The sequence below is a fragment of the Salminus brasiliensis genome, chromosome 19 (assembly GCF_030463535.1).
Source record: "Salminus brasiliensis chromosome 19, fSalBra1.hap2, whole genome shotgun sequence".
Lineage (NCBI taxonomy): Eukaryota > Metazoa > Chordata > Actinopteri > Characiformes > Bryconidae > Salminus > Salminus brasiliensis.
The window spans coordinates 4,792,206-4,864,294 of NC_132896.1; the positions used below are offsets into that span (position 1 = coordinate 4,792,206).

The 72,089-nt window shown below is 42.5% G+C and overlaps 1 protein-coding gene across 1 annotated transcript; it reads left to right on the forward strand.

The window, feature by feature from the left end:
* Positions 1-2,959: 2,959 nt before the first annotated feature.
* syt9b (synaptotagmin IXb) lies at positions 2,960-55,862 on the forward strand. The gene is made up of 7 exons (XM_072663133.1): positions 2,960-3,463; positions 22,064-22,430; positions 25,573-26,119; positions 47,697-47,817; positions 48,745-48,916; positions 51,817-51,946; positions 55,339-55,862. The coding sequence occupies exons 1-7, from the start codon at positions 3,316-3,318 to the stop codon at positions 55,408-55,410; spliced, it is 1,557 nt and encodes a 518-aa protein (XP_072519234.1). The 5' UTR covers positions 2,960-3,315; the 3' UTR covers positions 55,411-55,862.
* Positions 55,863-72,089: the final 16,227 nt, after the last annotated feature.

Consider the following 72,089-nt stretch of genomic DNA (forward strand, 5'->3'; position numbering starts at 1 on the left):
ATCTGGAGGGCCTAGACCTTGAGACATCAGCACTGCCTGTATTAGAAAAACATAGAAACATATAGCGACACTCCTGCTTCAGATCTGAACTCTTTCACAGGTGTTTTTGTCCATCTTTCCACTTTGAAAACACGACTCATCGCTGTGGGTCTGAAAGGATGTGGAGCTGACCAATAAAGAAGGTTTTTCTGAGAGAAGCAAAAAGACAAATCGAGCTGCTGAAGATGCTACTGTTCTCAGAGCAATGGAATTGACTACCCCAGTGTCCAGACCTCAATGTCATTGAATGTGTTTGAGTGGTCTTGAATGGTGGGAAGCAGAAAATGTTCTAAGGGAATCTTCTAAGACTGAATGTACAGGGTATATTAATATATCCAGGGCACTACATACTGTATGTGTCGCCTTCATGTCCTAAGACTTAAAAATAAATGTGTGTGTAAGAGAAAGCAAGAGAGAGAGAGAGATAGAGAGAGAGAGAGAGAGTAAACACTCATTAAGCCACAGTTTCCTAATATAGACGTGTCTCAGTATGTGTGTGTTTAAGTTTTAGCTTAAGCCCCTGTGTGTGATGTCACCTTTAGAGATGCATGAATAGTTTATATGGCAGCACAGGGAGTCTCTCTGTGAGGAACTTCACTGTTAGTTGCCATAGACAACAAGAGACGAGGGAAAGGAAAGACAAGAGATGAGAAGAAATAACTTTACCTTGTGTCGCCTTACAGAGCGATACACATGTAGCCGCCTTTCAGCTTCGGTCAAATTCATTTAAGCCTTTCTGTCAGAAGCTGTTGAGACAAAAAGGAGACTCTGTTGTATAAGACATGAATAATGTGCTTAATGAATCTGTCATATAATAAATGAAGGGTTTCATTTCAAAACACATTAAAAATCTTTTAAAAAGGCTTTTAGTTTCATTATTGTTTTTATAATTCACAATTTTATTACCAAAGAATAGCCCCACCAGTTTGTCCAGGGCTTTAAGGGGTTGAACTAAGCCTCAGGCTTTCTCTCTTGGTTATCTGGAGAAGCTAGACTTTCTTACTTTGGGCCTAGACCATCTCCTTTGGAAATATCTCAGATAACATGTCCATGTGGGGCATAAACAGATATCTAACCAGAAAGTTTCCAGTTGGGAACCCAATGTTCCATGGGTTCCATGTTGGCCTCATATATGGATGCCCACCATGGTCAGTGATGTGACCAAGAGGGGTTGAACAAAGACCCCATCTGAGTTGCACACTAAACCTGGGGCCTAGATTGGGCCCATTTTGGGACGCCCAGCTGTGTCCCTGTAACAACACATGCACAAACCTACTTAGAGCCCATGTCCACCTGGAACCCACCGAGCCCACATTTCATGGACATGTTTTCTGGCAGGTGGGGCCTAGGCTTTTTCACTTGGGAGTCTGGAATTCTCATAGAAACTACAAGGGCCCTCAGCCTTCTCACTTGAAGCTGCAAGAAACCTAGGCCTTCTAGGGGACCTAGACATATCCACATATATAGATGTTTAAACCATAGTAGGGTTGTGGCATAAGCCTTCTCATTTGGACATTGAGAGGGTCTGGACCTTTTCATTGGAAATCTGGCAGTTTTGTATTTGTTATTGGTTAATAGTTTCATTAGTTTTGCCAGCGTAATATAGGGCTAATAAGCTACAGTGAATCTGGAGGGTTTACCTTTTCACTCCGAAATCTGGATGGTCTTGACCTTCGCATTTGGAAATCTGGAAGTTATAGACTTTCTCATTTAGAAATATGGAGGGCCTAGGCCTTTTCACTTGGAAATATGGAGGTCCTAGGCCTTTTCACTTGGAAATATGGAGGTCCTAGGCCTTTTCATTTTGAAAAAATGGAGGTCCTAGGCCTTTTCACTTGGAAATATGGAGGTCCTAGGCCTTTTTACTTGGAAATATGGAGGGCCTAGGCCTTCTTTATTTGGAAATATGGAGGTCCTAGGCCTTTTCACTTGGAAATATAATGCGCCTAGGCCTTTTTACTTCTAAATATGGAGGTCCTAGGCCTTTTTACTTAGAAATATGGAGATCCTAGGTCTTTTTACTTGGAAATATGAAGGGCCTAGGCCTTTTCACTTGGAAATATGAAGGGCCTAGGCCTTTTCACTTGGAAATATGAAGGGCCTAGGCCTTTACACTTGGAAATATGAAGGGCCTAGGTCTTTTCACTTGGAAATATGAAGGGCCTAGGCCTTTTCATTTGGAAATATGGAGGGCCTAGGCCTTTTCATTTGGAAATATAGAGGGCCTAGGCTTTTTCACATTTGCCAGTGCTTTAGAATGATTTATTTTATTCTAAGTTAATAAAAAATGTTTACATCAATATATATACACGTCTTAACCAATAATAACAGACAGACTACACAGGAGTTCGGAATAAATCTCTTCAAACACATTGTTCTCCTCTGAATCAAACAATTCTGTACTACTCAATTCCCTAATTTACCCACTCTCCACTGCACTGTTGATTGCCGTATTAATTAAACTCACACAGTCTCATTTGTGGTTAGATTCCAGCTGGTTTTCCTTTCCTGAGCCTGAGCCAGGAAAGAGCTGTTAAACAAAGCAGAAGAAAACTCAGGAGAATTGTTCTGATCTGCTCCAGTATTGATATTTTACCTTCCGCTGCTTGAGGCAAGAGATTAGTCTTGTTTTTTGTTTTTTGTTATTTCAGTAGTGTGTAAAGCTCACTTCTGATGGTCCTCTAGAGAAGTTTAGATGCTTGCTGTTTTAGCTGTTGTTTTTAATTTAGCTGATCTAAAAGGTGCACAGTCTTATTTTGGGTCCTTTAAGCAATCACGTTTCTTGGTCTTAACCAATGAAAGGCTCCACTAAAGTGTTGTTACTGGATAATTCAGAAGAAGGAAGAGTGGGAAGGAGGGGCTCGTGCTTTTGGAGTTGTGCTGGGGAAAAAAACAGCCTCGAGACTCGTGGAGAAGCAAAAGCAAGTGTAAGAGCGAGACCTTCTTCATTCGTTAGCCTTTGCGCAGCTCAGCACTGATTCAGCACCAGCGTTCCGCGGACAGCGCCACCGCAGGCTCTACCTATCCAGAGGCACTTTATGGGACCCGGTTGGATTCTGCTTGCGCGAATTGCACCAAAGGGGCAGTAGTTTGCACCCTTTTACTCGAGTTCAAGCCCTTGGTGGCTCGAAGTGATGCGATTCGCAGGTGGATATCTGCCATAGGCTGCCGTGGAAACGCGCGGAGCCAATCGCGCAAGTATGAAGTGCGCTTCTCCAGCAGCGCTGTCTCACTGAGCAGGGATCGCCTGTCCATCCGGGAGGATGCTGTTAGGAAATGCCTGGAGAAAGAGAGGATGAGATTTGTCGAAAGGCTCTGGAACTACTGACCGAGCTGTGCTCCACGGGGGAAGTGCAGAATGACAACTGCATGGATTTTATCTACTATTTTCGAGACCTGGGCAGACCGAGGTTCTCAGACTCGGGTAAGGACCAGCGTTTCTTCTTCTTCACCTTCTTTCAGTCTTACTTTCGAGCTGTTTGCTGAGTTTCTGTGACGTTTTACTCATGTCGAAGCGATGCACACATGTAAATGGAGTCAATGGGTCAATGCTTCACTTTCTTCATTGGGAGTTTAGAAGCTCCAGACTGAGCTAAAGCATCTCCCATCAAATCCTGACAAGAGCAGAGCAAACTTGTTGATGGAGCATTAGCTCCTTCTCCACTGCTCCACTCTCATTGCTCTGTTACTCTACACCCAGAGCTCTGTCCACAAATGGCTCTCATTGCATTGCAAAGCCATTTCCAGAGGCAGCTCTGTGAGAGCCATAACTGGAGATGGACTTTGGTGAGTGAGAATGGGAGCCCCACCCATTTACTGACAATAAGTGCTTTCACATCACATCAGTGCTGAGAGCATTCAACTCACTGCATTAATATTTACTTATATACATGATTTTTTCCCCTATTCAGTAATAATGTCTTTATTCATCATCATCATCATCATCATCATCATATTCTTCTTCTTCTTCCTCTTATTATTATTATTATTATTATTATTATTATATATTTTTTATTTTTGTTGTTGGTTCATTCATTAAATTTATATCTAATATATAACTATAATATATATATATATATATATATATATATATATATATATATATATATATATATATATATATTATAGTTATAGTCTTTTTACCAGTCAAGTATAATGAAAAGCTCGCTTGCTGTTCTCTGTGATGTAAGATACATCCTTAATCAATGGATTCTTTAAAGATTTTTGCGAATGGTTCACTGTAAAAAAAATCATAATTTTATGGAAAATAACTTTAGATAGTAGTCTTATTTTTTTTATTGCATACAAAGCAAACAATTAAAATGTATGGATATTCACTGTATATGATCAACCCAACTGCTTTTTTAGTATGAAAAAATAACATTTAGTTTTTATTTGTTACTGAAAACAAATTCTGTATTATTTAAACAGTAATTTTTGCTTTTTAAAATTACACTCAGGTGTATGTAAAATGACATTAATTATGTGTAATTATACAGGCAGATGATATAAAGATTTATTGTCCATACGAACCATTTAAGTATTTTTCTTTACGTAATTTTATGGAAAATTTTATTACACTGTAAAAAAATAAAATCATTAAAATTAAATGAAAAACAATACATTTAACTAATTCAAGTTTCTGCAGAGAAATTCTGTTACTTTACAGATTTGTCCTGAATTATTACGATCAAACACCTTAAAAAATGATAACACTAAAAGTTATGCAGGAAACAAAAAACAGATTTCCCATTGGCTCCTGGCAGCATCTATTTACATACAGGGTGTGTCCTCCAGTCACTGACACTCACCATCAATGTGTTGTCGTTTCCCCAAGGCTACCTTCTCTAAGGCGTGCTTGTTTGTTTGATGTAATGGTTGACTGTCTGGCCTCGTGCTGTCGGCTGTAAGAGCAAGTTACCTTTTTCTGTGTTGCTGATTGTGAGTTTTCTGTAAATTGGTTGTTTTCGCTGAATTTTACGGTGTTCTACTGTATACAGACTCACTTTTCTGCTCCTTCCCCTCCTAGAACCATGACAACTCCAAGGACTATGTGAATACTAATTTTTTGCCTGGTTGTGTTTTTTCTCTGTGATGGAGAACCTCTGGTACATGGTTCTTAAAAGAACATGATAAAAATGTCTCTCATATATATATATATATATATATATATATATGTATGTATATATATATATATATATATATATATATATATATATATATATATAGTTTAATGATATTATTATATTATGTATTATTTATTAATTCATTATTATATTATAGTTAAATAGTTATATATATTATTAGTTATATATACAGTATAGTATATATATAGTTATATATATTGTTAAATGTGATTTGTCATTATTTGGTCATCTTTTTTCTTACCATACTATACATTTGGCATTTGTTTTAAAGAATATTTATACAATATCAATATTGATAGATATAGATAGACTTCATCCCCAACTCCTCAGCTCATCCCAAAAGTATTGGACGGAGCATCAACCATCGTTCCAGAAAATACAGCTCAATACTGGTGGGTATTGCACCCCTCTAGCCCACGCCTGGCATTAGGCAGCATGGTGCCGATAGGTTCATGATGTTTATCTGCTGCAGAGAGTTCTATTCTATTAGCAGTACTTCTCTACAGGGACTAGACAGGCTGTGTGTGTGTGAGACAATGGGTGAAACAAGTAGCTGAATACATTCATTAAAAGTGGTGTCCACAAACATTTGGACATATAGTGTACATGTAAAGTACACTATATAGAAATACATGGATTCTGAGTTTTACTGGCCAGTAACCAGAGCCACCCAGAGCTAAAAATTAGTTATCACTAATTATCTCCCAATATGACAACAGTTCAGTCTAAAAACCCACATTTTACCAACACCACAAGCATTGTGCACCAACCATGATCTCCTATTCCTTAAGCAATATCATTTAAAATGGTCAAATTCAAACATGTGTGCTCTGTACATGGACACAGTCAATGAGGGCTATTATTAGCACCTTATGAATTTGTTATAAACGGCAGCATTAGGAGAGAACACACTTTTACTGCACACTTTTTCACTTCGGAAACCAGAGGAGACCAGAAGCGATATTAATCCTTGACCTGATGATTGTGCTATAGCTGATGTTTAGTGGGCAATCTTTCACAGGACAGTTCAGTGTACTGTAAAGTTTTATTGATTTATACCATTAAAAGGTCAAGATTCTTTACTTTGGACAAAGGGCAGGATGTTTCCACGTCAAATAGCGGCGTAGTAACATTAATCACTGGGACTTGCCGTCTGATAAGAAAGTCTCTGTGCCGTGTATTTTCAGTTATAGCTTGACTGACTGCTCCAGTGATTTACTAGGCTTACAAGATATCATATATATAATCTAATATGACATCCCTGTCACACCAAAACCTTGTATCTTCATTTGTGCAGTTTTTCACTGGACATAATATGAATCTGGCAGTTGCTTTTAACATGGTGAAAAAAAAAATCATGATGAACGGACCCAGGTGCGTCATTAGACCCAATTTACCGTGGCACGTGCCTCAGTGAAAGGTTGCTGTGCCCCACTAAAATCACAGCATCAAAAAGCCCATTTATCCTGGATTGCTGAGCAGAACTACAGCACATGCTGCACAAATTTATGACATTCCCATAACGCCCCAGCGTCTTTCTAAAAGCTTAAGCAGCTAGTGTTTTCAGTCAGAGCCAGAGACTACATTTTCCATAATGCCACCGTGTCTTTCCAAAAGCTTGAGCAGCAAATGTTTTCAGTCAGAGCCAGGCACTACATTTCCCATGATGCTTCAGTGTCTTTCCAAAAGCTTGAGCAGCTTGCATTTTCATACAGAGCCAAGCACTACATTTCCCATAATGCTTCAGTGTCTTTCCAAAAGCTTAAGCAGCCAATGTTTTCAGTCAAAGCCAGGCACTACATTTCCCATAATGCTTCAGTGTCTTTCCAAAAGCTTGAGCAGCTAGCATTTTCAGTCAGAGCCAAGCACTACATTTCCCATAATGCTTCAGTGTCTTTCCAAAAGCTTAAGCAGCCAATGTTTTCAGTCAAAGCCAGGCACTACATTTCCCATAATGCTTCAGTGTCTTTCCAAAAGCTTGAGCAGCTAGCATTTTCAGTCAGAGCCAAGCACTACATTTCCCATAATGCTTCAGTGTCTTTCCAAAAGCTTAAGCAGCCAATGTTTTCAGTCAAAGCCAGGCACTACATTTCCCACAATGCTTCAGCATCTTTCCCAAAGCTTGAGCAGCTAGTGTTTTCAGTCAGAGCCAGAGACTACATTTCCCATAATGTCCCATCGTCTTTCCAAAAGCTTGAGCAGCTAGCATTTTCAGTCAGAGCCAGGCACTACATTTCCCATAATGCTTTAGCATCTTTCCTAAAGCTTGAGCAGCTAATGTTTTCAATCAAAGCCAGGCACTACATTTCCCATATTGCCCTAGCATCTTTCCAAAACCTTGAGCAGCTAGCATTTTCAGTCGGAGCCAGGTTCTACATTTCGCATAATGCTTCAGTGTCTTTCCAAAAGCTTGAGCAGCTAGCATTTTCAGTCAGAGCCAGGCACTACATTTCCCATAATGCCTCAAAAAGCTAACGCTTTCAGTGTGTTCAGGTATTTTTGAGCAGATTAAAGGACATTTGTAAAGAATTAAAAGAAAGTAGGGAAGTTCACAAGAGCCATGTGTTTTGGTTATAGCCTCTTATAGCCGTATCCTACCAAACATACATGTTACACCACTGAGGCAAAGTCATTCATTAAACCAGCAGAGGCCTCAGTTACGTTAGCATAGGCTGTATTTATGCAAACTGGTAAAAGAAGCATTGATAACACAAGCTTGCAAAATGAGCGGCATGAACTATTCTAACTGTTCTAGCTATAGTGCACATATAGTTTATACCACACAGGAAATATTTCATACATGTAATTTAATATAATAATAATAATAATAATAATAACAACTAGTTGTGCCCCTGTAAATTCTTTGTACCCCAGTATAACAATTTGTCAAGAAACCCTCGTGAATGGACCAATAGAAATGCTTCCATGAACTTCCATTGGAAGTTATAGATGGTAGTTTCCTCCTTCTGTAAAGTTAAACAGATAAAATAGATAAAAGGTTTTACAGGGTTTTAATGCAATGGGAAAGTCAGCTCAGACCATTATAGAGAGAATGCATTAGCATTTATTTCATTTGGGGCCAAAAAAAAAAAGGAATTCACTTTGATAAATAATAACCTCTGCTTGGTATGCTTGATTTGGGATCAGTAGGACCTAACAAGTATAAAAACTATACATAGTCTTTGTACAGTCCTCATATGAGGCCAAAGGGTCAAAGTTTTAAAAAATTATCATCAAATTATCATGGTGCAGAGAGGCAGAAATGTAATGTCCCCATATTAGGACGCAGGGTCTCAAGAGGTTAATTACATTACCTGCAGGGTCTCCTGACTGTCCCCCAGGCTTGACCATATATTTAACCTGGACATACTTGGCTAATCATCTATATTTAAGCAGACGGTCAAAGTTCTACCCTGCTAATTTCTTAAATATTGAGGCTTATGGAAATGAAAAGTACTACATAGTGAAAAGCTGATTCTAGACGGTGTGTCCAAATATTTATGGACACCCCTTCTAAAGAATCCATACTTTTTAAGTTGCACCTTTGCTGACACAGATGTGGAAATGCATACACTTACATACAGCTTAGCAATGTTGGGTCCCTGTAGTGAAGTAGTGCCAATAGAATAGGACTCCAGTACTCTAGTGAGGGGCTAGTGGAGGGGTATGACGTCCCCCAGCATTGATGTGTGAAGCAGTGGAAAAGAGTTCTCTGGAATGATGGTGCTACTAAAATTTCAGGAGTTGGGGATGAGGGGAGGAGTGGTCACTAATCCTCTTATTCAGAAATGTAGTAAAAGCCTTCTTCCCTGGACAGTAGAGGCAGTTACTCCTTTTTTAATACCCTTGATTAACAAGCAGGTGTCCCAATACTTCTGTCCCTATTGTGTAAGTGCTGCTGTTTACATCTCAGCTGTACACCATGTCTGACTCCCCCACCATTTCTATGATACTGTAACTGCCATCGCCAGCGGCACGCACAATAACCATTTGGGTTCCCTTGGGCCTTTTACCCTCGGCTCACTCCTTTCGTCCTCTGTTTCTCTCAGGAACACACAAAAGTCAGCTGCAGCTGCCAAATCACACCCCCTCCCCCACCCCCAGAAGTCTATAGATTGTCTTCAAATGCTGGTTGTCCTTAGAGACCACGATATTTTTGACATACGATAGCAGTGCTGTTGAAGGCTTATTGAACCGTGTTCACAATTCTTTTCCCTTAAGAGGAGTTATCCACAGATTTAATGAAAGCGAGCAGCTGAGACTGGCCCTGCACAGGCAGTGAATATACGTCCAGCCCAAAAGGGGACTGGCGCAACTCCTGATGAGGCTTCTTTATGGCCCAAGTGGAGTGCTGTAATAGAGCCCGGGGGGGTGCAGCACTATGAGAGGTTAATAACATAATGCTGTAATATTTATGGGATAGCAACACAAGGCTATGGACAAATGTACTGACAGCTGTTCATGCAACTGAAGAGTATGACCAGTGTGAACCAGTGGAGATAGCATGATAACAATGGTCTGTGTACATTATGCTCTAGGGCAGGGTCAGAGAGTGCAAGGGCAGTTTCTTTAAAGTGATGGAACTTATGGAATGGACATACCATATCAAACTTAGGGCTGGACATACCATATCTAATACACCTACACTTGCATGTATAGAAATTATAGATTGCATATAGTCTATCTATATCTCTATATTTGCAATATAACTATATTATTCCCTGTGAATTCTATAAAACACACTATATGGACAAAAGTATTGGGACACCTGCTCATTCATTTCATCGTTTCTTCTTAAATCAATGGTATTAGAAAAAAGCCTGACTTGTTTTTGGAGTAACTGTCTCTACTGTGTGGGGAAATAGACTTTCTACTAGATTTTGCAGCATTGCTGTAAGGATTTGATTGCAGTTAGCAATCAGAGTGTTAGTGACAAATACTGGATGGAGCACCATCCATTATTCCAGAAAACACAGTTTCACTACTCCACAGCTTAAGGGTAAGCCTGGCATCTGCTCCAAAGGCTTCTATTCTATTGGCAGTGCTTCTAAACCTTCTAAACTCAATGGAAGTCAATGTAAACAGATTTTATTTCCAAATCAGTTTGGAGCAACTCTATTGGTCAATTCTTTGGGATTTTTCAATACAGCTTCAGGAGAGGGGACCACCCTAACACCTAAATATGCTCCTTTATGTCCCAAACGAAGTGTTGTAACAGAGCCCAGGGGGACACAGCACTGTGATAGGTTAATACTGTAATATTTATGGGATAGCGGCCAGGCTATGGTCAAATGTACTGACAGCTGTTCATGCAATTGAAGAGTATGACAAGTGTCACAGACTAATGAGTGAGTGAGACTGTATTGAAAAATCACAACGAAAGGACCAATAAAAATGCTTCATTTCAGCACTGCCAGGCAGTTGACACATTCAAAGAAAAGCCCTGGGTTCACAGCCCCACTGCACTAGCTAACAGTGCTAACATCACTTTTAGAGCACTATTTACCCACCAGCCAGTTGTGCTCTCTCAGACTCCGACAGCTGATGGCAAAGCAGCATGGTTTAGGATTCCAACTCATAACCTCCAGGCCATTGTGGCAGGGCACCTTTACATTCTGTGATTATATGATGTGATGAATTTTCATGTAACGGGTGGTATGGGTACTATTTCGCTTTGCATGTATCTGCACTGGGAAACTCTTGGCACCTTCTAGAACTTCTAGGAAAATACATGTCTGTAACTTTAGTTTTCAAACACTCTCCAAATCTTTCATTACCATGCTTTGGTAGGTAGGAAACGAAACAGTTGAATTCTTGAACCTCCAAAAGGAAAGTATTGTAACATGGGGAGAAGAAGAATCACCACCACCAGTTGGTTACGCTCAGAATTCCCTTTTATTGGTCACAAAGGTTTAGCTGAGGGTCAACCAGAAAATGGGAACACATCTCTTTTAGTGCAGGAGAGAGCGTCCACTTCAAGTCCAGAAACACATGCATATCAAACCACAGCAGCCCTAAGTCCACATTTTCCCCAGCAGCATCAACACATATAGAAACACACTCTACTATAACCACATCTACTGGAACTACTGCTAGAATGTCAGTTCTGAAGAAATCGCAAAGGCTCATGAGAGCACTCACCACTCCTTGACCTAAGAGACCAAAAAAGTATTACTGGTAGAATTGTTAGAGTTGTGAGGCCCAGTATGATATCTTTCCAAGTGCCCCAAATCCCTGGCCACTGTAATGCTTTCCTGTGGTATCTAGGAAGATACAGCTAAGCCTTTGCTTCCCTTGATAAGGACTTTACAAGCAGGACCGAAGGCCTCTGTATCCATCTGTATCAGATAGCAGCACAATTAAGAACTAACAGTGGAATCCGCCACTCATGTTTTGATCTACAGTGGCTTGGACAAACTTCAGGAGACCAAACCATCACTCTAGGCCTTCTGGAAGTTCTAGATATGCGACTGACAGTGATTGTAAAGAGTAGAAAAAGGTTTCAGTCAGTTGTTAGAAATGGAAAACAGTGGCGGCAAGAAGAAAAACAATGTCAATGTTGTCTTTTACAAGCTTCTGATGTCTGTGTGTCTCGATTGGCAAAATTTGCAGTGTAATTCAACTTAGAGCTAAACACACTACTAGAATCTACTAGAAAAAAAGGGAATAGTAGAAATTGGCATTTGAGAGATGTTTTTTCTCAACATTTGTCAGAATTTCCTGTTTTTGACATTTATGTCTATCAAAAAACACTTAAAAAACACTCAAAATTAAAAATTTAAACAAACACCATCAACAACTAACCAGCGTCGGGACAACTGCTGATTCCGTTCACCACCACTGTGAACAATTCTGATTCAGTAGGCTTCTCTAGACTGGAGCTTTCCACACCAAACCACTCTGGATGACTTTCTTCCCTTCTCAATAATTGATTTCCATCACAATGATCAATGTTTGCATGATGCTAATCAGTGCACTTAAGCTTCCTTGACGTTTTTAGCTACATTAGCCTTGCAGCTCCTGCCCAAACCTGAGTCTAAGGTGTTCATGATCTCTGCTATCTCTTTGACAAAAACTAGGCTGCGGTTTGACAGGCGTTCGATGGCTTGCCCTGTGAACATTCATCTTCTCTGTGGTTGAAAACGTCTCTCTGCCCCTCCGTCAGCAGTTCAGTTCAATCCAGTGATCGTACTCTGCGCCGATAACACTTAAAGGCCTCGTTCCACACCTTCAAATTTAGATCAGCGGTTGACAGAGGTGCTGAAATCGTCAGCTGCTGATAGCGGAGAACTGAACCGTGTGAACTGTATGTCATAACGAACACTAGTTAGTTATGTGAATGAATACACAGCCTTTATGGGGCTTGGTTTCTTTCTGAAGCTCTAGTAAACTTCTAGGCTAGTAAACTCCCTTATTGGTAGGAGCATTTACATTGACTAGTAATATTCTTATTGGCTTGTTATTCTTATTTCCATTGGGTATTGATTAAGTAACATTTATATTGGATAGCAACAATTCCAGGGGCTAGTCTAATTAAAACTAGTTTTTGGCTAGTAATATTCCTGTTGGCTAGTAACATTCTCACTGGCTTGTGTCATGTCCACTGGCTAGAAGCATTCCAATTGGCTAGTAACAGTCTCACTGGCTAGTGAGATTTTCAGAGGCTAGTAACATCCCAGCAGAGTAGTAGCATTCTTATTGGCTAATGACATTCTCATAGGCTAATAACATCACAATTGGCTAGTAATATTCCCACTGGCTTGTAACATTATCATTGGCTAGTAATATTTCAGTTGGGTAGCAACATTTCCACTGGCTTGCAACATTTCAATGGGTAGTAACATTCTTACTGCCTAGAAGTATTCTTACCGGCTAGTAATATTCCTGTTGGCTAGTAACATTCCCAATGACTTGTGTCATGTCAACTGGCTAGTAGCATTCTAATTGGCTAGTAACAGTTTCACTGGCTAGTGAAATTTTCAGAGGCTAGTAAAATTCCAGTTGTCTAGTAACATTTCAGCTGACTAGTAACATCCCAGCAGAAGAGTAGCATTCTTATTGTGGCTAGTAATATCCTGGTTGGTTATCAACATCCCAACTAGCTAGTAACATTCTCACTGACTAGTAAAACCCCAGTTGTCTAAGTGCATTTTCACTGACTAGCAACATTGCTATTGGCTAGTGATTTTACAATTGGCTAGAAATATTTCAGTTGGCTAGCAACATTTCCATCGGTTTGCAGCATTCCAGTTGTCTGTTAACAATAGCTAATAACATTCATATTGGCTAGGATATATGTATATTGGCTAGTAATATTCCTTTCTTGGTTGGTTAGCAACATTCCCACTGGCATGGGGCATTTTCAACTGGCTAGTAACATTCTCACTTACTAGTAAGACCCCAATTTCCTAGAAGCATTCCCAGTGACTAATATCATTCTTATTGGATAGAAATATTACCCATGGCTAGGAATATTACTAATGGCTAGTAATCTTCCTGCCAATGCCACTGGCTAGTAGCATTCCAATTGGCTGGTAACATCCCAACTGGTTAGTATCATTCTTATTGTAACATTCTCACTGGCTAGTCACATCCCACCTGCAATGTGATTTTCTCATTGGCTAGTACCATTTCTATTGGCTAGAATTATTCCCATTGGCTAGTAACATTCATATTGACTAGAAATATTCGTATTGGCGGGGGAATATTCCTACTGGCTAGTAATATTCCTGTTGGCTAGCAACAATACCACTGGCTAGTAACTGTGGAGTGATTTTCTCATTGGCTAGTATACTTTCTATTGGCTAGAATTCTTCCCATTGGCTAGTGACATTCATATTGGCTAGAAATATTATTATTCGCTGAAAAATATTCTTACTGGCTAGTAATATTCCTGTTGATCAGCAACAATTCCACTGCCTAGTAACTGTGGAGTGATATTCTCATTGGCTAGTAACATTTCTAATGGCTAGAATTTTTCACATTGGCTAGTAACATTCATGTTGACTAGTAAATATTATTATCCACTGGGTAATATTCCTACTGGCTAGTAATATTCCTGTTGGCTAGTAACATTCCCATTGGCTTGTAACATTTTCTTTGGCTAGTAACATTCTCATGGGCAAGTAAGACTCCAACTGTCTAGGAGCATTCCCAATGGTTAGTAACATTCCTATTGGCCTAGAATTTCCCTACTTACTTATAATATTCCTGTTGGCTAGCAACTTTCCCACTGTCTTGTAACATTCTCATTGACTAATAACAGCCCAATCGGCTGTTGGCTCGTAAGATTTAAACTGGCATTAGCATTAGCATGGGATAGTAACATTCCTATGGGATACTGTCTAGTAACTGCTCTCTAGGCAGTCTTCTGCACCCTGTTCTCTTCGCTACACCACAGACTAGTAACTCTACCTTAATCACGTCTCAGTGGAGGTTGTTCTTCACACACAGCCGAGGAAGAAAGCGCAGGGCTGTGTGTGGCGGAGGTGGCACGCATTTTAGACACAAAGTGGTGTTTAGATTCAAATGGCTGAATTTAAAGTGCTGAGATGTAAGAGGCGCATCAAAGCTAGCTTTGGGGAAACATCCAGCTGCAGTCAGCCGCAGCTATGTGGAGGCTCGGTTTTGTTCCTTCCTCACAGAACAGTGTTGTGTCTGTGCTCTTTTCATTAGCGCAGTGGGAGTGAGGGAGCGATAAAGACAGAGACACAGAAAGCTCTTTGAAGTCAAATCCAAAAGGCATGTTAATCACTCCCAAACCTTCAACAAAGACACCTTTTATGCGCCTTCCCTGCTTTCCTCCCAGCCTAACAAGATCCTAAGATGCTCCCTGAGAGATTTCAGGCAAATCCCAGTAAGTGCGAGTGATGCCACACGTAATCCACTGTGGTATAATCTTTGCAAAGAGGACGTTTAGCCAAACAGTGCTGTGATGTGACTAGCAGTGAATGAAAGCAAGGGTTAACATCTGAATGATCTCTTAAACACTTTTTGGTGGACTATTTTACCTTACAATGCCTCGAATGTACCCCTCCACCTTGCATGCCAAATGTTTGTGGACACCCTTATGATTCTAATGAATGCATTTAGCTACTTTCAGTTGCCTTTATTTCTGACTATTGCATCTATTCCCTGTCAAGAAGCACTGCAGATGAACTAGATGACCCTATTGGCACCATTGCGTGGGCTAGAGAGGGTATAAAGCCCCCCAGCAGTGGAAGAACTGTGTTTTCTGGAATGATGGTTGGTGCTCCGTCCAATACTTTTCAGATGAGTTGGGGAGTTGATGGTGTGTTGGGGGATGAGGTGGGGTGGTAATCACCCAGCATCCTGTTCTCACTACCGCTCTTGTTGCTGAAAGCAGTCAGATCCTCACAGCAATGCTCCTCCAAAAGCTAGTAGAAAGTCTTCTTCCCTGCACAGTAGAGACAGTGACTCCAACAAAAGCAGGATCGAAAGCGATGTTGGCCGGCACAGGAGTCTGTTAGCTGGTGCGGTGGAGCTGGAGACCTGCCGCTTTCCTCTGAGCATGTCGGCTGCTCAGCGTTGCTGCATTGGCATCAGTTTGAAATAAGGGGACGGCTGGCTTTGTATGTATCGGAGGATACACTTCTAGTATCGGGAGCATTGCTAGTGCTAGGGGGAGCTACGAACGTGTGTTATTTGGCAGCCATGAAATAATGTCCCTGTTGATTTCATGACATAGCTTGCCTTACTGGGTTCCATTCCCCACCATTGCAAACCAGTGTGAATGAAGTTGTTTACATCTCAACTTTTTTAATTACGCAACAACGTTTGGTTGGAACATTTTGGAAAATCACTGGAATTCCAATTTTCCAAGGCATCATTGAGGCTTAATCATCCAGGCCAATAGATTAATTCAGGATCGCCATTGATGTTGACGTCTGACATCTTGCCATTCCAAGAAACCTAGAATATTTCACCCCTCCAATGGAATCAGTACCAACAATCTCTGTGTGTCCTTTGTTATTTGCCTTTTATGTGCAGCCCATATTCACAATGCATAGCCACATGCTCTCCCTCTCCACATTCATGCAGGATCAGATGCCTCCCTTTCCATTGCATCCATGCAGTAAATTCTGTGCTCTTTTGTTTTTCGTTTTGGACGCATAATGATCGCACAGTTTGGCTTTTATTTTTTTATTTCCTCCTCCTTCTTATCGATCTTCGGGTTAAGATCTGTTTAGCTGCCCTCCAGCAGGCTGAGGCTGTAATATCGCAAATCGCCCGGCTAGAAACGCTCAGGCCTGAATCCTAATGCACATGAGATCATGCAGGGGAAAAACAGAGAGACTTAGTTCTGTTTGCTGCACTGCAGTAGCAGAACTGGTTAATGAACTTTGATGGCCCTCAGCACTGTGCATGAACACTGCGTGCAGGAGGATGTAATTACACTGGGCAGGTATCCTGCAAACACAGTGCTGCTTAAAGTGTGTGTTTTCGGAGAGCGTGATTTATTTATGGCTTGGAGGGAGTATAGTGTGTTTCTACAACCGTAGATGGGAGGTTGTGGCTCATGATCAGTAACATTACAAATACTGGGAACATTCATATAGAGGGTATGTACGTGACATCACAGGTAGCATGAGTCACTGCGGACACACCTACTGAGTTTTATTTTGGATCTTTACCCATTTTCTCACCAATTTAGATCACCAATTACCCAACCACCCAATCCCCAATCACATGCAACGCCCCTGACAGTAGTGAGGGCAAGACCAACACACGCCCCCTTCTGAAACACCCTCTTTTTCGAACTGCTGCCAATGCAACATCACCAGGCAACCTACACATCTTGAGGGAAGCGCCATGTACCTCTGATCTAACCGGCTCTGATATGCCGGTTAGCAGACGCCAGCACTAGTGTGATATGGGGATAGTCCCATCTACCCACCCAAGAAAGAGCAAGGCCAATTGCGCTCTCTCTGGTCCCTCCTCTGATCACAGTGACATCGCCTTAGTCCGCTGGACCACCCGGGGCCCGATTCTGAGCTTTCCTTTTACAAACTTCCAAAAGCTCAAAAGAAGAGGAACTAATGGATTGCTGCAGTTCACCAAAGCGACTGCAATCCAGGTGCCAGAACGTGTGGGAGCTCACTGAGTGAGTCCACTGGGGTTGCGAGTTAAGCGACATGCTAAGTTTGATTAAAAGACAAACTTAGCCAACCTGGATGAACCAGACTCTTAAATGTGCCTGAAAACAGTTGAACGCATCCCTCCCAGGTATATGTCCATGGACCATTGGGTCGTTGGTAATTTGAATGGATCACTGTCGAATCCAAATGGCTTTAACTTGAGCAGAGAATCACTTGTTTCATTTCTGGTCATGTTCCAACAAGAATGTGACGCCAGTGCACACACTCTATTGGCTAATAATATATTAAATATTTGTAATATTTTTAAAACAAGATTAGTAACAATTGTTACTGTAGCCTAATTAAGCACTTTTAACTTCTTTATCAACAGCCAAACAAGAAAAGTGTAGCTAAAGTATAAAAATCTAATTCAAATAATAGTATAAATATATATATAAATATATATATCTCCTCTACTACCTCAAAACTCAAATGTAGTTTAGGAACCTTTAGAATGGTCTCTTTTACCAAACTGTCTCTGCTTGTTTCAGTGAGTTACGAGTGAGAAATAATTGAAGAGTAAGAAGAGCTTTCAAGGCGTAGTCACCAGGGGGACCCTGGAAGGTGAAAGCTAATTTTGGTGTGCTTAAATGTGCATCACAGGACATTCAAATCTAATATGAGCCAAGCTCAAACAACAACAAAAAAACAACCCACCGAAATCACATCCCACCTCCAGCAGATGAGTTCCTGGACCTTTAGGCATGCGCTGATAACTTTTCTGAAACACTTAGATCAGATTTCTCAGACCACGCTCTCGTTCTTCATCTCGTCTGAGCCTAAAGTGCTTCATTGTTGCTCTAATAGTCTTTGATGAGCGTTTTAAAGGGTCACAGCCATAAGATGTCCATTGATTAGGAACAATGCATTTGTTATGCAAATCAAGTTAAGGCAATTAAACTCGTCACTGCTTTTCTCCAGCCTTAGCCAGCAATTAGGCATGCTTGCTGAATTGCATTAATTCCCAGTGATTCTGTTGGAGACTGTGATACAGCATCTAATTAGGCTGATTGCACCTTGTTGAGCGCGACAAAAGGAGGCACAGCGGGCACGGGTGCGAACCGTCAGAAGCGGATTGATCTAGGGTCTGGCTAAAGCTCGAAAATGCACTGCGCAGCTAATGTGCTGCTGATAGCAGCCGAATCCGTGTCTGTCTTATGGATCATATTGTGTGTAATTGATGGTACACAGAGCAAATGAATCAGGGACAGGGATTGCTTTATGTTTCACAGTGTCAACATTTTTCAAACCCATTAAAACCCTCCATTTCCAAGCAATTGTGTTCGACAGGCTGGTAAGTAGCACTAAACAGATCTCCGACTTTAAGGTGACAACAGTGATACCATAATAATCAGTCACTGAAAGCTGTTAGACACTCCCCACCCACTTTATTAGACACTCCTATTTGGTATGTCTATGCATCGGACATTTTATGAGGTCCATCTAGAGGTGTATTATGGGTCCACTAGGCATGATTTGTCAGCTGCCTTCTATGGGGTTTATCTTTGGTCAGTTTCAGGCCAAGAAACCAATGCTAATCAATTCCAGGTACCCTCACCAAGCAATTCATTGAGAAGACTATAATAATAATACTAGGTAGGGCTTTCCTTTGGTATGGGTTCCTCAAGATGTTGGACAACATTCTTTGGTCCATTGGAAATTTTTGGTCCATGTTGACAATTCCTGCACAGTAGAACATTGAACTCATTGTCAACGTTCAGCAAAAGCAGTTTGAGATGACTTTCCTTTTGGAAATTGTGCATCATTATGTGGACTGGACTGTTCACACAAGGCAGGTTGGGTCTATGGATTCATGCTGTTGGTGCTAAACCCTGTTCCTCAGCAGAAATCCAGATTCCTCAGTCCAGGCTGGGTTTCTCCAGTCTTCTACTGTCCAGTTTTGGTGAGCCTGTGCTGAGCCACTGCAGCCTCAGCTTTCTGTTCTTGGCTGAAAGAGGTGACACTCAACACAGTGTTCTGCTGTTGTATCTCATTCTCCTCAAGGTTGGACGTGGTGTTCTGCATTTTGAGATGCTTTTTGAGATGCTCCCCACCACTGTCCAGAGAGGTTCTCTCTCTTTTCGTTTCTTTATTAATCCATTCTAAGGAACTCTGGAGACTGTTGAGCTGAAAATCCTGAAAACGGTGTTGCTGGAGTTTCTACACGCACTAGCCAAAAGTGGACTGTAGCCCATCTGTTAATGCACAGCTTGTGTTCGAACCCTTCATCAGTGGTCAGTTTTTGACCACAGTGCTGATCTTGGTTGGAGATTTTTGAGTCTTATCAAGCCATCAGTGACACCACTGATGTCTTTGCCTTCAAGTCTAATTGGCCAACTAGTTTAACCCCTTGAACCCAAAGTCTCTGATGCAGAACCTATTGTAAATGATTTGGCAGCAGTTTGGTGTAGCATATCTTGTGGAGTCCCACAGGGTTCTATTTTAGGGTCTATGAAACTGATGTTTTGAGAGTAAAGAGCTGATGAGTGGGCTTATGTGCAGGGTCTAATGGGTTAACTCACTTAAACTCTCTCTCTATGTCAGCTTGTCTGGACTGTACTCAAAAGCATTCATGAAAGAATGTCTCGATCACATGGTTCGAAGGAAGATTTTGATCTCTTCTCGTATTCATCCTCCCTCTCCAGGGCTCGGCGGAGCACTGATGAAACACACCGCGTGTCTTCCGCTGGCCTGTAAATGAGGAGCAGAAGGAAGAGAGGGGAGCAGTCAGACTGAGATTCATTCAGTCCACACTAAAAGCCTCTCTGTGTCTGTGTGGCCTAATTCAGAGAGGGAGCGTCCCTCGAGACCATCCAGACGGCATGAATGAAGCAAAGAGAGAGAGAGGAAGAGAGAGAGAGAGGAAGTGAGTGAGAGAGGAAGTGAGAGAACCAAAGAGAGACGAGGAGGAGAGGTGAAGGGAGAGGTTGAAAGAAAGAGAAAGGAAACAAAGGGGGTAAGATAAAGATTGGCTGGTTTGTAAGAAGAGGGGAAAGGACAGTGTGGAAGAGGGGATGAAAGGACAGGCTATGTGAAGGGGAAAGAGGGAGTGAATGAGTGAGAGAGAGTGAGCGATCGCGATAGAGAGAGAATTTCACACATTCAACACTTCATCACTAACTCTTCATTCCTCCAGCTCGTCTGTTCAGCCCTGCGCTCTCTCAGAAACGAGCTTCTTCCTCGCAATGAGCCGCTCTGCTCACGTAGCCTGTTGCAGAATACATGGAATTGTAGCCTACTGACTATCTCTGCTATGAGACTCTGCCTTCTGCCTTTAACAAAGGGCAGGAACATCTGTTTGCACACAAAAAAAAAGTCCTCTGCCTGGACTTGGCTGCACTCCTAGAATTTCCCAAAAAATCTGTGTCGGCAATGGGAGCAACTTAAATTAGCTGCAGGTAGTAGTAGAAAGGGGTGTCCACAAACATTTGGACGTATAGTGCAGCTGGTCGTTGAGTATAAAGTATGTAATATAGATACGTGATAAGTGTCAAGGTTGAGAATAAGGTCAGATAACCACAATACATACTCAGAACCATGGACACATTGTAACCATAATTATCCCACAATGCAAAACGGAAAGGGAGGAGCTCCTCAAAAAGCGTCCCATCCTGTGTAGGGCTGCCGCTAATGGCTATTTTTCCATTGCACCACAGATTTGAAGCTTAAGTGCTTTTCAGGAACGTAACGAAGCTTCATTTCCATTGTGAACGACTCTCCGAACCACTGTTTCGAAGTGGTACAGCTTAAAAAATGCGAGACGTGCTTTGCCTTTGAGTGTCGAGTGGCCCATTCTTAGTATATAGTCAGTACCTTATAGTATTAGTGTGTAGTACACAATTTGGACGCAGCCTCTGTGTCAGTTCTGGCCCTGAGTTTTCAACTTGTTGATGGTCGGAGTGCTTAGAGTCCGTCAACTGCACTCCCAGAGTTATATTCACAGTGCAAACTGCTGCAGTGGGATCTAGGCTTTGACTCCAAAGTTTGTGGTGATTTGAACGCAATTGGGATGCACCCACACTTTCTGGAAAACCTGATTCCATCATAGCACACATTGATTCTACATAATAATGTTATGCAATCTCAAAATCCAAACCATTTCTTTCACCGAGGCTACACTATATGTTGAAAAGTTTGCGGACACCCCTTCTAATGATGCATTCAGCTACATTCAGTTGCACTTGTGGCAGACACCCAGTAACCCTAACCCCAACATTTTAATACAAGGGTATTAAAAAGAGTTTATCCTACTTCTGTTGGGAGCATTGAGGAGGATTTGATTGCATTCAGCAACAAGAGCATTAGTAAGATCATGATGTTGGATAATCAGGACCCCACCTCATCCCCAACTCATCCCAAAGGTCCTGGATGGAGCTCCACCAACCATCATTCCAGAGAAGACAGTTCTTCCACTGCTCCACAGCTCAATGCTGGGGCGTTCATACCCCTCTAGCCCACGCTAGATGCACACATATAGCTTTAGGCAGCATGGTAATGCTAATAGTTTCATGTATATGTATATGTCCTATTTTATTGGCAGTACTTCTCTACAGGGACTAGACAAGCTATATGTGTGAATCTGCACGTCTGTGTCAGTAATGGGTGCAACTTAAAATAACTGAATGCATTCATTAAAAGGGATGTCCAGAAACATTTGGACATGTAGTGTAGCTATTTTGGGTATTACTATTTTAGGCCATTTGTATTTTTTGTGGTCAGATGTGTCGGTGAGCCTGCTGTCGTTGATGGTGACGTCCTGTGGCCTGGCTCTGTTTGGCGTCTCGCTCTTCGTGTCCTGGAAGCTGTTCTGGGTGCCATGGCGGGACCGCTGCTTGCCAGGGAGCCTGAAGGATCAGCAGGGCGAGCAGCAGCCTGTCCTGATCGAGGAGGAGCTCCTGGATCGCGAGTACAGCACAGACTTCGCCAAGGACTCCTCTGGGCCCATGCTGCTACCCGAGTCGGCCATGAAGATCAGCCACACGTCGCCGGACATTCAGCTGGAGGCCCAGACCAAGGTCAAGGAGCACAACCATGTGCACATCGCTCGCGTGCAGAGGCAGGTCACAGAGCCAACCTCATCTGTCCGGTAAGCCCTGGCGCTGATCAACAGTACATACTGAATTGAGCCTCAAAAACATTCATAAATAAGCTGCAGCTGCAACTGATTGAATACTGTGTAATCTTCAGTCTGTGGCTCCGCCCCCTCAGTTTGTTTTCTGTTTATCCCCATTTGCAAGTTAGAACCCCCCCCTATTTTATGACTTCCTCAGACTGGGAGTAGACTGGGCTTTGGGCAGTGGAGCACTAAGCCCTTAATGGGATTTGAACTAATGATCTCCTCACAATTGATGAGCAGCAGTTAGACCGTAGGGCCGATCTAGAGCTGTGAAATTACACCAGATAAAAACACAGCTCTGAGTAAATTTACCATCCCTTCTTTCTCAGACACAGAAATGTACATGGCTTCACAGCTCTAGAGTGGAGCAACTGTCTAAAGCTGGGCTTACACTGCGATGCTTTCACACCAATTTTAGGCCTAATCTCAGTCTGCCTGATTGGAGTCTGTGCTGGTTGGTTGTAGTCTGCAGATTTCTTTTCAGGGATGCAGAATCGGATTTTGGCCTCCCGATTGTATTTCAGATCAGTCGCAGTCCGAGTACAACAAACGTTTGATTTTTTGGACCCGAGCGTAATCTAGTAGTGTATACTGGTCAGTGACCCAATCTGAAAGGGTCCTGTGAATAGCTAATGAAATTTGTAGGCATTTTCTTATTTTCTTAATTCTATGTTCCACCTTAAATTCTGCAACAGCTACATTCTAGCACTAGTCCGTGTCCGATACTGCAACTATAGTTAAGGTGGGATGAAAATTCCTATAAGACGCAAACATACAATCTGCCTCACACATAGGGTAGCCTCCAAAATGTGCTGTGCTACTCACTGCCAACTCCCTCCTCAGTCTGTACAGACCATGCTGACCCCACCTCCCCACCCACAACCTCACCCAACGTGTTCTCAGGTACCTTTCATTTTTGGGTCAGTGCAAATGGCAGCCTAAATCTGTATGAGGTAGGGAGGTAATGTGATGTGAGGCATGTGTTGAATTGGGTTCAGCAGCAGGTTAAAGTTGTGTAGTGGACAATTCCTAGACGTGCGATGGTCATGGTGCGGTGGTTCTTTTTTAGTTGTCAAGAAAACTGCAAAGCTCATTGGGGGAAGTGTGGGATTCCCAGTCTTTTTTAGAATCTGCTACCACTGTAGCAGCTTCAGGGGATCATAGGTGAATTGGGTATTGAATCCCATCAATACCACAGGCCTTCATGGTCAGGAGTGCCCCATGTGATAGGGGTGTTCTAACCTGCAGATGGAATAGACAGTAAACAAATGGACAAATAAATTGCAGTTCATTTACTGATCTTTCTGAGGTACTATTGACCAAACTGAGATGCAGAAGTAATAAAAAATGTGAGTTAGGAGAACATCTGACTGAAGTAAGTTAGAGTTAACTCTAAAAACACTCTTGAATAAGTTACCGTATGGTTTTAAGTTGGCCTGATTGACTGTGAATTGGACAACAGTATGGCTCCTGCAGTGTAAGGGGTTCAGTAAAGAATCCTGACTGGGTGTTGGGTTATGTAGTTTGAGTGAAAAATGAATGAATGACTGTTTGTCCCCTGAATCTGCACCTTAGTCTGAGGAGCTTGATTGTGCTCCCTGTTTTCTGGTCTGCATCATTAGAGTAAACACTGCTGGTTTTGCATATTTTGAGGAACAGTGCATGCGTTTCTCTCCCTGTGAGCACAATAAAGCTTTATTTTGATCAGTGTTCATCAGCCAGCTGCCTAGTCAGTCCCGACAGCCTGACAGATGTTGCACTCCTGCTGGAAAATAATTACAGCTTGGCTAAATAATGCAAATGGATGACTGGCTGTGAAGAATACCTGTTAGTTGGGGTAGTACAAATGCGTCGTCAGGTGCATTGATTTTACAATGAACATTGTTTTCTTGTTTACATTTCACTACAGTTTAAGTAGCTCCTCCAACAACTGTTCATTTCTCTATTCAGTACAGTACAAAAGTCAGAGAACTTTATGTGCTCACAAAAATAAGTTGTTAAAAAATCTAAAATATGACCCAAAAAAGCCCCTAATGCTTCCATTCTTTTCAGGAGTCACATTCAGTGTTTCTACAGAATTCTGCAGGAGATTTTTCTTCACCACTTATCCAAGATCCAAAGCACCACCTCATCTGTTAAACCCTTAAAAAGTCTAGGGGACACCAGCGGGCCGAAAGTGTTATTACAAACTTCTATTATCAGAGAATAGCCCCACCAGTTTGTCCAGAAGTCCCTGTAGTTACTGAGTAATACACCTTAGTGTGTGATAATCTTGGGGTGTTCTTGGGGTGATAAAATGGTTGGGGGAAGGGGGGGGTGTTCGGAAATCAGCAGGAAGAGTTTTCCACACCTGCGAAGTTCATTCAATGATGTTGAGGTCTGGACTCTGGTGCGGTTGAGCTGAAGCAGCTTCAGCAGCTGGGGCTGTGGTGGCTCAGCGGTTAGAGCTCTGGGCTGTTAATGACAGGGTTGTGGGTTTGATACCCAGGCTCAGCAAGCTGCCACTGTTGGGCCCTTGAGCAAGGCCCTTCGCCCTCTCTCCGCTCCCTGGGTGCTGGAGTTGGCTGCCCACCACTCTGGGGGCATGTGTGTGCTCACTGCCTCTAGTTCACTAGAGTGTGTTCACAACCACAGATGGGTCAAATGTGGAGGACACGTTTTGCTGTACATACATACCTTGTTTGTTTGATTTTCTCAGGATCAGCTCCACTTTCAGGTCTGAAGCGAGCTTGATTTGTCAGAGTCTCTCTAATGTAAAAGATTTAGGTGTTGCTTATCTGATGGTGGCAGTTTGAATGGTCCATCAGGGCATGCATGATAGTTAGGGGTCCCATTTTCTCTGTATTTTGAAATAATTTCTTATTAAATAGTTTCTCACACTTTCTTCATCCTTTTGCAAGTCGGACGTCTTCCCCTGAAAATGGGAAGAGACTATTAAATAAATAAAGGGTGTTTTCTGATTTTTGAACAGTACTATGATTCTGAACTGGCCAAAAGTAGCTAGAACCAACTGAATTGTGAGAACATCTGAGATTCCACGATTCACTGAATAATGAAGTCTATTCAAATCAAACCAAAGTATTGTGAGATGCTGTCGATCCCTTTGCTGCAGACATAACTCCATCCGGAGGCAGATGAACCTGTCCAATCCCGACTTCAACCCGGCTCAGTTCCAGCGGCAGGAGTCTCTGTCCGGGCCGGGTCTGGGTCGGATTAAACCGGAGCTCTACAAGCAACGCTCCGTGGACACGGACGACGGGAGGCGGGCGGACAGCTGCGGCCGGCTCCACTTCGTCCTAAAGTATGACTGCGACCTGGAGCAGCTGATCGTGAAGATCCACAAGGCCGAGGATCTGCCCGCCAAGGACTTCTCAGGGACCTCGGACCCATACGTGAAAATCTACCTTCTGCCCGAACGCAAGACCAAGCATCAGACCAAAGTGCACCGCAAGACTCTGAACCCCGTGTTCGACGAGGTCTTCCTGTTTCCCGTGGCCTACGCCGAGCTGAACACGCGCAAACTGCACTTCAGCGTCTACGACTTCGACCGCTTCTCCCGCCACGATCTGATCGGACAGGTGGTGGTGGACAACTTTCTGGACCTGCCTGACTTCCCCAGGGAAACTAAACTCTGCAGAGATATTCTCTACGTCACAGCGGTAAGGCCTCAAGGTTATTGTGTTGATTTGGTCCTGAGAACACTCAGTAAATGTCCATTGATTTTGTCTTGTGTACAAGGTTCTAGGTAACGTTTAAGCTGGTTTGGACGCTTCAAACTTTTTGGAGTTTCTTAACTGTTGAAACATCTCTTACATGTTATTTAGAAAATAGTGTTTTGAAGAATCATGAGTTGAAAAGTTCTTCAGGGAGCAAAAACTGGATGTTTTATGGCATCAGTCCACAGAACTGTACACAGACAAAACTAAACTAAGGGAAGCATTTGACTGAGGTCCGAATATCAAATACCGAACACATTTTTTCACAGGGGTTTTAATTAATTTGCTGTATTTTTCACCATTAATTAAATAGCCTAGTCTTGCTTTTCAAAAAAATCTTTGCTATTACAAAACCAGAGTTAAAAATATTTATTGATCTTAAAATAAATTAGCAAAAATTCATTCCCCCATGTCACTATTTAAATTTTGTAAAAATTTGACATACCAAAAAAATAATGAAGCAAAATATTTTTATTTGCCTCCCAAAAACAATATGGCCACATTACCTAACATTAATTAATGAGTAAAACTGATATTTTTATTTGCCCATTGAATATCCTATTAAGCCCATATAACTGCCCATATAATCTTCTCTGCAAACCAGTAACAGCCACAGATGGAGTGGATGTGCTGGGACTGGGAGGAGAATCTTCCCTTTTCACTGCTGCTGCAGGACCTGCATGACGCCCTTTCTGTTCATTACATGCAGTAGCTGAGTTGTAGTAGAGTTTACCTGAGCTGCACTTTTACTGTTGGAGCACTGTTCCACTTACCGGACAAACTGGGAATCCAGAGGGGGAATCGGCTCTGCTTCTGCACTGTAAGCTCAATGAAGGCGGTCTGAGATACGTTTATGGTCTGGGTGGGTCTAACCAAATGAGTAGGTGACTCTAACTCTCTTCCTCTGGTTTGCAGACTCTGGTTCTATTACAGAACAGAAGGGAGTGGAACCACAGCGTTCATGTTTTCTACAGTCATTAATACCAGTAAAGACCACCGCATAAAAGTGGGGTCGACTGGGGTGAAGTTAAAAACAGAATTTAATTCAGTTCAATGAAATTTTATTTCTATAGGCTTTTTACAACAAATGTTGTCACAAAGCAGCTTTACAGAGGTGCAGGTCCGAGCCTCTTTTGAGCAAGCTAGTGGCAACAGTTGTAAACTCCCTCGGGTCAAAACGAAGAAACCTTGAGAGGAACCAAGACTCAAAAGAGGAACCCATCCACTTCAGGTCGACACCGGATCATAATAATACATCAAAACAGGAATAAAAACAACAATAAACTGAATTAATTAAGAAAAAAATGACCATTACTGGACAAACCACTTGTTCTAGCAAAATGCAACAAGACACATGTGTGTGCAAATGTTTTAGATAAAAAAAAGAAAAAGTATCAGTGGTTACAACTAATGCGTGTTTCAGAACAGCTCAGTAGCGCAGCTGCTTCCTCTACTCATGCATGCTGGTGAAGACTATTGTTCCAGTTCACCACGCAGCTCATTCCCAAACAAGATGGAGCACACCTGATTCCACTTGTTGTCGGTCTCAGCCTTTAAAAACCTGATCATGCGTGTTCTGGCTTGACTGGAATGAAAGCCTGCGGGCGCGTCGGACCCTTTGTGGAAAAAAAAAATTAACACACCTGTGCTAAAAGGATAAAGACCGAAGCTAAACACACTGATAACAGGCAAAAACGGAGGAGCCTCGTTATATAGCAGTTGGCTCACTTTGCAGAGTACCTTGCTGGTCCAGCTGAAGAAGGTTAGAGCACATAGTTCATTCTGAGAGCCTGTCAGAGGTGACCAGGCCTGCTGAGCTATGACTGAGCAATCTGTTTATTTAAGGGAGGGGTTTGGTGAAATATGGAAAGGGGGACTATAAATGTTTTGGTACAATTTGAGCAGCATCATTAGTTGTTTTTTTTTTTTTTCAAATAATGACACAACTTGCGTAACATAGTGGAATAAACTGTTGATTCATTTGAAATTGTAATGCAGTAAAAATTAATGTCTCAAAAAATTTTAATTCTTTAACCCCTTAAAATCTGTTCTAGCATCAACACCATAAACCCTAGAATAGAACCCTGTGGGATGCTACAAAATGTGCTAAACTGAGCAATATCCAAATGATTCATAGTGTTTTCTGCATTCGGCCTGTAAGGTTTAGTGTGTTGATAGAGTGAAAATGTTGAAAAAGGTAACAGAAATATTGTAATGGATACTTTGATTAATTGATTAATGTCCACCACCATGACCCAGCCATAGTACTGAGTAGGACATGCCTCTTTGTATGTTTGAGAAACTATAAAGTCAGGTCTCTGCGAATCAAAAATAATGCTAGATCAGATTCTCTGCAACAAATAACCGCCTTCAGTGTAGAAAGGCAGGAGTACTCTGGGCCCTATCAGGCGGCAAACCTACAAAAATAAGACATTAATAATAAAAATCTATTCACATTTACCAATAGAGGTCTAGATGTATCCCAGATCCCAGATATTGACCATGGGCAAGGTGTATTGTGAGGGCTTTAGGTCACTGGCTTAAGTCTGTATAGAGAGCTAGAGTTGGCCTCAGACTGGTATTGGAAATCAATGTGAGGAATTTGTACATCGATAGAAGCGTCAGGCAAAATTAAATAAACTCAGAGAAAAAAAACACAAGCAAAATTGTGCGTTTTGACAGCTGAACAAAAAAATCAATGCCTAATTTGATCAAAGATAAAAAAGGATGTTCCAGATTGCCTCGATCTTCTCATCTGACTTTCAAATAACCCTTCAAAGGAAGAATTTGGCCCCGGCTGCAAAGCCGGCCGACACCTGAGCATGTAGTTATTAAACTCAAATCGATAACTGCTGATGGGTTTAGTCTGGGATGTGAGAAGCTTAAGAGCCAAGTCCCTCTAAAGCAGCTCTCTCGCCTTGCCACCATGTGGACTTTAGTGACAAGAGGGGAAGCATACAGGTGATTGTTCAATTAGGGTAACCTTTAAGTCCTCACTTAAAAAAATCATAAATAGTATTAAATAGTATTAAATAAGTATTAAATATATTACTTATGGCATATATATATATATATATATATATATATATATATATATATATATATATATATATATATTGCTATTTTGCTACCCCAACCCAGATTCTGAAACTACTCTGCTCCGATAAAATTATAAAAAGTGATCAATTTATTAACCATGTAAACCATGGAAACAAGTAACTATGGAAACAACTTTGAAGCATGTTACATTGATAAGATAAATTGCTGCTGGTTTTATTCTTCACATTTTCAGATGACAAAAAAAGCCCCCAACTGAAGAAGCACCAATATTGTGTTCAGAAAAGTTACCCTAAAGTTATGAATTATTATTAAATATTATTAAAGATTATTAAGTCATTAAGTTTAGTTATAGTATTCTTTATAGTAGTCTTTATTAGGGCTCCTGTAAAAGGCTGGAGGATCCCGGTGCTGTGTCAGAGTCTGGATTAGCAACTTCTGAGCAGTATTAAAAGTAGTGATTGAAGTTCAATGCAATATGTCAATATATGCCTTTCATCCCCTTCAGTGAGGCGACTTTAAGCTCGGAAGTCAAGCGCGAGAGTGGTGGAGCAGAGGAAACAGGAGAGGGAGAGTTTCATTAGAGACGTTGGTTGTGAGCGCAGCTTTAAAGCAGATTATTTCTTCATTATTTCTTCATTAGCTTCATCATTCCTAATTACATAATAGGAGAGCGAGGCACCGTGGTGTTTTCAAACCTATCCTCTTTAAGCCATAAAAATGGAGATGAGCTAATTGGCCATGAAATTATGATAATTGGACTGTTTGGACGCCAGCACCTTTCAGTGTTATTGCTCTGTGATAACATCAAGGCCCTGGACTGTGAATATTTGAAGGCTAATTGAGTTGTAACAGGAGGCTCCCCTGACTCTCTGAGGTCGGAGGCGTCCTGCTCTTAAAGGACGAAATCTGGAAGGAAACTATAACTATCAGAACATGTTGGGGAAGCATTACTTTTAAGAGTGTACACAGGTTTTCTGGAGGACTAGTGGGAATAGGAGATACACTATAAATAGACAAAAGTATTTGGACACTTGTTTGTTCATTGTTTCTTCTGAAATCAAGGGTATTAAAAAGAGTTTATCCTGCTTCTGTTGGAGTAACTGTCTCTACTGTCCAGGGAAGAAGGCTTTCTATTAGATTTTGAAAGAACATTGCTGTAAAGTTTTAATTGCATTCAGTGGCAAGAGCATAAGTGAGGTCAGGATGTTGGATGATGATCACCACACCACCTCATCATGCCCAACTCCCTATACTGTATAGAGCATCATCCATAATTCCAGAGAACATAGTCATTCCACTGCTCCACAGCTCAATGCTGGGGGGCTTCATACCCCTCTTGCCCACACCTGGCATTAGGCAGCATGGTGCCAACAGGTTTACGTATTATTCTTTTGGCAATTCCATCTACTGTCCAACATCCACTGTCACACCTGTCACTTTCAAGCTTTAACTATTTAAAGCTCAAATCAAAAGTGTCTCAAAAGGAGAACTTAAGTTGGTGTGCTGATAAACTATATGGACAAAAGTATTGGGACACGTGCTTATTTCTTTCTAAATCAAGTGTATTAAAAAAATCAAAAACGTTTATTTGATTGCACAAGATTATTTGATTGACAAGAGCATTAGTGAGGTCCGGACCCCATCTCATTCCCAACCCCCCAACTCATCCCAACAGTATTGGATGGAGCACCAACCATCATTCCAGAGAACACAGTTCTTCCACTGCTCCACAGCTCAATGCTGGGGGGCTTTATACCCCTCTATCCCACACCTGACAGAGTCCTAATCTATTGGTAGTTCTTCTTTATGGAGACAAGCTGTGTGTGTGTGTGTATTTGCACATCTGTGTCAGCAATGGGTGCAACTAAAAAAAGCTGAATGCATTCATTAAAAGAGCTGTCCACAAATATTTGGACATGTAGTGGATATAATCTGCGTAAAACCACGCTGATGGATAAGTACAGTAGATTTCTGCCTGTTGTGGTAGTGGTCCTGTCGTATGGCATCATCTGAAAGCATCAGGCAGATGTTGGGGTGTGAGGAAACAGCAGCACTGTGAAAGCAGACTGGCATTTGTTGTTATTTAAAGCCCTGTAGTGCATTTATGGATGCAACCAATATGTGCACAAAGCTCTCCTGGGATAGTTGTAGACTTTGTGCATGTACCGAACAGCATTTAGAGCCAATCAGAAAGGCCAGTGTTCATTAGGAGGCGACAGGGACAGTGGCTACAGTGTTTGGTGTCCTAGTTTGCTTCTTTCTTTCTTTTTTTTGCAGTAGAGGTACAAGTTTGGGCAACTTCCTGGCACAGCAGGTAGTGTGTGTGCTGCACATCTCCAGGGGACCAGGGTTGTTGGTTGGATCCTTGCTCTGGGCTCTGTCTGTGAGGAGTTTGGATCTGTGTTCTCTCTGTGTATGTGACCCCGTTGATACCTGGTCACTTCATGTGTCCTGAGTATTAGGATTATATCTGGATAAGGCCGAGCCACATAAAAACAGACACTCATGATGATGCATCCGACAAATCCGATCACTCGAACCACATCAGGAAGTGGTCTGAGACACATTTGAGCCACGTTATAGCAGTGTAAACCCAATTCAACCAAAACACCAGTAATAAAAAAATACTGGAGTATGATCAGCTACATTTGGAGTAATGGAAAAGTTCCTATTTCCTTTTTTGAGGTTGAATTGGATTCTGTTGTTGTGTTGGTCCATCTCCTGGACTGGTTGATCTCCTTCTACTGTCCAACATCCACTGTCACACCTGTCCCTCTCAAGCTGTAACGATTTAAAGCTTAAATCAAAAGTGTCTCAAAAGGAGAACTTGAGTTGGTGTGCTGATAAACTATATGGAAAGTATATAAAGTATTGGGACACCTGCTTATTTCTTTCTAAATCAAGTGTATTATCAATTTGATTGCGCTGAGTGACAAGAGCATTAGTGAGGTCCGGACCCCATCTCATTCCCAACCCCCCAACTCCTCCCAAAAATATTGGATGGAGCACCAACCATCATTCCAAAGAACACAGTTTTTCCACTGCTCCACAGCTCATTGCTGGGGGGCTTTATATCCCTCTAGCCCACACCTGGCAGAGTCCTAATCTATTGGTAGTACTTCTCTACGGAGACTAGACAAGCTGTGTATATATGTGTGTGTTTGCACATCTGTGTCAGCAATGGGTGCAACTAAAAATAGCTGAATGCATTCATTAGAAGGGGTGTCCACAAATATTTGGACATGTAGTGTACTGTATACTGGATGTACTAAGAAGTTTCACAGCAGTTGTACAGGGATCTTTTGCTTCCACTTTCACAATCATTATTTCATTGAAGGAACAGTGCTTCTACTGCAGTGTGGCTTTGGGCTCCTCTGGTATGGACGATGCTCTGGATGTTCTGCTCAGCTCAAACTTGGTGGGGGTAGAAATATCTGAAGATATATATAACCATCTGCCCTGATCCCTTTTATGCTTTGAGAGTTGGAACATAAAAACATACTTTGTGTGCATAGCTAACGATGGCACTAGGAGGCCTGTGTTGAAGTGACCTACATGCAATGTGGCTTTGCCTTGACAGGAAGCTACAGCTTTAGAGACGTGTGGCATTCACACAGATGTGCAGCCTCCGGGGCAGCGTCTGGCTCTATGGGGAAATTGATCACGGTCTAAACCACAGTGATCAGCCTTAACCATAAAACCACCTGCCTAATATTGTGTAGCCCCATGGAGCCATGGACTTCACAAGACATCAGCATTCACTTATTCAGCAGTTTGGGCTTGAGTAGCTCTTCTGTGGGACTGACAAAACCTTATGGTTCTCAGTTGGGCACAAAATAATAATGTATTATGAGCAACAGCGTCAAAAGGATTGACATTCATTACTAGTAGTGTGGATACTAGGGTTTAAAAGACTTCTATAGAAGTTAAAGTAACAACTGAAGCTTTTTACTCCAGTAAAAGTGTAAAAGTACTGGTTTCAGAACGACTTCAAGTAGAAAAGTAAAAGTAATGGAAGGAAAACAAAGGCCGAAAGCTTAGGCCGCACCACAGGGGTCTATAGTGCACTACCCCCCCCCCCCCCCCCCCTCCCCAAAAACCCATTTCTCTAAAAGCCATAATGAGGAGTATGTTCTATTAAAATGTGGATGTTAAAAATGTTGGGCTGCACTAGGCTCCTGTTTCAGCTGCAGATCTGCCCATTGAAAATGAAGCATTTCAGTAATATCAGCTCTATTAAAGGAGCGTCTCTGTGCTCTACTGAGCATTAACATGAGCTTCATGGAGGAAAATATGAGGAGTCGTTGTCTAGAAGGATTGTATTGGGACAAAGAGTGGGAGGCGTGTGATCAATAATCTTTATATTTATTATAAACCTCTATATCTATTCTCATCCAACCACAATCAAATTGACACTTTCCAGATGGCGGATTTATCTGGATAGGGTTGTTGCTTTTTTTGAAGGATGATGAGCTGGAATGAAATAGGAGTAACGAGGCTGTTTTTAAAATGTAAGGAGTAGAAAGTTCATATAATTGGGTTAAAATGTAAGAAGTAGACATAAAAAGTCAGCTGAAGAATCATTACTTCTAAAGTATAGATAACCAACATTTTTACTTATGTAAAGTAACAAAGTATTTGTACTTCGTTACTTGACACCTCTGATTGTGAGCTTGGCCCAAATAGCCATATGAGGCACAATCAGCAACTACACATTTCCCCAAATATGAATATGACATGAAATACAGGATAATTTAGTAGCAGTATGTAACTTACATTTACATTTACATTTACATTTACGGCATTTAAAAGTGCTTTGCTATTTACCCAAGAAAAACCTCAGCTAGTTAGAATAGACTAATAGTTCAAAGATAGACATTACTTTAGACATTACTAAACACAAGACATTGAGGTGACCATAGCACTCTATTTGTCCAAGTACTCTCGGAAGAGGAGGGTCTTCAGTCTGGGTTTGAAGACAGCGAGCGACAGGACAGAAAAAAGTCTGGACGCTTGTCTTCCGTGGATTTTGAGGGATGACGGGTCGAGCCGAGTCGTACTTGAAGCTCGAAGGGTTCTTGGTGCGCATCGGCTTTTGACCATTGCCATCAAGTACGGAGGGGCTGGTCTGTTCTTGGCTTTGTAGGCCAGCGTCAGGGTTTTGAATCTGATGCGGGAAGCAGCTACAGGAAGCCAGTGAAGAGAACGCAGCAGTAGAGTAACTTTTATTGTATATGTGTTTCCAGTAGGCATTCGTGAATTTTACCATTTTCCAACAGATTTCCTAAAGATGCCTTGAAATTGTCCATTTTCTAAATGATTCGCAAACTAAAATCACTAGCTTCATGTTACCCAGCTAGATCATGTGCAGCATCTGCATTTTTGACAACTGGAAAGTCTGAATTTCCCAAATCTCAGCTTCCTACTTCCCACCTCAAAGCATTCACCCTCTTCACCCTCAGCCGTTTGTAGTTGGAACAGGGGGATGCTCACAGCAAACTAGGGCTTGTTTGGCTGCTGTGGCTGCATAAAAAGCTCTTAAAAAGCTTGTTGAATGTCATTTGAATTACAGTGCTGTTTGCTTAGCGCTTCATTAATTTTCAAAGTGAATGTAGGCCAGGAGTATCTTATCCACACAGGACCAGAGTGTGTGTGTGTGCAGCTTTTAATTCCAACACACCTCAAATGTTGGACGGACTGCTGAAGACCAACTAATTTAATAGCTGTATGGAATAAAAACCTGCAGCCACGCTGGTCTCCTTTATGGAGAAGATTGGATGCTAATGTGGTTGGCAATGGCCATTCACCCTTAATGTAGAGCTGACAACAACATGACAGCTCTCAGAATGACTTACCCGAGGATCTCCATGTGTTGAGCGATATCATACTCAAATGCAAAATTGAAAGTCTGCTTAAAAAGCCTTGAGAATGAGCAATCATGAGTTGAGAGGCCATTCAATTTGGTTTTCCCCAATTAAAAGCATCATAAATGGTCATATGCTGATAAATAGACGACTGGTAAATGGCTGAAAGTTTGATAACTGACATTTAATGCATATATTTTGTAATATTTTTTATTTTTAAGATAAATTTAAAACTGAAATACATAACCAACAATAAAACATAAATAATAGTTAACAAAGTCAGGATCTAGAGTTAGGAGTCCTGCCCACGACCTCTTATTGGCCTACAGTCTTAAAAAAGAAAGGTGCTGCAAAAGGTTCTTTGAGGGATGCCATTAAAAAAATACTTTTGGTATCCTAAAGAGCCATTTTTCTACAAGAGATATATTATATGATATAATATAGTAATAAATACATAAATAAAATAATGCATTCAGTTGGAAATGTGCTCTCTTAGACTCTGGCTGCCGATGCCAAAGCAGCATGGCTCGGATTGAGCCTCGTGACAACCTGGCCATAGAGGCAGCTTCTTTCAAAATATCCAAAAAGGGCCACAGTGTGTCCCAGAAGATGCATGATTTTGATTCACTGAGAACATTTATTCTATTTGTATGATAAACATATTTTTTTATTCATTTGTTTGTCAGTTTCTCCCAATTTGGTACTGCCAATTAACGCACCCACGTTCATCACTCCCCCTAGCACTAGCAATGCTCCCGACACTAGGAAGGTGAGGGTTTCCAATGATACATGCTAGAGCCACCACCTCTTTTTGAACTGCCGCTAATGCAACATTGCTGGGTAGCCGACACACTTGAAGGGTCCCTATCTCCACCACACCAGCTAACAGACACCTGTGCCGGCCACCATCGCTTAAGAGTGATGCTCTCGTTGACTCCAAGCGCTGATGGCAAAGCAGCATGGCTCGGGATTCAGACTGGTGAACCGCTGGCTATAGTGGCAGCACATTAGACCACTGAGTCATTTGGCGCAACCCTTTCAGACGTCTCCTGAAGCCTGATGCACTTTGAGATTTCCTACTAAAAGTTCAATCATTGTTTATTGGATACAACCATACCAACCATCCAGGCCTGCGGTTGTGTGTAAAGGATGGCAATGACTGTATCTGAACATCCAGAAATTGCCAGATTATGGTCAGGACAGTTTTACAGTTTTAAAAATCAGTTGATTTGAATCCAGTAGTCATGTAATTTAGGGCAGATCCAAAACAGATGTGGTGACGATCTCTCAGAGACATGGCACCTGAAAATGCATCTCTTTTTTAGCATATTTAAGATTTTACTTTTACATGTATGCTCGTTATCGTCATTTTTGATGTATAGATTTTGAAAATATTTTTTCCATCACCAAAATGTACCGTTAATAAGAGTATTGGGCGTTGTCCATTCATCTCAAAACATCTGCAATCACCTTGAAATATATTTAAATATGATGCTTCTAGGTTCTGTACTCCCATGAAGTTTGAAAGTGTGTGTGTGTGTTTGGTTGGGGGGGGGGGGGTTCCTCAAGAGCTGGTGGGATCTTACAGTGGAAATACTGTGGGTCTGCTTCAAAGTGACAGCAGCAGAAGCATCATAGGCCTTTCCAGCTCTCATATGTAGGCCGTATCTCTGGGGACATGCGGCGAGGGACCAACAGTCGCCCAAGCTGTACATATGTAAATATATAAATCATTTTCCGCAGCACAGATTGTATATTTACAATCTCATATGGAGGAGAGGGTTGTTAACCTTGCATTAAAATATATAAACAGTTCAGTGTGTATCTGGATGTACAGGATAGGAGTGGAAGAGAAGTTCTGTTTAAAGGAGATCATTTAAACTATGCATGTGCTGCTATACTTTATGCCCAAAGTTTGTGGACACCCCTTCTAATGAATGCATTCAGCTACTTTAAATTGCACCCACTGCTGACACAGATGTGCAAATGTACACGCACAGCTTGTCTAGTTGCTGTAGAGAAGTACTGCGTAAAGAGTAGGACTTTCTGGCTAATGGCTCAATGCCTAATGCCAGGCGTGGGCTTGAGGGGAATAAAGCCTTCCAGCATTGAGCTGTGTTCTCTGGAACGATGATGGCGCTCCATCCGATTTCTTTGGGATGAGTTGGGGTGCTGATCATCCAACACCGAGACCTCATTAACGCTCTTGACGCTGAATGCAGTCAAAGCAATGCTCCAAAATCCAATCTGATAGAAACCCTATATAATTTGGAAACAAAACTGAGAAGGTGTCCCAATACTTTTGTCCATTTATTGTATCTTTGTCATTCGACACAGTTCAAATAGTAAATGTTGGACTCTAAACTTCAGAGAGAAAGGTTAGAGCAAGACTACCTATTTCCCAGTCCTTATTGAGGGTTCTTATTTCTTATTTTTCCATATTTTGTAGGTGTGGAGAATATAATGCATTTTAGCTTGAGGACCAGTTTGGCGTACTCCTGGGTTAAATTGTGGGACCGGTGTTGTTTGTGGGTGTGAAGTGATTTGTCTAAACATACTATGAAACTGTGCTTGTAATATTTCTCATTTCAGCCTAAGCTTACATCAGAAAAGGCTGTTTAAGCCAACAGTTCATTGACAAAGCTCTTTTTACTGGAGTTTCTTTACTCTTTGTTGAATTTTATTGACCATAACAGAAAACAATTTCCATATAATTTACAGCATTTATCATGAATCCCATAAATAAATGAGATTAGTGACATTTAATATTAGCACGGCCATCTCTAATCCTACTTTCGCAAACTATTTTTTTTTGAGCAGATTGCATCACAACAACTTTGCCATGTTAAAGCTAGATAGCACTAGCCTAAAGCTAGCCTAATGGCTAATACTAAATGTATGAAATTTAGCTATAATTTTCTCAGAAATACATCCGTGACATTTGGAAATGCAAAACTTTCCATCAAATCACCTGTAATATTGTTTGTTTGGTGAAACATTATAGTGTTGTGGTGCATTCCGGTCACTGTAAATGATGATGGTTGGTCAAAGCTGTTCAGTCATCTCTAAGCTGCCTATGAATAAAACACAAGCTAGTTAATGTATGTAAAGGGCAATCCATTTCTCTCAGCTGGAGACAAGGAAGAGGGAGAGTGAAAGATTGAAGGGTCTCTAATCTGGAAGAGTAAAAGGTCAATCATGATGATTTAGTGCCACTGAATGAGCTGTCAGGAAGTCTCACTTCTGCAGAAGAGACATTTGCCCTCCGACGAGTATTGAGAAATGTAATGACATACAGTATCTGGAGGAGCTAATGAAATCCCCTCAAAGACTCTGAAAGTCATGTTCTTATCAAGCACTTGTACATGATTCTGTGATTCACCACGCATATACGCTAATTTGGATCTTTGTGAAGATGATAGAAGAATTTAACATCTGCATCTGCACCATAAGGACAAAAGTATTGGGACACCTGTTCGTTCATTGTTTCTTTTCCGAAACCAAGGATATTAAAAAAGTTTATCATTTTTTAATAGTTGGAGCAAATGTCTCTACTGTCCAGGGAGGAAGGCTTCCTGCTAGATTTTGGAGGAGCACTGCTGTGAGGATTTGATAGCATTCAGTGACAAGAGCGTTGGTGAGGTCAGGATGTTGGATGATGATCAGCACCCCACCTCATTCACAACTCCCCTGCTCATCCCAAAATGAATTCCAGCTCCACAGCTCAATTCTGGGGGGCTTTATACCCCTCTCGATCACACCTGGAATCAGGCAGTAGCATTATTCCTGCTGTAAAACCCAGCCCAAGACCCGCATTTGCTGGTAACTGGTTTCGGATGGTCTTTGATGGTCAAGGTGGTTGAAAAGGTGGTTGAAAATCCTCATCCAGGAGAAACCATACCCTATACTGGTCAGTTTGCTCGTTAGCCAGTTCTTGAGTAGCATAGCATACTTTGCATTTGATTTTGGTTCTGCTGGTCATGATGGTCAACCAACTTGGTAATGCTGGTCATGCTGGTTGATTAACTTGGTGATGCTAACTTGGTGATGCTGGTCATGCTGGTTGATCAACTTGGTCTTGCTGGTCATGCTGGTTGATTACCTTGGTCTTGCTGGTCATGCTGGTTCACCAGCTTTTTATTCAGCAGGGTAATTTCATCCTGTGTAATGTAGGTTGGCTAGTCCTACTGTTCCTTAAGTAACGCTCAGCCCTAAAGCACTAACATACCTTAAAATCAATAAAAAAAAAATGAGGCCGACATGGTACATTTACATCATGCTAACTGGGTCCCTATTATCACTCATTGGCTGCTAGCTTTGTCAGCATGTTTCAGGTGAAGTATCCCTTTAAGAGGCTCTTGGAAGAGTGTGGAAAGGTTGAAGGCACTCCAGGGGGACTAGTGCGTCTGGATAATCGCACAAGATAGACCGCCTCTACTCTCTCTCAGCCATATTGAACCTCTTCACAACTGCGCTGTAATTTCATTGACAGCACACAAGTGACCATAATTTCACCGCTGACTTGATTTAAGTGCTTATGAGAATGGAGGCGACTGTTATCCTATAGTCTACAGATGGAAGTGCGTAATTGAATTACCGGGCTGAGAGGAATGGGCGGTTTCGCAAGGTCCAGCACTTAATGTCTCCCTCGCCCAAAGAGAGTGAGTGCTTCAATCGTTTGCACTGGGTTAAAAACCCAGGCGCCGGTCCAGCCCTCAGGAGCAGGCGCAGGGTGTGTTGTCATGGAGGCTCGGAGGGGAAATGTCACCTTGCTCTGACACTCCATTGCTTAACACACTACAACAAATCGATTTGCTTGAATGAATAAATTGATACTAATTCCACAGACGAAACAGGACGGTTGATCGAGCCGAACCGTTGGAGGTGAAGTGTTGGACGCTTCCCACTTAGCGAACCTTCCTTCAGGTTTTCTGCTATACTCGGCTACCCATTTGTCATCCTAACGAAGCAGGCAGGTTTTGCATTGACGCAAAAATGGATGCTCCAATTCCAGATTAATTTGTTGCAAAAGAGTAGACCCCTTCACCCTTGCTAATGAGGGCTGTGTTTTGAACGGGAAAGCTGCTGGCAACGAGAGGCGGCATTATTTATAGTGGGCCTTTCCCTAGACATTAATTACAATGCGTGAGAAATAACAAACACAAAGTGTATATAATATTACAACGAGCCCAAAGCCTTTCTTTGATCTCCGTGGATGGCTCAGTTAGTCTACGCACAGGATGTGCTCAGCGGCCTTCATTTGTTGACTAGCTTGGATTTCAAGGTTGACAGAATCTCCACAACATGACGCCTCACTGGACTGAAATCTGATCAACTCGTTTTGGGCAAGACGAAGCAACTTGTCAAAACATGTCATACAGGCCTTAATTAAAGTCACATGGGTGTGATTAGCTGGAATTTACAATTAGAACAATTCGATTTCTGGGGAAATTGTGCCAGATCCAGACAAGAATCAGGGCTAGTTATAAGTTTCCAAGTCATCGTTAGAAATCATCACTCTTATCAAGCACTTGTACATAATTCTGTGATTCACCACACTTAGACGCTCATTTGGATCTTTGTGAAGATGATAGAAGAATATATGCGTCTGCACTATAAGGACAAAAGTATTGGGACACCTGCTCGTTCATTGTTTCTTTTCCGAAACCAAGGATATTAAAAAAAGGTTTATCCTGCTTTTGTTAGAGCAAATGTCTCTACTGTCCAGGAAAGAAGGCTTCCTGCTAGATTTTGGAGGAGCATTGCTGTGAGGATTTGATAGCATTCAGTGACATAAACGTTGGTGAGGTCAGGATGTTGGATGATGATCAGCAGCCCACGTCTTTCACAACTCTCCTGCTCATCCCAAAATGAATTCCAGCTCCACAGCTCAATTTTGGGGAACAAGAATCAGGGCTAGTTATAAGTTTCTAAGTCAAAGTTAAGTCAGATTTATTGTCAAAACATGGGATTGAAATTGTGTTACTCTCAGACCCATAGGTCAACAATAAACCCCAAACATTTATCATTAAATAACACAAAGTATAGAAAAGATATTATGCTATTTTTTTGGAATGTAAGAGTTTAAGTGTTTGTATAAATGTGTAAATGTGGTTGGTGTGGTGCAACAGATAACACCACTACCTGCCGATGAGATATTACACTCCGTAGGAACCCAGGGTTCGATTCCCGGTTTGGCTGACTGTACTGCGCTACACCAATAGGAGTCCTTGGGCAAGACTCCTAACACTGCATTGGCCCTCTGTAACCTCTGTAATACAAGTAACCTTGTAAGTCACTCTGGATAAGAGCATCAGCTAAATGCTGTAAATGTAATGTAAATGTAAATAAATAGAGGCCTTGACATAATCATCATCATCAGAATTAAAGTGGCATATGCAGCAATGTACTTATAAAGTGTATGAATGAAGTATATGTACAGAGCTCCCTGAAAAGACATGAAAAGTACAGTGGCATATGCAGCAGATTAAGAATCTAGGTACGGTCAGTGCAAATATAAACAGTAGTGCAAATCAGAGCTTACAGACTCTTAAAGTGATGTGTGCATGACCAGTTCAGTACTGAGTTTCTGAATGAAGACTGGCTTTAGGCCTTGGGACATCATGCATACCTCATATTCCCTGGCTTTCATTATATGTGGTATTTATAAGATGTTCAGATTGGGGTCAATAACATACAGTATAGATAAAAGTATTGGGACACCTGCTCATTCAGTTTTCTTCTGAAATCAGAGGTATTAAAAAGAGTTGATGCTGCTTTTGTTGGAGTAACTGTCTCTACTGTCCAGGCAAGAAGGCTTTCTACTAGATTTTGGCGAAGTATTCCTGCAAATATTTGATTGCATTCAATGACAAGAGTGATAGTGAGGTCAGGATGTTGGATGATGATCACCACCCCACCTCATCATCCACAACTCCTCAACTCATCCCAAAAGTATTGGATGGAGCTCCACCATCCATTATTCCAAAGAAAACACAGTCCCACTGCTCCACAGCCCAATGCTGGGGACTCTAGCCTATGCATGGCATTAGGCAGCATGGCGCCAATAGGTTCATGTTTGGTCCTATTCTACTGGCAGCCTTGTAAGTCTTAAAGGCCATTATTTAGCACAAATGAATGACAAAGACTTATTCAGCCAGACAAATGACCCTAATAACATAAGGTCTCCATCTAGCCAGGCAGCTACCTTTGTAACTTCAGTATTCAGCTGGTTGTCCTCCTCATCTGACAAGTGATTTCTGTCATAATCCATTCTTCCTTGTACCTAACCACTTCCAGCACTAGCAACTCCCTCCCAGTTGGGTGGTAATGAACGCTGCATCCAGCCCGGCAGGCACAGACAGGGGACCTGCTCCGATAATGAGCCTCTCTCTGCAGCTAGCCCCCCTCTGACCTTTCAGTACTGAGATAATAAATGAAATCTCCTGCAGAGAGAGAAAGCTGTGGGTCCTGAACCGCCCTGAACCACCCAGAACGGCGCCCATTTATCTTTGCTGCCCTTAGAGCTCCATGGATACACACGAGCAGAGAGACTGGATGTGTTAGGCAGCAGTCAGCCCACTGAGGTGTTAGCAGGAGTTGGCCTTATATGGCGTATGAAGATCTTTGAGCATTTAATGAGGGGTTTTATTTATTATTAAATATTAAATATTTATTTATTTATTATTATTTTTTATTTATTTAGGCTTATGTTTGTAAAGGATGAGGATCTGGAACAGCAGAAGTAGCAGGGATGCACCAAAATGAGAAAGAAGAGAACGTTCAGTGCAGTTTTCATGTAGTTTCATGTAGCCAATGCTGAAATATACACAAATTTAGAGAAATTCAGAAATGCACTGGATCAGTGTTACAGAGGCCCTGTTCACACCTGGCATTAATATGACTGCTGAAACGCATAGCTATCCACACCTGCCACCGGATTTCTCACAATTTATGAATTATTTGAGACGAGGCACTTCATTTCGCTTGCATTTCATACTTGAATACAGTTCCACCCCTAAGACAGATTCTGGGCTCATTTGGGGGAGGAACTCATACTTACTGGTTTGCTTTCACAGAGAAGAATTCCCTTCAAACCGCGGATCAATTGTGCAGGTTCTAACATCACAGCAGATCACATCGGGATCAGCTTGAAGCGAACCCCAGATCACTTTAGGATTTCAGGAGGATCAGAGATCGGTTCTCTGGGCCCACTCCCAGGCTCGAATGCAGCTATCATACTAGACCAACCGCACCACTCTCAGTACAGAGTAAGCTCTCCCAGGTCTGGAAATAAATACCATAGTGAACACGCCCTTAAGGTTAGCAGCAAGTGTTTTCAGTGCAGCCTCACAGATCAAATTCTGCCTCAAGATCTCAGGAAGAGGCCTCCATAACAATTAGCCTTCGGTATATGAGTGCATTAAGATGGTTCGGAGAGATCAGACGCTTAGTAATAGTCATGGTACGGCCCGCGATATGCTCTTGGCAACGTTACCCTCCAGGCTGGAGTGGAGCAGAGTGTTTTCCATTAACATATATCAGTGCATAATTGGGAGCGCATGGAGGTTCTGGCAGCTGCATGGTTGGGCAAGGCCTGGCTGCATTAGAAAGCCATTTATGCTACGAAGACAATCATTTATGACTTATGTATGGCTTAATGACTTATGACTCCTCCATCAACCTCTTCCATCCTGTTGTTTCACTGGGGCACAGATAGAAACCAGAGCAGGGAGAGTACTGAACGCAGCTGGAGAATCAAAAGCTTTACAATGGTAGCACTTGAGGGCCTACCAGCATAGAAGAAGTTAAGCAGAAGTTAAGTACACTCTATGTACAAATGTTTGTGGACACCCCTTCTAATGAATGTACTCAACTACTTTAAGTTGCACCTATTGCTGACACACACATACAGCTTTTCTTGTCTCTGTAGAAAAGTACTGCCAATATAATAGGACTCTCTAGAGTAGATATTGGTACCATGCTACCTAATGCTGGGCGTGGATTATAGGGGGTTATAAAGCACCCCTAGCATTGAGCTGTGGGGCAATGAAAGAACTGTGTTCTCTGGAATGATGGATGGTCGAGCTCCATCCAATACTTTTGGGATGAGTTGGAGAGTTGGGGATGATCAGGTGGGGTGGTGATCATCATCCAACATCTTGACCTCACTAATGTCCTTATAATCAAATCCTCACAGCAATGCTCCTCCAAAATCTAGTAGAAAGCCTTCTTGCCTGAACAGAAGAGACAGTTACTCTAACAAAGGGGGGATCAACTCTTCTTAATACCCCTGATTTCGGATAAAACAATGAATGAGCAGGTGTCCCAATACTTTTGTTCATAAAGTAAAATATAGTTTTCTGTTTTTCGTGCTTTTAATATTCAGAATGTTCCACATCCAGAAAGTAATGTCTGTTAGGAGAGTAAAGGGAGTACAGAAGTGCAGAAATGCCATCCCTACATTTTGGACTGCTATCAGTCTTCAATTCAATGTCAGAACCACGGTTATCAGTTCAGAGATTAGTGATATGGACATAATGAGGAAATTGCTGAGTAGCAGGGCTGTGATAGGCTCTCTTTGAAAGTGTGATGAGATGACTTGCGGGTAATTTTTATGAGCTGGATTAGCCCTCAGCTAGATCACTTCAGCAAAAAGCTCAGACTGTAGAAATGATCCTCATTCTTACTCCTTCACCTGCTGCTACTTCACCACCCAGGCCGGAAGGCTCTACACCTCAAACACATTAATATTTTTATTGAAGCCAGATGCCACCCCACATCTATCTTATGAAAGATAAATTGTCCTATAAATAATTATTAAATTATTGTTGTGTTATAAATTATTGTCATTTCATTTGATTTATTTCATTAGCACTCATTAGCATAATCGTGCCCTTTTAAAGAGCAGTGAACCATTAGTTATGATAAATATGCAGACAATGGAAATATATAGATGTATAGGGTATAGAATAGAAATAGAAATAGAAATAAAACCAAAGTCGAAATACTGGCTTGTTCAAGTTAATGGACTTTCCTCAGGTCACCAGACTCACTGTTCAGAGCAGGTCTCAGTTTTGAGTTCTGGTCAGAGAGTGATTTTTCAAACCAGCAAAAAAGAAAAAAAAGACCAACTGGAGGACAAACTGACACACCAGAGTCATGTGACATTATATGACAGCATTGTCATATAAAGATAGGCTAATCGTCATTTGTGTGTTTGGTGGTGTTTGCTAGTTCTGCTGTGCTCTCATACTCACTGTACTGGACTGAGTGATGGGCTCTCAGTGTGTATCAGGTTAGTGCTCCTAAATGCTTTGCTCTGCTTTCCCTCAAGGACTTTCTACACATCTTACAGTAGCTTTGGCTGAGTCGGATATGATTACAACTGACAGTATCAGATTCTATCAGATTTCTTCATGATGTCCGTGTCACTAATCTCTGAACTGATAACCATGGTTCTGACTAAAGACTGATAGCAGTCCACCATACTCATGTTTTCAAAAATGTTGGGATGGCATTTCTGTACCTCTGTACTTCTTCTACTCTCCTAACAGACATTACTTCCTGGATGTGTAAAAGCTTAAAAACAGAAAACTAAACAATATAGACAAAAGTATTGGGACACCTGCTCATTCATTGTTTCTTTTGGAATCAAGGGGTTTAAAAGTGGGTTTTACTGCTTTTGTTGAGGTAACTGTCTCTACTGTACTCCTTGCTTGATGGTTACAACTGACAGACTGACTGACAGCATATATTCTATCGGAGTACAGTGTAATTCAACATGGCGGTTGTGCAGGCATGGCACTCATAATGCCCAGAACTCTTCCACAATGCTTGTTTTTTCAGTGGACACAACACACACGTGTCAACAGGCTGTTTTGTCCTGCATTGCAATACAAGTGAGAAGTGTCACACTACAGCAGAAGTAAAACTGCCTTCCACACGATTATGATTAGTAGTTAATCCGTGATTTGTAGTATCTGATGCATTGGTCAGTGTGTACATTTTGCACACTTTTCCTACAGGATAGATAACCGGTCTCCTCAAAAACTCGTCTCCGAAAGAGAGCAGGCGAGAAAACAGAACAGGGAAACTGGCTAAAATCAAACTCTCATTGATTGGTAATATCAAGGTCTGTATACTGTACGATAAGTCAGTAATGTTATTATCGACAAGCCTAGATGTTCCTCTAGCGATTATTTAATTGTAGCATTTCCTCAGTCTTTCTCAGTCTCGGCCAAGGGGAATTTTTTTGCTTTGCATAAATAAATCGATTTATTTATTAAGAGGCCTAAAAGCTCTATAGCTCACGGTGCCCTCCGAGAACTCCAGGCCAAATTCCACGTTCTTCTCTCCTGACTTGCTTTGATCAATTACTTTATCTCAGCATTTTCTCAATTAAAAAGAAAAATCGAAACTGAATTCGTGTGACGCTGTGGAGCGTTCTTGTGAAAACGGTGCTATTTTAGGGAAGGTGTTAATTAGAGAGCAGGTCTCCACTTGAGGGTGAGAAAAGGAAAACTAGAGCAAGAGGGAAGAGGATTTTCCCTGCTGGGGGAACGCCTCTCAAAATGCCCAACTCTTCCCACATTACCTCCTGCTCCTTTTAACCGAGTCCAAATTTCCACCCATCAGAGCCAGAAGCAGGAACGTCCCACGTGTCTTCGGACCCTCTGAAGTTTCTTATTGCAATTACAGGCAGCTGTGTACTGTTTGTACCGCAATCAGTGATGGCATCTGGCTGAGGTTTTGACACTTTGAATGAAAGTGTTAGAGAACGCTGTTAGTTATCCAATGCTGATAACAAACTGAGAGCCAGTCCTAAAATACTGCTTGGCCCTTTTCTTTTCTGCCTGGAGCAACATCCCTATCATTTAATTCTTGTAAGATTTTGGAGATGGCAAGCATGTTTATTAGTAAGGCCCAAGCACTCCTGATTGAGAATGGTGTTAGAGGTCAGTCTTTAGCTTTCCAATAGACTGGAAGCCTCCCAAGAACATTCAGCCTTGTAGTATGAGATACCAGTGTCAGTGACCTGGGGCCTAATTTGGTGGTGGGGGGTGGGGGTTGTGGGGGGTAGGACGAGTCTAAGGGCCTGTGACTGACAGGGGCCCTAAAACAATTATTAATTAAGTATGTTGGGTTGTGAGGCCCAGTGTAATATTTTTTTATGGGGCCCAAAATCCATGGCGGAGTCAGAGTACGGAGGCTGAAAAAGAGGAAAACGTCCACCACAACCCCAACGCAACACACTCAACCCCATCTACAACGAAGCCATAGTTTTTGATGTCCCTCCCGAGAACATAGACCAAATATTTTTTTCGTAATGAAGAACATGTCTGTGTCCTTTTGCGGTGGCTCAAAGTTGCACTTCCCGACTGTAGGGGGAGCCCAAGAGCAAGAAATGCCAGTTTTCCATAGTGTTCCTTTAATTTTCTATTGTGCAAACCCTTATAAAACAAGGACAAGGAACCGTCATCCAAAAAGACAATGAAAGATCTGACAATATTCTTTCAAAATCTGTTAGGAAGCCATGTGATGTTTGTCCAACTCTGCGAAATTAAATATTCTTGTGTTTTGTCTTTTCATTGCAGGATAATGTGGACTTGGGTGACCTGATGTTTTCTCTCTGCTATCTTCCAACTGCTGGTCGACTGACTATTACGATCATCAAAGCCAGAAACCTAAAAGCCATGGACATCACAGGAGCCTCTGGTATTCAGATTCGTCATTATCATCTTCACTGCATTAGACAGTATCTGACTGAGTGATGCTTTCTAAGACGTGGGCTTTAGTTTAGTGGTACAGCATTAGGCTACAGTATGCTGCTCTTCACAACATGTCCAAATATGTCTGCAAACTCCAGCATTTTTTCTGAAACCAAGGGAGTTTCTCCCTCCTTTGCTGCGATATCAGCTTCTAATCTTCTGGGAAGTCTTTACTCTGCATGTTGGAAAATTGCCATTGCAATTGGACTGCATTCAGCGACAATAGCATAAGGTTCTGATATTGGATCATTAGCACTACCACTCCAACTCTTTCCAGAGGTATTGGACTGAGCTCCATGAAACCAGAGTCCTACTGTCCCGCCGCGCAATGGCTGGGGGCTTTATAGACTTTTGGCAGTGCTTGGCATTGGGCATGGTGATCTTAGGTTTGTGTTAAGCTGCAGCTACAGAGCATAGAGAAGTATTGGCAATAGAATAGGACTCTCTGGAGCAGATAAAGATCAACCTAATGGGATCATGCTGCCTGGAAGAACTGTGCTTTCTGGAATGATGGATGGTTGTGATGGGGTGGTGACCATCCAACATTCTGAACTCACTAACACTCTTGTCACTGAATACAATCAAATCCTCACATCAATGCTCCTCCAAAATCTATTAGAAAGCCTTCTTCCCTGGACATTAGAGATAGTTACTCCAACGAACACAGGAAACGCTCCTTTTTTAATACATTTGACTTCGAAAGCAACAATGAAAGAGCAGGTGTCCCAATACTTTTGCCCATATAGTGTGTGTAATCATATGGTGTTTGTGGTTCATTTCAGATCCCTACTTAAAAGTCAATGAATGAGCAGGTGTCCCAATACTTTTGTCCATATAGTGTGTGTAATCATATGGTGTTTGTGGTTAATTTCAGATCCCTACGTAAAAGTCTCCCTCATGTGTGATGGACGGAGGCTGAAAAAGAGGAAAACGTCCACCAAACGCAACACACTCAACCCCGTCTACAACGAAGCCATAGTTTTTGACGTCCCTCCCGAGAACATAGACCAAATAAGTCTTTTAATAGCAGTGATGGACTACGATCGGTGAGAAACACTTCTTTGAGCAGTTCAGCAACCACACACACACACTACTTGGAAGCTGGTAAATATATTTTTTGGGACTGGAGGGAGCTGTTGTCAGAGCTCAGGGTCAGGAGTCAGAACTGAAGAGGCATCTCATTTAAAAAAGATCTTTTACATTTTGGCTGAACGCATTTAGAGTCTTCTACTAAGAGAGAGAGGAGCAGAAATGCACTTCCAGTTCTGCTTGACATACAAACATTCACAATATGTATAAAGATCTGCACATATCAGAACATTATGACCACCTACTGTACTTAATAATTGGAACATCTACCCATGGCTCAGATGACACTCGTGAGATGTTGTGGCATGGACTGTATTAGGTGACGGAAGGTGTTCATTATAACACCTTCCATTGTGGCGTGATGATAGGCCCTTTGGCATCAGTGGCCTATTTGGCTTTATAATGCTTGATAAGTCCGTTCTCGGTACACCCTACCCCTATCCCACAAAGTTAGTGGTTTTCGAGAGACTACCACCCTTTGCCCAATACCCTATTATCATGCCCTTTTGGACCCTTGTCAATTCATGCCCTTTGCCCATGATGATCGTTTTGCACTTTGCTACAACTGACTGGTGTGCTCGCTTATTTTATACATGAAGCAGCCCAGCAAGCACGGTTACTGTGACAAACTATTGTTTTGGTGCCCACAAATGTTCCAAAATATACGATTTGTTTAATTGTCTTTAATAATTGATAATTAATCTAATGAGCTGCCACTGTGGCCCAGGGGGTCGTAAATTCGATTCCCGAGCCATGCCACTTTGCCATCAACGGCCAGAGCCTGAGAGAGCACAATTGGCCGTGAAGTCTCTGGGTGGGCAGAAGGCACTTAAGAGTGATGAGGTGGGTCCCTCATCACTCTTAAGCAATATTAATATTAATATCTGTCAGCTGGGACGTTGGAGCTGGGGGCCTCAGAGCGTATTGTCTACCTGGTAATGCTGCATCAGTAGCAGTTTGAAAAGAGGCGGTGGCTGACTTTGCATGTATAAAAGAAAACACAGTGTCTCCTCCCCATGGTGTCAGAGGTGTTGCTAGTGCTAGGAGGGTCTTATTGACCCCATGATGCCTAAAGATGAGGTTGTGACAATGTAAGCAGTGCAAACTTTGAACAATGTTGTGACTACATTGTGAACCTTGTCCAGGGGTGGTCAAAATACTCTTAAATGACTGTGTAGCTCGGCTTCAAAAGTGTTGGCTTGGTTGTAGCCGCTTACTGTAAAAGATAAATGGATAATAGGCTGAGGAAGACAAATGGTGAAGAATTAAGGAGAGGAAAGAATGAGAACAATGAGAAATATTGAGGGAGGGAGAATTAAGGAAGGAAAGGAACTGAGTAGGTGTTAGCTTCCGTGAGAGTGAATGTTTCATGAGATGATATAATCTGCCAAACACTGTTACCCTCCCTGTCCCTCCCCTGCAGACCTCTCAGCCTCCCCTTAGTGCACACTGGGACAGCACACATTAAAGTCTCAATCAAGAACTGCTGTGAGTAGCAGGCTAGTTTTCAAACAAGACCAGCTCTAAGATGCAGCGTCCTGGGACGTTAAAGAGCATTTCCCAGGAAAACCATCAGAATGGGAAGCATTTAAGGCTGCACTGTTATTTAAAGAGAAGTCTTGGTGGCCTTAAAAGCTCGGAGCACCTTCTCTCCCCAGATGTCCTCCCAGTGTGGGTTGCAGGCAGCTCCACCCATTGTTTTGAAGGCCTCTGGTGAAATGAAAGGCCTGAAGAAGCTTCTTTAGCTGGCACAAACCTCACAGCTCCTGCAGTTCTGTTTTAAGCCAATGTGAGGATTAATCTAGATTAGGGGTGTCAACCACAGCTGAAACTGGCAGGTTATCAGCCATAACATTAACACTACCTGCCCAATATTAAGTGACACCACAGCAGATCTGTGAAGTCCATTCGAGGCAGGGACTTCACAAGACCTCTGAAGGCGTCCTGTGGGTATCTGGCCCCAAGACTAACGTTAGCAGCAGATCCTTTACATCCAATAAGTTGTGAGGTGGGGCCTCCATGATTGCATCAATGAGCCCTAGGTACCCATGACCCCGTCACCAGTTCACCAGTTGTCCTTTGTTGGTCCACTTTTGGTAAGTACTAACCACTGCATGCTAGGAACGCCCTACAAGACCTTGCTGATGTTCAGGCATGGTCTGACCCAGTCGCCCGGCCATCACAGTTTAGTTATCACCTCTAAGAACTGAGTGTTCACTTACTGCCTAATATATCCAACCCTAACTGATGTTTTTCACTTCACCTGTCAGTGGTGCTAATGTTATGGCCGATAGGTGTGAATCCACTCTCTCTAAACCCCTGACCACTGACCTGTAGGTACAAACAGATTGACAGTCAAATGTCAGAATCTCCAATTTAGCTGGGGACAGGGCAACAGTCAGTCCAATTCATTTCTACATTTGGTTACAGTCAGTGTCCCACACTGTGTGTAATTACTAAATGTCCAGAAGATAGAACCTGATGTTCTTCAAAGATATTAGCTAGCACAGTTCGACAGAACACTGTGTGAACCTGCAGTGTCAAAACAGACCCTGGGATTATGTCATTGCTTTGACAGAGGCTTTTATAGAGTCGAGAGTCGTGTTTGTGAGTCAGTCAGCGGCCCACTTGACTTTCATCAGTCAGAGAAATATGGAATTTGTCAGTCAGTCCGTTAGCTGCTGTTAGCCAAGGCATGCTAATGATACGCACCGGTCCATTAACTAACCAGTTTGCCCCCTTTGACATTAGAATGTGTGTAATGTGACCAATAGCTTTGCCACCCCGGGCCATGTTAGCATTTTAGGGCCATAATACTGGACTGAACCTGAACAAGTGTCTCCTCTGCCATCCACAGCGTAGGCCATAATGAGATTATCGGTGTGTGTCGAGTGGGGAACACAGCGGAGAGCCTGGGCCGAGATCACTGGAATGAGATGCTGACGTACCCACGCAAGCCCATCGCCCACTGGCACCCGCTCATCGAGGTAATATATGGAAAACAACAGTCAATCATAAGTCAAGACTGGATTCGGTCACTTGCAATGTGAACATTTAGTTGATAGATTGGATTTAAGAGCTCAGGAACATCTGACACAATGGCTGTTTTGAAATACACTATATGTCCAAATGTTTGTGCAAACATTCTTATATTCTGATATTTTCACTAGATTCAATTTAGCTGATTTCTAAACTAGACCAAGGCCCTGTTTACACTTGGTCACGGCATGCGTCTTCAGTATCAGGATGCAAATGCAAGTGTGGGCTCTGAGCAAAAAATGATATATGTATATATATATATATATATATATATATATATATATATATATATATATATATATATAAAAACACACACACACAATGCATGTGCCATGTTATTGCGATGTAAATACATCCACAACCACAACCCCTCCAAGTACAACCGAGACACTGGTAATAATTGAGGTATAATGAGCAAATTTGCATATTCCATCCTACACAGCAATCTACCATCAATCTAACACAATCATTTGACCGGCAAGTGTAATCGCATGTGACTAAAATCTTTTCAAGATATAATCCAGATTCAATCCAAATGAAGTGACCAGGTGTGAGCGGAGTAAACTGGATTTATTGCCTGAATCAGCAGTAGTGATGGTACGGCAGAAATTAGCTTTTTATTGTTTTGCATGTATCATGACCACTTCTCAAAGACAGAGTAGAATGAGCAGGACATCTTTTAATGCAGTGAAAAATTTTTACTCCATTATTTAATATATCCGTAGTCCCTTTGTGATGACCTGTTGAGAAAATGTTGATAACAGCGTAAAGTGTCATTTAAAATGATGAACGTTGTTGGCCGTAAGGTAGGTGGATGACTCAACTGAGATGCAACCGCAAGTGTGTGTTTACCTCTGAGCTGTTTTAGCTCCACACCGGCCCGGGAGGATGCTTTTCAGGAACGAGCACATCATATTTCCCGCTTTTCACGCGTTACTTGCTTTCGGAAATCTTGCTTACAGCGAGAGCTAGCCTTGCAAGGCCGTAGACCATGTTCCTCAATAATTAAAATCCCTGGCCGTTCCAGCCAAGGTTAAACACTCTGAACCTTTGCATTCTTCGGTGAACAAAAGGGGTTTTGTTGGCAGATTTGTCTCGAAAGAAGTGCAGGAATGAAGACACTCTTCATACAAAGGCTTATGAACAAGCTCCCCTCGGCCCAAACGGCCAAGAGTAATCAGTCTGAAGCCAGGCAGAGGAAGCAGATTCAATCAGAGATGTTATTTGCTCCCCTAAGAGAAGCCATGGAGGAAGGGTTATCATGGGTGTGTCCTGCAGGCCTGAGGGCTGAATTAAGATCAGGACTGAAATGACACCCGCTGGGGATTTCCAGCACTGAGGGGCTCATTTTGAAACCACACCTTCTTACACCCTTTTGGCGGGAAATTAGATTAAAGCTTATGGCTCTGGTGTACTTGTTCTCGGTCACGGCACAGCTTGGGGGAATAGTGGAACTGACTACCAGAAGGAGCTGATGATGATAAATCTGCTAGTCACCACTGTGGGCAGCTGTCCACTAGTCGAGGACACAACAATGGATAAAAAAAGGAGTCAACATGCAGGTGGAGAGTCCATGATCCACCTCCCATTTTTCCACCTCCCTATGATTCCAACCCAAAATAGCAGTGCCTGTCCCTAAGAATAGGGACCTAGGATTTCCCAACACTACCAAAAACCATACATCTGACCATTTATTGACCATTTTGACCATTTTGACCATTTATCAGTATCACTGTTCTTATACTGGCTAAGGCCTACTTTTGCTCTCAACCCAGCCTCAGGTCCTCATGGCATGGATTCCACAAGATGTTGCAAGCGTTCCTTTGAGATTCTGGTCCGAGTTGAAATGACTGCATCATACAATTTCAGGAGCACCAGTCTTGGATGACTGTTGCTTTGTGGCTTGGTGCATTATCATCCTGGAAGTAGCTGTTTGAAGGCAGGTAAATGATGGCCACGATGGTCAGCAACAAAACCCAAATGGTCTGTGGTGTTCAAGTGATGAATGATTAGTATTAACAGCCTAAAGTGTGCCAAGAAAACATTCTCCACACCCTCACACCTCCTCCACTGCCCTGTTGAGGACTGCTGACACAAGCCTTCAACTGTCCAGTGAGCCTGTGCCCACTGCAGCCTCAGCTTTCTGCTTTTGGCTGATAACAATGGAATCCGAAGTGGTCTTCTGCTGATGCTCATCATGTAGCTCCTCAAGGTTGGATTCTGACCTTCTTCTTTTCTGCTCTCCACAAGTGTACAGAGTGGTCATCTGAGTTACTGTAGCCTTTCTGTTTGCTCAGCGCCAACCAGTCCAGCCATTCTCTGTTGACCTCTCTCATCGACATGTCGTTTCCTCCTGCAGAATTGCTGCTCACTGAATGTGTTGTTCTTTATTACACCATTCTGAGGAAACCTCATTTAAGAAAACGGCCTAAGCCAGTCCCCCTATTGCTCTACGCACTGACAAGCGGGAGGGAGAAATAAAAACAGGGGGAGGATAGAATGAAGAATGGTGGATTAAACTAGCTAACATTGAGTTAGAGAGGCTGCAATGCAATGTAAAGCCTATTGCACACCAGATGCGCTGTATCTCTTACTACATTAAATTACAGCCATATGGAGACACCGAGCACCACAGTAAATCACATGTGACTTCAGATTTACACAGAGAAATGCAGCCAGTCTTTTGATAAACAAACAAATGCTAAGGCCAGGTTACCTCAGCTAGCACTACTAGCCTAGTCCTGTACAGCTTGTAAACAGCTACTCCCAAAAGGGAGCTTCAGTGCAGTCTAGCCTCACTGCAGTTCATCTCTTACATTACATTCAGCTGACACTCTTATCCAAAGCCTACTCGTATTACAGAGGAGGGCCAATGTAGTGTTAGGAGTCTTGCCCAAGGTGAAGCACAGCATAGTCATCCAGACAGGGAATCGAACCCCAGTTTCCCCACATGGTGAGATAGCTCACTGGCAGGTAGTGGTGTTATCCGTTGCGCCACGCCAACCACTTATGTGATAGCTCCTCATTTTCCTAGAGGAAACACTGAATGTAGACCTGGAGTTCCTAATACCGGCATGATGGAACTACAGAATGACAACAGCAGTGGACTTTACTAATGTTAAATAGGGCATACAACAAGTATTCAGTAAAATAAGTTATTTGATGGCATATGTGTGCACATTGGTTCGAGATGCTTTTTAACATTTTTGAAAAAGCTGGAAAAAAGGAGCCCATAGCTGCTGTACTTGAACAGGGCATGGCTCTCAACTGACCTGCCTTAACCTACCTTTTTCCCATCTGTCCTAACCCAACCCCCTCTCACCTCATCTCTCTGTTCCAGTGGAGTGGCCAGGGGAATGCTGGGGAAAGTCAAGGCTCTTGCAACTCCCTCAAGACGCCTCCGTCACCCTGAAGGATGCGCCTGAGAGGAAAAAGAAGCAAGAGCGCAAATCACAGTGCTGGGGGAAAACATGGGGAAAAGTGAGACATCTCAGCAAAAGGTCACTAGAAAACGTGTGCACACACTCGATCAAGCAGCACACACCCGGGACTTTTTCCAGGAGAAAATAGAGAGCGTCTATTCTACTGCATGTCAAAGTGACTGTGTGTGAGTAGCCTACTGTTTAAGATTATAAAAAAAAAAAGTGCAAACCAACAAAATTGGGCAGCCAGAAGTATGGTTTCCAGTTTTGCTTAAACTCTATTTGAGAGGTAAGTATTTTTGACATGGTCATGTTTTCTGTATCTGTATAACACATTGTAATAATTCATTGATGTTTGGTGCATGGGCTCTATTTTGTGTAATTTTGTTCTTACAGTGTAAAATGCCTATCATTCTGTATGAAAATACATGAAGTACAATAGCAGCGTTGTCTGTCTGTGGTTATTGCACATCAAAGCAAAGGGTCAGTCAAAGGGTGTTGTCTACACTTCAGAGAGATGTCATAAGAGGCTCATAAGCCTCTCATAAGAAAGACGCCTATCATTCTGTATGAAAATACATTAAGTACAATAGCAGCGTTGTCTGTCTGTGGTTACTGCACATCAAAGCAAAGGGTCAGTGAAAGGGTGATGCTTAAACTTCAGAGAGACGTCATAAGAGGCTCATAAGCCTCTCATAAGAAAGAGGCCTATCATTCTGTATGAAAATACATGAAGTACAATAGCAGCGTTGTCTGTCTGTGGTTATTGCTCATCAAAGCAAAGGGTCAGTCAAAGGGTGTTGTCTACACTTCAGAGAGATGTCATAAGAGGCTCATAAGCCTCTCATAAGAAAGAGGTCTATCATTCTGTATGAAAATACATGAAGTACAATAGCAGCGTTGTCTGTCTGTGGTTATTGCACATCAAAGCAAAGGGTCAGTCAAAGGGTGTTGTCTACACTTCAGAGAGATGTCATAAGAGGCTCATAAGCCTCTCATAAGAAAGAGGCCTATCATTCTGTATGAAAATACATGAAGTACAATAGCAGCGTTGTCTGTCTGTGGTTACTGCACATCAAAGCACAGTGTCAGTGAAAGGGTGTTGTCTACACTTTAGAGAGACATCATAAGAGGCTCATAAGCCTCTCATAAGAAAGAGGCCTATCATTCTGTATGAAAATACATGAAGTACAATAGCAGCGTTGTCTGTCTGTGGTTACTGCACATCAAAGCACAGGGTCAGTGAAAGGGTGTTGTCTACACTTCAGAGAGACGTCATAAGGCTCATAAGCCTCTCATATGAAAAAAGCTATTCCCCTCCATATGAGCACTCATAAAGCTCATAATGCTGTAATAACCCTTATATACACAGCTCCAAGAAAAAAAACAATCATCATCATCCTCATCATCATCATCATTATTTATATGGAATGTGAGTTATGGTAAAATTGTGGTAAATCTGGAGAAAGCAATGGATTTAAGCCAAAACCTGAAAACACACAGTGTGTCCAAATGTTTATGGACACCCTTTCTAATGAATGCATTGAGCTGCTTTAAGTTACGCAGTGCTGACAGAGATGTGCAAACAGTTCATCCACAAAGCCTGTCTAGTCCCTGTAGAGAAGTCCTGCCAATACAATAGGACTCTCCGGAGCAGATAAACAAACATGAGCCTATTAGCACCATGATGCCTAATGCCAGGCGTTGGCTAGAGGGGAACAAAGCCCCCCAGCATTGAGCTGTGGAGCAGTGGAAGAACTGTGTTCTCTGGAATGATGGTGGAGCTCCATCCAGTAGTTGGGTAGTCAGGGATGAGGTAGGGTGGTGATCATCCAACGTCCTGACCTCACAAAAAACTCTTGTTGAATGTGATCAGTCCCAATACTTTTGTCCATATAGTGTTTATATTTATAACCATTTAATGTAGTGACTTTCTGTGAGGAAGCTTTTAGAGGCTTTAAAACCTTTCCATTCGCAACCACCGTGAACAACTCTGACTCTAAAATGGAGCATTTCACAACAGACCACTCTCCATGATTGGATCATGCATAAAATGAACCCATTTGGTAAAAAAATCATCTTTCTGGTAGAAATAATTGAGGGAAATCATGTTGATTCATGCTAGTAAACAACTACCCAGTGTCGGGGAGAGCGGGGAACAATTTATCACATTTTAGTTCCGGCAGAATTATTTTAAACGTGTTTGGGCATGATTTTATATTTTTGTACAAGCAACCTGCAGATCTCACGCAAAAGTGCAGTAAACTGATACAAGCACAATTAAACAACGTTCTATGTCATTAAATAAAATCTCCAACCTAAAATACATCCAAAATATCTGTATCCAAATGAATGACTGTGGAAAAGAGGCTGTCTAATGTGGTATTTTTCCTTTAACCATAAAGTAGAATATCAAATATCAGCACCACCAAACTGAGTATATATTTTACTCCTATGGCAGATCTGCAGATCTAAATTTACAAAAAAGGAGCTTTTCTAGATGTTTCCTGAGGGCTTGTTCAGTTGTCTTAACCCTTTAACACTCCAAGACACACTAAGGAGTATTTCTCAGTAACTACAGGAAACACTTTTGGCCTGCCAATGGGCCATAGGCTGTTTAAGAGGTTAAAGCCCCTGTCTACTCATTTCCGTGATTCTCTAACTGTTATCTACAGTAGCTGTGATGGATTCACTCTGGCAGACTGGCAGAGGAAACAGTGATGGTCTGTTCTGTGGAGAGATTGGGCCTTGGACTGAAGTCAGATCAGCCAAAGAATCAATCAGAGTTAGCAGTATGTTGACATCACCTACCTCTATTCCACTAGTTCATCTAGCCTGCTTCCCCCAGCACATCACAGCATACCCCTAAAACGCAGCAACTCCTGTGTTAATCAATGCAGGTTTACTGGTCACACAGTGCTCAAGATACGCTCCTGTAAAGTCCTTCCCTCATTATTCATTAAAACAATGTGGTAATGCTTAGTTTTGTCTGCCGTGCTTCAGAAAATTATTCTCCAGCTCCTTACTGGAATTCTCTAGAGATATTCTCCAGCTTCTTACTGGAATTTTCTAGATATTCTCCAGCTCCTTACTGGATTTTCCAGAGTTATTCTCTAGCTCCTTACTGGAATTTTCCAGATATTCTCCAGCTCCTTACTGGATTTTTCCAGAGATATTCTCCAGCTCCTTAGTGGAATTTTCTATAGATATTCTCCAGCGTCTTACTGGAATTTTCCAGAGATATTCTCCAGTGTCTTACTGGAATTTTCCAGATATTATCCAGCTTTTTACTGGAATTTTCCAGATATTCTTCAGCTCCTTACTGGATTTTTCCAGATATTCTCCAGCTCCTTACTGGAATTTTCCAGAGTTATTCTCTAGCTCCTTACTGGACATTTTCCAGAGTTATTCTCCAGCTCTTACTGGAATTTTCTAGAAATATTCTCCAGCTTCTTACTGGAATTTTCTATAGATATTCTCCAGCGTCTTACTGGAATTTTCCAGATATTCTCCAGCTCCTAACTGGAGTTTTCCAGAGTTATTCTCCAGCTCCTTACTGCAATTTTCCAGAGATTCTCCAGCTCCTTACTGGAGTTTTCCAGAGTTATTCTCCAGCTCCTTACTGGAATTTTTCAGAGTTATTCTCCAGCTTCTTTTGTCATTTTGTTTTGGTTTCCCCCATGTGCTTCTCAGCACAGTATGTTCATTCCTTGGCTCCGCCTTAGCCCCGCCTTGTCATTAGTGTTCCCACCTGTGCTTTCTTTGCAGCCCTGCCCTCTTGTTAGTCTCAGGTGTTCTTTGTTGGTCTATGTATAAGTAGTCCATTTGCTTCAGTGTTTGTTCTCTGGTCCTGTGTGTTATAAGACAGATCACTGTGTGTTGATTTGGCTTGTTTGGTTTGTTAGCTTTGTTCTCTTGTTTCTTTGGTTCCTGTTTTGGTTCCTGGGAGCCATCAGTGCCTGCCAGATTCTACATTATTTAATTTAAGGTTCATTTGTAATTTCAGTGCAATTCAATTTCAAGCAAAATTGTCTGGTAATCATTATGGCTTTGCCAAACATCTGCTCCTAATTCTAGTTTCCTTCTAACTGACCCTGTTCTCAGATCAGTTTCTTCCCCACAGTGGATGTCTCACCACAGTACTGAGAAAAGCTCCCACCGTTACACTTGCTGTCATTATAAAGCGTGTCATCAGGCCCCAACCCCACGATGCCTGTGTCTTCTTCCAATCAATGGAACGGCCAAGGGATGGCGCCGAGGACCCTGAGAAAAAAGAACAAAGGCAATCTGTTGCAAACAATGATTGACGGGCCTTTAATCAAAATCCTGCTGTACAAAGGTTTCCTGACGCATGGGGCGACATGGCTTCAGATCCTCCAGAGGAGTCGATGCTTTTAAAATGACACCAGTCGCGAGTATCAATCACACCCCGAGTCAGCAGGAGACGGCTGATGATGGCGGAGATCCTCCTGCCAGCAGACAGGTGGAGCTTGCAATTACTGACAGCATGTAGTGCTGCCTGATTAGCTTCAGCACGCAAATTGCTGACATCTTAACTCCTCAGGGCTTCCAAAGTACAGTGTGAGATAGACAGCGGTATAGCGGTTCAGATGGGGTTCAGCATGTAAATATCCAGGGAAGTTCTCTGTTTTGAGTCTGTGAATGAAGCTGACTGACAGAAAGGACTGATTTTCCTTCATATATCGATTAACCAAAAATTATGTGACCTAATAGAAATATCGGCCATTTGATTGAATACATCTGGATAGTAGTGGTGTAATTATTCACACATCTAATAGATAGATCACTGGTCTCAACTGAATACACTTTACGCTACCGCAAAAATAAACAGTGACTGAAAATGTCTCCTACATGAATGCACTACATTGACGAAAGTAATGGGACACCTGCTCATTCATAGTTTCTCCCAAAATCAAGGACTTATCCTGCTTTTTTATCTCTACTGTCCTGAAAAGTAGGCTTCCCACTAGATTTCGGAGAAGCATTGCTGTGAAGATTTGATTGCATTCAGTGATGAGAGCGATAACGTGGTCAGGATGCTGGATGATCACCACCCTACCACATCCCCCAACTCCTGTACATCACACATCATGCAACTCCTGCCTCATGCTAAGAGGTTCAAACTGCATGCTTTCAGAGCTAAGCCAAGTCAAGCCAAGGCAAGCTAGGCTAGCGTTTGGCTTCACGTGAGCCATGGGCCGCCAGGCAGGGCACGTTAAGCTGCGTTTCCAGTAAGCGCTTCCTAATAACTTCTCGGGATATGAATTATTTAGCAGAGGCATCTCTGTGAAGTGCAAAGCAGGGCAAAATATGTGCTCTCCTAGTTCGCTCACTGGAGCTGGTGTGTTGCTAGCAGAGCCAGTGGCCCAGTGGCCTATGTAGCACAGAGCCTGAGGGAGTAGAGGCCTGATCATACACATCCACATCTCCATAACCCTACCTCACCAAACATACTGTCATATATTCAGAGATATTTGTCTTTGTCCCTTTCAATTCATTAATATCTGCTCCCAGAGTAGATGGTGAGCTACAGGTGCATGGGGGGGGGGGGGGGGGGCAGTGAAATGGATCAGCATGTGGAAACGGAGCTTTCTTTGAGCTGTAAAAAACGCAAATGTTTGGTCACCCAGGCCACAAGTTCGAATCCTGAGCTATGCAACTTTGCCATCAGCAACCTGAGTCTGAGTGAGCACAATTGGCCGTGCTCTCTCCAGGTGGTCATGTTAGCTGGTGTGGTGGAACTGGGACCCCGGTGCATTCCTCCAAGCAAGGGCACCACCATCATTCCAGAGAACACAGTCCCTCCACTGCTCCACAGCTCAATGCTGTAGGCCTTTATACCCCGCGCCTAAGACACACCTGGAATTAGGCATCATGGTGCCAATAGGTTCATGTTTACCTGCTCCAGAGAGTCCTCTTCTATTGCCAGTACTTCTCTACAGGGACGAGACAAGCTGTGTGTGTGTGTGTATGTGCATTTGCACATCTCTGTCAGCAATGAGTGCAACTTAAACTTGCATTCCTTAGAAGGGGTGTCCACAAACATTCAGATATGTAGTGTATTTCTGTAGCAACATGGAAAGACGATTTTAATGACTTCCCACTATGTGTCCGTTTGGAATTTTTGCTCCCAACATTTTGGAGAACCTAAGTAACGTGAATATCGACGTAGCCTAACTGTGAAGAGGGCCAGAGTGACGTTTTTCCTTGGGCTTAAAGGGTTAATAAAACACAATAAAACACCCCAGTAGGATATAACTATTCTCATTTACTACCCTTTCCTAATGGGCTATGAATTACACTGCGCCTTCAATCGGTGGAATCAGGCTGGCAGAGTGTTAGAGGGGCTCCCATGTGGGCAATAGGCAGGAAGGTGGGGATATTTGACTCTTTATGACCGCATGGCCTCTGGGAATGTGGCCTTTAGCCCAGTGGTAAAGTATAAGGCCAGACTTTGAATCCTCATCACGGCCACTGCTGTATCTGATTTTGCACTCGGCTGATTGATGGAAACAAATGATCCTGAATAGGAAAGCAGTGCCCATCTGACAGCTGAGGATCTGCTGCCGGTTTGCCGAGCTTTGTGTGAAGCTGACCACTTGCCTGAAGCATTGCTCATCCAGTTGAATAATGTTTTGCGGCTCGGTTTAATATAGCTCATTGACGGTGGGTGCTATCAACAGCGAAGCGGCTTCGTTTTGTGCCCTCGTTGAACCTGATAAGAATGCAGAGTCATGCGGCGCGGGAGAGAAACAGTCATAGTCCCTGATCTCTTGCCTCCTACACACCTGTTCAACAGTAGGCTATATTTATCCTCCGCCTTTGCTGATGATAATTATAGCAATGTTGGATTAAGTCTAATTGAACAAATGACATCTGTCAAAGGTGCTGAAGACTTCCCCATATCTTACTGGTAGGTTTTGTGTACCAAACAAGCCATAAGGCCATTACTTTCCAGGCTGAGCTTTGTTCTGATTGGCCGCCTTGCATTACTCCTCATGCTAATAGCAGTGTAAGCTAAGGTTTCCCATAAATGGGCAGAGCTAAACTGCAGTAGACCTTCTAGGCACACATATACTGTATGTAAAAGCATTGGGTTTCGTGTCACAGTGGAAGTTCTAGACCATTTGAACTGGGGGAGGGGGGCCGGATGGGGCCAATGACTAGAGTTAGATGTGTCCAATTACTTTTGACTTTATTGTGCATTGTAATGCAATATTCTATAGATTCTCATGTTTCATACAAACACATCAACAAATCACAATGAGGGGAAACTCGGCCCGTCACCTAAACGTTTCTGACTGGGAAATTTCTGGGTGTTTTTACACTGGTGTGTCGTTTTGTTGCCGTGTGTTTGCAAAGGTAAGGTGACTCATATAGGGGGACATGGGGGGGTTAAGCTTGTTGTCACAGGGGCACTGACCCCACTAGAAGCACCCCTGAGCCGTCAGTGTATTTTAAATGGCATAAGAAATAAGAACAGCACAAAACTCTAATCTAAATATAAGTGGTATTATTAAATACCAAAGAGGGACATGTCCCAATCTAATGTCCTATAAATACCATCTCTGTCTTGTCCACGTGTCCATGACAAGTCTTCGCCACCCTCCACCCTCCAACCCTCCAGTCCAGAGTTAACTCTCTTAAATCTCTCATTCCTAGCTTCACCTATCAGAGAGGGGTGACTGGCTTACTGGCTGACAGCTTATCCTAATCTCACATGGTCTCCTCTAGGCCAGTGTACAACTCGGGGGGGTCCAACTGACCCCTCCTTGGACTTTAGAGGGCATTAATATTTGGGGCCTACATGGAACCCGTTGACAAAACTTTCTGGTTTCCAGTTGGGCTGACCATACAGGCCCCACATGGGATTGTTATCTGGGACAGCTTAAATACCTTGAATGGCATAGATGATAGGTTTAGATGATAGAAAATGTGAAAACATATATATTGTGACCCAAATATGAAATACCACTGAACGCCACTTCAAGCAACTAATGCTGGCAACAGGACAATGCCATTCAGGACAAGACATCCTTAGTGTGAACAGCCAACAGTTCCTACACTGTTAAAAGATAAGATAAGATAAGATAAGATAAGATAGTCCTTTATTAGTCCCGCAGTGGGGAAATTCAAAAGTATAAGATCTTGGAGTTTCTTCAGTTTGAAAGTATGGAGGAAGCTCTTAAAGTGCTTTGAGGAACCTTCAACCTTTTCTTGAATGTGCCACAGCTTTGCTCTTTATTTAGGTATGTTTTGCCTGTTACGCTGTTAGTCCCTCCTGCTGGTCATCAGCATTTTAGGGCAAATTAGACAGAGATTTTTAGAAGCATGGCTAGACATAGAGAGAAACATATGTTTTCAAAAATATTCGGACACCAGTGGATAGGGCCTAAACCGTATTTCCTGGCAATGTATCGGCTAAGTGGAGTTGTGGCATAATTCAATTTTGAAGCGCTTCCCGGTCCTCAAGCCCCATATATACCCCTGCTTCTCAGTCAACCCACTCGCCTCCACCTGGAAGAGCGGTGTTAGCTTTTTTCGTTTCACTTTATTCAATTCAGCCGTTTGCATTCAATCTCTTGTGCTTTCCAACTCTTTCATCCACCCGAAACACAGCTGACGTATGGCATTCCTGTACGTCCCTGTGGTCTAGGCTGACCTAAATGTCCACGTATGGCCATATTTAACACAGGCCAATGACTCCTGAAGCACCTTCATCTAGCAGAGCTTCAGCCCTAATCTAGCACGCTTGTTCCAGCTCATCAGGGTCTTCAGAGACATCAGCACGTGTTAGAGTGAGGTCCAAAGTGGACTCTGCAGGGGGCTGGATCTCCAGGAGCAGGTCAAGCTGTCAGACGCTTCAGTGTCAATCACCAGGACACACTGCTTTCTGATTTCAATCGCAATGAGACATGTCCCTGTTTTAGAACGCTACACTTTGTAGATACACTTCCTCATGAATGTGCAGTTTATAGGAGGTCTGAAATGTTACAAGAAATTGTGTATAATTAGGGCGGCCACACCTCCTTTTTTCCGGTCATGTCCTCGTTTTGAGATGTGAAAAATGCAGCCAGACAGAATTTCTAAATTGTGTCAAATGTCCAGGATTTCTCATTGATTTCATGTTTAAGCCATCTGTTTAAGCCACGCCTTCTCACAGTCACTTTTGGTCTATATGCATCTGCATCTACATCAATCACTGGTCAAACTGCTAAAGCCCTGCTTTCTCACAGCCACTATTGGTCTACATCTTTTTGCATCCACATCAATCATTAGTCAAACTGTTTAAGCCCCGCCTTTCCACCACCACTATTGGTCTACATCTTTTTGCATCCACATTAACCATTAGTCCAACTGCTTAAGTCCCACCTTCTCTCTACCACTACCGTTCTACATGCATCTACATTAATCATTGGGCAAACTACTAAAGTCCCACCTTTCCACCGCCACTATTGATCTACATCTTTTTGCATCCACATCAACCATAAGTCAAACTGTTTAAGCCCCGCCTACTCACCACCACTATCAGACTACATGCATCTGCATCTACATCAATCATTGGCCAAACTACTTAAGTCCCACCTTCTTTCCACCACTATTGGTCTACATTTACCTGCAGCTGCATCAACCATTGGTAAAATTGCTTAAGTCCCACCTTTCCACTGCCATTATTGGTCTACATCTTTTTGCATCCACATCAACCATTAGTCCAACTGCTTAAGTCCCGCCTTCTCTCCACCGCTATCGGTCTACATGCATCTACATCAATCATTGGGCAAACTACTTAAGTCCCACCTTCTTTCCACCACTATTGGTCTACATTTACTTGCAGCTGCATCAACCATTGGTAAAATTGCTTGATCTAGTCCAACTGTTTAAGCCCCGCCTTCTCACCACAACTATTGGTCTATATGTGTCTGCATCTACATCAGTCATTGGTCAAACTGCTTAAGTCCCACCTTCTGACCACCACTTTTGGTCTACATGTATTTTGTAAATCTACATCTACCATTGGTCAAACGGCTTCCTGAACACTTTAGCTGACTTCATTTTATTGATATTTTTTTACATTGACATGATTATTTTTAATGATTTTTTTTATGATTCTTATTTTATTTGACCATAACCATTGACACAGATGCTAGACTGTAAGTCTATTAAGACTTTTTATTAGTTTTGGTAAATGAGTGCATGTTTATGTATTAATGTTTATCGCTGAATGTTTATCGCTGAACTAGACATTAGTACAGTTAACTCCCTCCTACCCTCACACATTCACACTGCCACTGTCCTACAACATGGACCTACTTGAAGCCCCACCAGCCACACCGTGTGTCCCTAGTGTCTTCTTTTTCGAAAACTGAATATATATATATATATATATATGGTCACCCTATTACAATCCTTCATTATCCATGCCTTCCCAAACACGGGTGTGTAAAATGTTGAAGGAAAAACTGATTAAAATGAGCTACAATTTGTGACAGTAGAGAAGAAAAGGTTAGACGCAGTGAAAAACTCCCATACAGTGTGGTTGGGCTGGTGGAGCATGAGGTAATAACCAGCCCTAATGCAAGAGGTAGGATCCTAGCCAATGAAACGACTACACTGGCACTGGCTCCTCGGTAAATGCCAACTTGGACAGTATTTCCCTGGGTGTTCTACTTAATTACTTTCATTCTTCCCCTTTTACACCTCCAAATGAAAGCCAGTCAGTGCTAGTGAGGGTGCGCTAATCAGGGAATTATCCAATTAAGCCAAAGAAATAATACTGTGGTTCTCTCTCTCTCTCTCTCTCTCTCAATATTTAATTGGCAAAACATTATTAGGTTTCACATTATTGAAATAGTGCCACCCCCATTATTGGAGTGTGCAGAGAAGACTCTATTGCACTAATATTGGCGTGGAATAATAGAAAAGAGCAGCGCTGTGGGTATTCTGCCAGACAAGTGTTTAACATTTGACAGTGAGTGTCTTAGCTGAGAGGCCTGTATCAGTGTGTACAGTCCCGGGTTTACAGTGGTGGTTTCTGGGGATGGGCAAACTCAACAGTGAAAAAAAAAATGGCATGAAGAACCACTGACAAGCTTTCCATAGTGGACAAAATAATGGAAACATCACATTATAATATACTCATCATTTGTATTATTAGCCATTTCCAAATCCAAAGGCTCCAGTTCTGGTGGGTACAGGACTGCGGTACCTCAGCCTCATTAAGACATCAACCAAAAGTAAGCAAACCCAGCATACAGTATATAGACAAAAGTATTGGGACACCTGCTTATTCCCTGTTTCTTCTAAAAAAAAAAAAATGTATTGATTTTTATGCTCTTGTTGGAGTAACTACTGCCCCTACTGTCCAGGGAGGAAAGCTTTCTACTAGACTTTGGAGTAACAATGCTGTGAGGATTTGTTTGCATTCAGCAACAAGATTCTTAGTGACTCATCCCAGACTCCCCAGCTCATCCCAGAAGTATTGGATGGAGCAGCTTCCATCATTCCAGAGAGGAGCAGTTCTTCCATTGCTCCACAGCTCAAAGCTGGGGGGCTTTATACCCCTCTGCAAGCCCACACCTGGCAATAGGCAGCATGGTCCCAATAGGTACGTGATTATCTGCTCTAGAGAGTCCTATTCTATTGGCTGTACTTCTCTACAGGGACTAGACTAGACTAGAGGAAACTCCGGATGACAGTAGAAGAACACACCAAACTCCTCACAGACTGTGACCGGCGTGAGAACCGAAGCTCGATTTTCCTCCCACGTCCCAAAAAACACACAGCAGGCAAACTGCTCATGCTCAACTGCTCCTGTGATGGACTGCCAGTGTGTCCCTGACCAGGAATAAGCAGATAAGAAGGATGGATTGATTCTGTGATTCTGAGAGTTTGGGTTTTTTTTACATGGCATGTCCACCCTGGCACCAAAACAGGCCGTGTTTGGTCATTAGTATGCATATACCCAGGGCTTATACCAAGAAACATGTTCCTGTAGCACTATACCGCCTGTGATGGTCGTTGTAAGCTGAGGGGTGGTGTACTGGGGGGCTGATTAGCAACAGAGCAACAGATGGGCTACAGTCAGTAACTGTAAACCTACAAAGTCATCTCTATGGAGTGTGTTTCTGGCTAATGTGGTGTTTCTATTGCGCTGTACATCGTCTTTATAGCCTACCAAATGTTCTTCCTAGGTCTATATGTATAAATGTATAAATTAGCATCACCGTCTTCTCCACTGCTCGGTCTTTAATGATCACAGTGAGGGATCTGGGAAAAAATCTCGTGGAAAAAGCCTTCCAAATCCGAACGGGCTCGGTTCACATAATGTCATTTGGTTTGCAAACAACTGGAAGGAGGCCATTTCCTCCAGGTCTTCTCTAACCCTCCGCTCTGTGACTAAATGAGATTGTGCTGGAAACATTTATGCAATGCTAAGCTAGCAGCTCATCAGCTCCTTCATTAACATACAGAGTAATCACTGTCATATTTTAGCGGACAGCTGAAAATGTGATTCGCAGGAACTGCAATTTACCTCAGGGAGGCCAAAGAAACACACACACACACACACACACACACACTTTTTCTGCTAAATCTATGAATATTCAAATTTATAAACACACACTTTATTCGCTGCAGGCTTCTTCCTCATACTTACACATTATGGACAAAAATATTGGGACATTAATTAGTTCTTCTTCTGAATCAAGGGGATTAAAAAGAGCTTATCCTGCTTCTAAAGGTGCATGCATTTGTCCACTGCATTTAACCCATCTGTGGTCGTGAACACACACACACACACACACACACACACACTAGTGAACTAGGGGCAGTGAGTACACACACACACACCCAGAGCAGAGAGAGTAAAGGGCTTTGCTTAAGGGCCCAACAGTGGCAGCTTGGCACAACCCTGTTATCAATAGCCCGGCACTCTAACCGCTGAGCCGCCACTGCCCTTGCCCCTGTTGGAGTAACTGTCTCTACTGTCCAGGAAAAAAGGTTTTCTACTAGATTTTGGAGGAGCATTGCTGTGAGGATTTGATTGCATTTAGCGACAAGAGCCTGAGGCGGGAGGTCAGGATCCTAAAAGTACTGGATGGAGAATCCACCATCATTCCAGAGATCACAGTTCTTCCACTGCTCCACAGCTCAATTCTGCTGGGGGGGCTTTATACCCCTCTTGCCCACACCTGGCATTAGGCAGGTGTCAATAGGTTCATGATGTTTATCTACTCCAGGGAGTCCTATTCTATTGGCAGTACGTCTCTACAAAGACTAGACAAGCTGTGTGTGTGCATTTGCACATCTGTATCAGCAATGAGTGCAACTTAAAGTAGCTGAACGCCTTTATTAGAAAGGGTGTCCACAAACTTGTAGACACGCAGTGCTCTTGAGTAGTGACCTGGGGCCTCTTTGGCTTCTCTCACACTCATTGTGTTTTTAATGGAGCTTCATCACCGCGCCCGACTTGAGCCATCATTACAGCGCAGGCCCCGCGCGAGCTCTCGCCGTTAAATGGAGAGCAATAAGGCCGGCAGCTCTAGAAAGCGCACGTCCACACAGCTATGATTTACAACCTAGTGGGATTATGGGAAATTAGCTCTTCGCAGCTAGCACGCATCACTTAGCCGGAAAGCTCTGCGAATAATTGGTCACTTATCCAGCACAGCCATCGGGGGATTCCACTCGCTCACGGTTAGCCAATAAATGCTATTAGCCGCTATCTGCAGCACTCATGGACAGAAACAATTAGGTATCCATCTCCACGCCACACACACACACACACACACACTTTTGTTATAGTTTTTTGGTTGTCATGATTGCTTGAGTTAAAATATTTAATATATAAAAATGTAATAAAGCTGACCTTTGTGACCTCTGTGAGTCAGCAGTGGGAGATTTGTATAATGATGATGATGATGATGATGATGATGATGCAGAATTACCTAGGCTGCTTTCCACAGGGTTGTGGAGGAGTCTGCATGACTGAATGGTCCCAGGATACAGAAGGTAGAGCTGGATGCAGGCCTACAAAAAGGCCGGGCCTGATAGACACACCCACATATACACACAATATGTCCAAAAGTTTGTGGACAGGTAGTTTAGGTTGCACCCGTTGCTGAGACAGATGTGCAAATGCGCACACACACACACACACACACACACACACACACACACACAGCTTGTCTAGTCCCTGTAGAGAAGTACTGCTAATGGAATAGAGACTCTGTGGATCAGATAAGCATGAACCTGTTGTCACCATGCTGGCTAATGCCAGATGTGGGATAGAGGGGTAAGAAGGACCCCAGCATTGAGCTGTGGAGCAGTGGAAGAACTGTGTTCTCTGGAATGATGGATGGTGGAGCTCCATCCAATACTTTTGGGATGAGCTGGGGATTTGGGGATGAGTTGGGGTGTTGATCATCCAACATCGTGACCTCACTAACACTCTTGTCTGTTGCTGAATGCAATCAAATCCTGGGGAGGCCCTATAATTGGTGTTTTGCCATCTTATATAGCTTTTTGAAATGGTGGTGGTGCCGCTCCGCTGCACCAACAGTGTGATGAAGATAAACCCAGGTTTGTCTTTACTTGTTCAGAAAGTTTTTAATATCCACTGGAGGAGCTGTGGCTCTGAAAGGAGTGTTTGGAGACGGAGTGAGGCAGCAGCCTCGAAAAATACAGTAAATCTGGATGGGACTAAAATTATCAGACGATTGTGAGTTTAGTGAAAAACAGTGGGTAATTCGGCCTGGAGAAAACATGGAGACGACATGGAGACGACACGGAGAAAAACACAGACATGGTCGATCCAGATGGGCATAAACTAACAGAGGAGCCACTCCAGAGAATTACCCCATGTAAATCTATTCCCATCTGAATATGTCTTACATCAGTAACATCTTCATCATTCCCCTATTTTGTCTTATAATGAAGATCTGCTGTTTTGTTGGCTGGTGTTTGAGCGGCGTGCCTCGGACAGTTATCCATCAGAACATCCTAAAACAAGTGACAAGTGTTGGGCTCTGTCCTAGAATGCTTGTTCGGAGTCCTCTGGCCTTTAGAGCCGAGGTTTAGAAACTGAAGTAAAATGAAGGTTTGGAGATCATAAGGAGAGACTCAGTCACATGATTCAGTCATGTAGGGTGGAGTGTGAGGTCGCTTCCATTGTTTAGTGTGGAGCAGAAATCACAGCGGACCTCAGTGCTGCTTTGCAGCCGCATCTTGCTGGGTTCTAATGAACATAGCTCACATGGGTAGATCAGCTGTCGGTGGGGTGTCAACTCTCTCAAGTTACTGTCAGGGCTGCTAATTCTAACATACTGGCTGTGGGAACCACACAGTTAGCTCTAATCTCACGCTCTCACGTCACACTTGCCATTTTTCACGCTTTGTAATGACCCCTTGTTCTCCTCCAGGTGAATTTGACTACGGATGGAGTTTCCTACGGCTGCCGCTCCAGACCCATTGATGCACTATATGTCCAACGTGTTTGTGGATACCCCTTCTAATGAATGCATTCAGCTACTTTAAGTTGTATCTATTGCTGATACACACACACACACACCAATAGAACACTGCCAGTAGAATAGGACTCTCTGGAGCAAAGAAACATGAACCAATTGGCGAGGGCATGGGCTAGAGGGGTATAAAGCCCCCCAGCAGTGGAACAGCTATGTTCTCTGGAATGGTGGTAGCTTCTTCATCCAATGCTTTTGGGATGAGTTGGGAAGATGGGGATGAGGTGGGGTGGTGACCCTAGTAGAAAGCCTTCTTCCCTGGACAGTAGAGACAGTTACTCGAACAAAAGCAGGATACAGTCTTTAATATCCTTAATTTCAGAAGAGAAAAAGTGTCTTTTCCAGGACATGTCCTCTTTTTTTTATCTAAAATACGGCCCCCAACTGTAATTAGGTGACTTAGGAAGCTTGTGTCTGAGATTTGCTCTGTTAAAGTCCCCAAAAATTATGAGGAGACAATCTGGCTGGCAGTCTGTGCTCTGTATGACATCTGATGAATCTGGCTGCCAAGAGTTTGAAGTGCTTCTCTTATGCAGGATGGTCTTCTCATGGTGGAATGTAAATAATGACCAGGATGAAGAGGAAAAACGGTTTACCATCAATTAAGATATCCTTCAGAAAAGCCTGACAGATTGTCTTAAGAACAACCTTTGTTTATATGAAGCATAGTCCACCTCCTCTTAGCTTTCCTCTTGGCTCTGTTTTACGGTCATGTGCCTGGTGCGGTTGGAACCCAGGTAGGTGAACTGTGCTGTCTGGAGCATGGGCGGATAATCACAAGGCCTCTGTGAAGCACAAAGCAGTGGAGAATGAGTGGAGAAGTTCACGATGAATCAGGTCACCCTGACTGAGTTACTGGATGTTCCTAGCGTGTATTTGTGCTTTGCAGGGAACAATACAGACAAAACCAAACAAAGAACATAGGAGCACACTTCCCAAGCGGCCAACCATGGTGCCATCTTGGAGCTTAAGGATCCAGGTATCCACTGTATTTTCCATAGGAAATTGTATACAGAACCTCCGGTGCGACAGTAGATCTATTTAGGTAGGTCACAAACACAGTGATAATCAACATACAGAAAGTAGCATGGGTGCCAGCCAGATGCTAGGCTAAAAGCTAACCATTT

Bases quoted from the DNA above. Each gene is read 5' to 3' on its own strand.
- syt9b (XM_072663133.1), top strand. From the start codon at position 3,316: ATGCCTGGAGAAAGAGAGGATGAGATTTGTCGAAAGGCTCTGGAACTA. The intron at 26,120-47,696 runs GTAAGGCCTCAA...TTTTCATTGCAG, and splicing joins ATATTCTCTACGTCACAGCG to GATAATGTGGACTTGGGTGA. The intron at 47,818-48,744 runs GTATTCAGATTC...GGTTAATTTCAG, and splicing joins GGACATCACAGGAGCCTCTG to ATCCCTACGTAAAAGTCTCC.